Genomic DNA, 72,089 nt, shown 5'->3' with positions numbered 1-72,089 from the left:
CCACAGGGGTAGATACATGTACAGATGAAACTAAAGACTCACGAGGCATATCCAGAAAATGGGCAAAAAATGAAGAAACATATGAATACGTGGAACCAGGGTCAAATAATACTGAGGCATCTCGGTGACAAATAGTGACAATACCTGTAATCACAGCATCTAAAGCAATAGCATCTGGTCTGGCAGGAAGGGCATAGAAATGGGCCTGGCCACCCTCTTATATGCCTCCCCCTCTAGGGCGACCCCTAGCTGTCTGACCTCCACCCCGAGCTGACTGGGTGGGTGGTTAGGTAACTGGTGCTGAAGTTGGAGGCTGACTCCTCTGGTGAGATAGACCTCTATGATGACGAGGACAATGCCTCCACATATGCCCAATCTCCCCACACTTAAAACAATACTCTGGTACTGGTGGCGGGAACTGAAGGGAATCCCTAGCATCGGGATGACTCGTAGAAGAACCTGGCATGGAAGAGCCCTGAACAAGTGGAGCACGGGACAAACTCTGAGCTGGAAGGGCACTAAGTGATGAGTGGCCCTGATGAGAACTGTGAGAACTATGGCCAGATGATGCAGCACGATGAAATGGCCGAGCTGACTGAGCATGTCTGAAATGACGACCTCTACTGTGCTGGGACTAACTCCCAAAAGGAGCACCGCAGAATCCACCCTGACCACGAGGCCTCTTGGCCTCCCTCTCAACCCTCTCCTAACCGCAAACCATCTCAATCTGCTAAGCAATGTCAAAAACCTCATCAAAAGTAGCACCTGAAACCCTCTCTTTGGTCATGAGCAACTGTAGCTGATAAGTGAGACCATCAATAAACCTCATGATCCTCTCCCTATCCATGGGAACCAACCATATCTCATGACGGGCCAACTCGGAGAACCGTATCTCATACTGTGTCATAGACATATCACCCTAGCGAAGTCGCTCAAACTGCCTACGCAGCTCCTCTTTGTGGGATCGAGGCACGAACTTCTGCAAAAAGACCACGGAGAACTGCTGCCAAGTAAGGGGTGCTGCGCCAACAAAACTACGCCTCTCGTAAGTCTCCTACCATCTAAGTGCAGCCCTGGAAAATTGAAACGTAGTGAATGAGACCCCATAAGTCTCCAGAATACTAGCAGTACGGAGTATCCTCTAACATCTGTCCAGGTCCTGGGCATCCTCTCTCTCTGTGCCATTGAAAGGTGGTGGCTGGAGTCTCCTAAACCTCTCCAACCTACGCTGATCAACCTCAGGCATAGTAGGAACCACATAATCCTGTGCAGCTGCAACCGGCTGGACTGGTGGTGCCTCCGGTGTCTGAAGTCCCTGAACAACCTGCTCAGGTGTGCGAGCAACGGGAGTCTGAGTGCCTCCCCCGGCCTGAGAAGTGACTGCATCCGTCGAGATAGAGACTGCCTGAGCAAGGCCGGTACACGCTGTCAGAATCTGAGCTAGGGCCTCCTGAAGGCCTAGAATCACAATAGGCACACGTGGTGCCTGAGCTGGTGGATCAACAACTGGAACCTGGTCCTGATCTGGGATAACTGGTGGATCTGCAAGTACTTCCCCAGCTGCTGTACGGGCTGCACCTCTGCCCCTACCATGGCCTCTACCGCGGCCTCGACCTCTCGCGGCCCTGACTGGTGCCTGGCCCTCCTGACCGGTAGTACGAGTCCTCACCATCTGTAAGAGAATGAAACAACAGATGTTTAGTTATTAGAATCAACAGAGTCGTACGACAAGAATTCAAGAATGTGGAATCTTCCTAAAGGTTCTGTAGTCTCTCGAAGATAAGTACAGACGTCTCCGTACCGATCCGCAAGACTCTACTAAACTCGCTCATGACTCGTGAGACCTATGTAACCTAGGCTCTGATACCAATCTGTCACGACCCAAACGAACCACTGTCGTGATGGCACCTATCGTGGAACTAGACAAGCCGACCTATTTCCAAAACAAACTGATATTTTCATTTTAAAGATAATTTCAATGTTATTTAACATAAAAATCTTCATAAAGGAGTTCAAATCAAAATAAAAGTGCGGAAGGAAAAGCCCGACATCGGGGTGTCACTAGTCATGAGCATCTACTACAATCTGTCTAACAATATCAAGGTTAACTCAGCCTGGAAAATAGCTAAATACAACTAGGGGAAGATAAGAGGGAGAAAAGCAGGGTCTGCGATCACCAACAACTACCTTGGTATCTCCGAGAAAATCTATAACCAGAACAATCAACAACTGCTACCGTGTCCATCTACACCTAGATCTGCACATAAGATGCAGGGAGTAACGTGAGTACGCCAACTAAGTAAGTAACAACAATAAATAAAGTCTAGGCACTAGTGATGAGCAATAAAGCATAAAACGTTCATATCATGAAATCTCAGTAAAATACCTCACGTTTTTAAAATCAGGATTTGAATCAAAATATCTCGTTTAAACGCAGTTCCAGTAAAAATCATTTAAGGATATTTTTCAACAGTTTTCAAGCAGAGGAAAAATGGTGAGCAAAATGAAGAAATCATAAACAGCCCCTCGGGCAAAGCATCAGTCACTCGTGCCACTCGGGCATACCTCACAATCACTCTTGCCACTCGGGCATACCTCACAATCACTCTTGCCACTCGGGTATACCTCACAATCACTCATGCCTCCCAGTCACTCAGCACTCGGCACTCACACTCAGTAGGTACCTGCGCTCACTGGGGGTGTGTACAGACTCCGGAGGGGCTCCTTCAGCCTAATTGTAGATCAAGCCAAATCATGGCATAAATCACTCTGGCCCTCGGCCTATATCAAACATGTTGCGGCGTGCAGCCCGATCCCATAATTATCCGAACATGCTGTGGCGTGCAGCCCAATCCCATATTTATCCTCACAAATCAGGCCCTCGGCCTCACTCAGTTATAAACCTCTCAAGCCACTCGGGCATTTCAATAAAAACAGGGCATTCGACCCAAAACATCATTTATATGCATCAAAATGGAGTCATAAAACTGAGTTATGTAGTAAACAAGTATAACCATGACTGAGTATAAATTTTCAATCGAAAACAGTGAGAGGATAGTAAGAAAAGGCCCCTAAGGGTCCAAATAGTACTGGCACAAGGCCCAAACATGGCATTCAGCCCAATTTACAGAAACTCTTTCCAAAACATACAAGTATCATATAATTTTAACAAAATATGCAACTTTACAGTTGTTACGGGATGGACCAAGTCACAATCCCCAACAGTGCACACCCACACGCCCGTCACCTAGTATGCGCGTCACCTCAAAATAGTAGAATGATACAAAAATCTGGAGTTTCATACCCTCAGGACTAGATTTACAATCGTTACTTACCTCAAACTGGTCAAATCTCTACCCCGCAATGCTCTTGCCTCTGAACTCGACCCCCAAATGCTCTGAATCTATTAAAAATCAGTACAGTACCATCAATATGCGCTAATGGAATGAATTCCACAAGAAAAGTTATAAAATTAGACCAAAACCCGAAATTGGCTCAAACCCAGCCTCCGAGCCCACGTCTTGAAATCCGACAAAATTTACAAAACTAGAAAGCTCATTCACTCACGAGTCTAACCATACCGAATTCATCAAAATCCGACATCGTTTGGTCCTTCAAATCCTTAAATTACTTCTCCAAAAATCCCAAGCCCTAACCCCTTATTTTCACTAATTACATTATTAAACAACGAACAATCACCATATATACGAGTATTAGAGCTCAAGCAACTTACCTCACTGATAGCCCTTGAATCACCCTTCAAAAATCACTCCAAAAGCTCCAAAAACCAACTTGAAAATGGTGGAAATGAACCAAATTCGCGAAGGGTTCTATATATGGTTTCTGCCCAGGTTTTTTGCACCTGCGAAAAATTTCACGCTTCTGCCCCACCGCACCTACGGAAAAATCCATCACAGGTGCAGAACTCACTTAGGAGGCCAGCTTCCGCATCTGCGGCCCAAAACCCCGCGCCTGCGAAGGCCCACCTGCGCGTTTCCTCCGCTTCTACAAAGCCTGCCCAGCGTCCCCCTTTCCGTATCTACACCCCAGGTTTTGCACCTGTGGGCTCGCAGATGCGACCTCCAACTCATACCTGTGCATCCTTCCTAGCCCAGCATTGCCCGCTTCTGCAGACTTCCCATGCGCACCAGCGGCCTCGCACCTGTGACTCTTCCTTCCGCATGTGCGAAAATAGCATAAGAAGCAGCTTCAGCTGCATTTTCCAACTTCGACAAATCCGTTAACCACCCGGAATCACCCCGAGGCCCTCGGGACCTCAACCAAAAATACCAACAAGTCATATATCAACATATAAACTTAGTCGAACCTTCGAATCACTCAAAACAACATCCAAACATCAAATTACCCTCGGATTCAAGCCTAAGAACTTCTAAATTTCCTAATTCGGCAACCGATGCCGAAACCAACCAAACCACGTCCGAATGACCTCAAACTTTGCACACACGTCACAAATGACACTACGAACCTACTCCAACTTCTGGAATTCCATTCTGACCCCGATATCAAATTTTCCACTGCCGACCGAAAATTGCCAAATTTCCAATTTCGCCAATTCAAGCCTAATTCTACCACGAACCTCCAAATTTCATTTCGAACGCGCTCCTAAGCTCAAAATAACCTTACGGAGCTAACAGAACCGTCAGAATTAAATTCCAAGATTATTTACACATACGTCAACATCCAGTTGACCTTTCCATCTTAAGGTTCTAAATTAGAGACTAAGTGTCTCATTCCACTCCGGACCCGAACCAACTAATCCGGTATAACATAATATAATTGAATAACATAAAAAGAAGTAGAAATGGGTAAAATAAGGTTATAACTCTCGAAACGACAGGCCGGGTCTTACATTCGCGAACGCGGAACATGCCTCACGTTCGCGAAGGCAAATGGCCAGGTCCAGAAAACCTTGGCCTACACAAACGCGACCCGGGCCTCGAGAACGTGGAGGCTTACCAGCCTTGCCCTACGCGAACGTGAATCTAGTGCTCTGATACCATGTTATCACGACCCAATATCTCCTATAGGCCGTGATGGCACCCAACGTTACCGCTAGGCAAGCCAATAGTGAAATACCACATGATTATTTCTTTTAACATTTTAAAAACAGCTGATTTTTAATTAGAACATAAATAGAAAGTAAAAGTGTAATAAGATGAGAGAAAAATAATTTTTCTTTTTTTTTTAGCAAATTAGATAAGTAAAATAACCCAAAAATCATCATGTGTCTACTAGCATAATTTCTAAGACCTGGTGTCACAAGTGTATGAGCTACTAGTAGAATATACAAAAATACTACACCATTGTCTGAAGTGAAATAGATAGAAAATAAAAGCAAAAGGAAGACTTCGGGTGCTACAGAACGGGCTCGGAAGCCAGCTCACCACAAAGTCTCGATGAAATCAAGGATGCGTGCCGGACTGATAACCAGATACACCTGCTTCAGATCTTGCACGATTAGTGCAGATGTGTAGCGTGAGTACATAAACAACTTGTACCCAGTAAGTATGTAATCTAACCTTGAAGAAGTAGTGACGAGGGGTCGACTACGACACTTACTATGGACTAACAATAAAATACTGAAATTATAATTAAGCATGGACTATATAAATACACCTGAAAACTCAATAACAAGAAATAAATGAACAATTCTTTCACTAATAGTAAATCCCAAATTAATTTTCATCATTTAACGAATTAATCTCTCACACCAATGAAACAATATCAATTATAATTGGGCTCTAAGAATTTTTTACGCACGAATTATGTCGAGATCGTACGGCCCGATCCAACATACAAAAATATAAATTGTGCACTGCCGAGGGTCAAACGGCACGAACCATAGATGCATCTATTAACCTGCCGAGGCGAACGGCCCGCACCCATGAGAGTAGTAGAATTTTATCTCACTCGCGGAAAATACTTGCGACGCGAGTAAACATAGATTTCTCACAGTTATCATAATATTCTTCAATACTTTCCAAAAATATGGAATCTAAACTGAAACTTTAAATCTTGAAATCGCCAATCTCAGCTCTTATTCAATGCAATTAAAAGCATGATCAACTAACGGTGTCAACAAAGCATGAAGTAAACCTAAGACTACCCGGACATTACATGAAATGTAGCTACGCACGGACTCTCGTCACCTAGTGTGAACGTAGCTCCCCAGACAAATAATTTACAACAAAACACACCTAAGAGGATGAGTTCCCTTTTACAAGGTTAGAAAAGAGACTTACCTCGTCTCAAAGCTTACTTTCCGATCCACAATTGTGCTTTAAACCCTCAACTCGGTGCCAAACGACTCAAAACTAGTCTAATGTTATATAAAATAATCAATACATGTTCAAAAGTTCATATCCTAACTATTAAAGTGATTTTCCAACCCTAATTGAAGAATTCCTAAAATTCACCCCCGGGCCCACGTGCCCGGATTCCGAAAATATTTGAAGAAAGTTGTTACCCATAATCTCATAAACTAAAATATATAATTTTCACTAAATTCCCCAACCATTTTCGTGGTAAAATCCCATTTTTATCAAAAACCTAAGTTTTTCATCTAAACCCATGATTTCTACAAATTTACATGTTAAAATCTATCCATAATCTATGTATTAAACTCACATTAGGTAAAAATTACTTACCTTCAATAGCTAGGTTGAAATCCCCCTTTTTGAAGCTCCAAAATCGCCCAAGAGTGCAATAAATGAACCCAAAAGTGGGTAAGTCCCAATTTTTAAAACACACTGCCCAGCTGCCCTCTTCTTCGCGTACGCGAAACAGGTCTCGCGTTCACAAAGATAAACGGCCAGGTCCAGAAAAGCTTGGCCTACGCGAATGCAACTAGGGCCTCTCGAAAGCGGAGGCTTACCAGCCCTGCCCTACGCGAACCCGAAGAGCAATTGGCACTGACCCTCCCCAAGTCCCTTCCTTCTACGCGAACGTGATGGGGCATTCGCGAACGCGTAGGCCTGGGACCTCAAGGCTCCGCGAACGCAACCCCTTTATCGCGAACGTGAAGGGAAAATTTCCCCACTGCCCAAATCCTTCATCGCGAACTCGTGGGTCCTTCCGCGTTCGCGAAGAAGGAAACCAGAACTGAAATTTCTGCTTTTCCTAACTTAGCTCGGGGCGGTCTGAAACACCCCTGAGCCACTCGGGACCCCATCCAAATGCACCAACAAGTCTATAAACATGATACGGACCTGCTCGAACTCTCGAAATGCGTAAAATAACAACAAAACCTAGAATCACACCCCAAAACCAAATCGAATCAAGTTATGAACTTCAAGTTTCCAAATCGCTCCGAAAAGGCCAAATCATACTTAGACTACTCGGAATGACACCAAATTTTGTGGCCACCATACGGAACTATTCCCGGTCTCGAAATCCCAATTGGACCTCGATAATACTAAAACCTACTCCAAAACAAATTTAAAGAACTTTAAAACCTTCAAAGAGCCAACTTTCACTATTAGGCGCTGAAACGCTCTCGGGTCTTCCAAAACCCGATCCGAACATACGCCTAAGTTTGAAATCATCATGCGAACCTATTGGAACCGTCAAATCCCGATTCCTAGGTCGTTTACTCAAAATGTTGACCGAAGTCAAACATAGCCTTTTTGGCCAACCTTAAGGAATCAAGTGTTCAGATTTCAACCCGAACCCTTCCAAATTCCGAACTAACCATCCCTGCAAGTCACAAAACAGTAAAAGCTCATACGGGGAGTCTTATTTAGGGGAACAGGATTCTAAAAAGCAAAACGACCGGTCGGGTCGTTACAGCCGCGCTATATTTGAACTTAAAATGGGCGGGAAAGTATAGCGCGCATATATACCGTGCTATATTATAGCATGGTACATATGCGCGCTATACCGATATAAAAGGCGTGCCTTCTTCTTCCTTCCCCATAGAAGCGACCCCTCCCCCCCCCCCCCAATTTTCTATTCCAGCGGTCCCCCATTTTTAACGAAAAAAACTCGGTTGGAGCTCACCGGTCCCACAAAAAGTGTAGATTCTCGGTATTGTAGTAAGCTAACATCGTATCTAAGGTGTTATCGCATAGTGGGTTGCTCGTTTCGTTTTCAAATCATCAAATCTTCAACTTTCAAAAAAAATAAAATCGAGGTATTCCGACTTATTTTTTGTTAAAACTCATGTATAAAAAATGCCTATTAGTTATTTTTTACTGTGTTCTATGTTATTTCATGATTTTTTTGCGATTTAATTAGTTTGTTGTTTTTTATCCGGATTATATTATTAGTGTGCTAAAAATAGTAAAATAGAGAAATTGTTATTTTATGAATAATTAATATTTTTCGTTGTTATAAAAAATGGTAATTAGTTATTTTTTAGTGTGGTATATGTATTTTCGTGATTGTTTTGTGATTAAATCAATTTAATTTTTTTTATCCGGATTTGATTATTTATGTGCTAAAAGATTAGTAAAATAGATAAATTATTATTTTAGGAATAATTAATCTTATTTAGATGTTATTGTTGTACATATATTATTATGTGATTTTAATGTTGTTTAGTTCCCTGTAGTGTTATGTTGTGCCCGTAATTTTAATGTAGTGCCCGTAATTATAATGTAGTGCCCTTTAGCGTAGTAAACAATGTAGTGCCCTTTTGCGTAGTATCTTTGTAGTTATTGAAATAAATTATTTAATTATTTGTTAACCCCAAAAACTATCTGAAAAAAGATGATAGTTCAAACACAAATTCTTTCGAATTCTAGTCAACAAACGTAAGAAAATAACATTAAAAACAACAATATTTGTCAAACTAAGTATTTTTATATGAATATTAAATAATTAAAGCATATATAGTTATGAAAATTATTTATTTAATTCTATTATACTCAAAAATAAGTGACTAAGAAAACAAACATATAAAATAAGAAACAAACATATAAAATAGTAAACTAACATATAAAATAATAAAGTAACATATAAAATAATAAACTAACATATAAAATGATAAACCAACATATAAAATAATAAATTAACATATAAAATTATAATATAGAAAATGTATCAACCTAAGTAATAATATAGTAAAAATATCGAATATATTTTAATATTAAAGATATTGCAATAAATTTAAAGATGTTAAGCAATTAAAAAGAAAAATACTTTAATTAATATTGTTCAATTCACAGTCATCGTCATGGAGGTTCCGCATGTGCATCCCGGTCCTGCATCGCTAGAGCTACTATTGCTACAGGCCGAGCATAGGTCTTCATACGTATGGGATGGGCAGTGTTTGTCCCAGACATTCCACGCCATACGTGTAGACGACATGTGGGAGTTCATTAGGGCCCACCCACTCCATCCCCGTATAATTAGACGCCTTCAGGATACGGATTTCTACAGGATCATAGAGATCGGCCAGTTGCAGTTCGACCGGGCGTTGATCATGGCTATGATAGAGCGATGGCGACCGGGGACGCACATGTTTCATCTACCCAACGGCGAGGCGCCCATCACGCTTGAGGACGTGGAGGTCCTTTTCAAGCTGCCGGTTGATGGGTTACCTGTAGCTTACTCGCATGCTCTCAGAGACTATAGGGGCGACGTGATAAGGATGATCCTGATAGCGTAGCCGGGCGGGATGGGATGCATCTCAGGCCAGCCAATTCTTTAAAGCATACAGGCGGTGGGACACATTGACATTTATTATTATCTGTATATATGATATTAAATATATAATAGCAACATTATTTATGTTTTACATAATTTGCGCATGTGTTTTTATTTCTCGGGTTATTTATTAGTTTAATACTACAACACACAAAAAATGACAACTTAACATAATTTAAATTCGGTACAATTAATGATAATGCATGACACGTAAAACATAAAGATAAAATACTAAACTCAACACATCCATGTGTTTGTTTAGTCATTATCACCCATTATTCTGTGCTTTAACCACTTAAATTTCTCTTCCAACCTATTTTTTTCTTCTTCTGCCTCTTTTAGTTTCTCCTTCACTGCCGCAAGTTGTTGTTGTAGTTTAAAGATCTGGAGTTCATATTCACCAGTTATATTCCAAACAAAGTGCAAACATGATTTGTAGTATTCCTGGTTAATGGGTTCATCATACCATTCTTGAAATCTATATTGATTTTCGTCATACCAATGGGGACTATAACACAACACTATTAATTAATAAGTTATAAAAAAAATATTAACTAACGTTTTTTCCAAAATAATCACTTACAAGTTGTTGACAGAACCAGCGTTTGCGCCCCAGATTGCAATTTGATCAACATGGCTTCAAAATCGCATGTTTGCCACAATAACACCTTGGTACATCATTGCATCCAGACATTTCATAATGCAAGAAAAATGAAAAATTAATGGAAAGTTTTCCTATTTGTTTCGTTAAGCGCAAATAATAACTAAAATGCGCTAGGATTTTATTGGAAGCAAATACACATAATGCATATTGGTGGCGCACTATGTTTCGCATGATAATGATTCTTTAGGGTACAAGACAGTTTTTCCAGAACGGCAGCTTTTTCAGGTCGACAAGACAATACACATAACGCATATTGGTGGTGCGCTATGTTGCGCGTGATAATGATTCTTTAGGGTACAAGACAATTTTTGCAGAACGACAGTTTTCAGGTCGACAAGACAATACACATAACGCATATTGTGGCGCGCTATGTTAAGCATGATAATAATTCTTTAGGGTATAAGACAACTTCTTAAACTGAACCAAGAGATCCATATTCAAAGACCATTTGAAGAAACATTACAACATCCATTACTAAAATGACACTAACATCTAATAAGTGGTTCAAGAAGAGGCAAAATGGTGAAGGTTGTTCAACAGATCCCCATGGAACACGTCTTAACATTATCGATCCCTACCTTGAAAAAAATATGCTAGGTTGCTATACTGATTTAGGGTACCTGAAGGTATGCGAATTTGGGGCGAAAAACTACAACGGGTTCCCCTTTACTCAAAACAATATGATTATGAAGTACTATGTTTGCTGGCATGGGTTTCTTGTGCCACAAGCATTGTCTGCAACTTTCCAAACAAACACACACAAAGATGAACCAGAAGTGATTCGGTATTTGATGAATGAGATTCTAGAGATGGAAAAGGTACTAGCTGTTCATCATGCAATGGATGATCTTAACTACCTAGGAGGAACGGAGGATCAGTACTGGGGTTTATTAGAAAATGAAAAATTACATAGAGACAGTAATTATCCTATTTTCGCAATAGTTGTTGAGTGGGAGGAACTACCTAAGTTTCTATCACAGACGTTGGACATAGGAGACTCATATTATTGTAGAAATCAAGAAAGTGGTCTTGTTGATGATAGCGATGAAATATGAGAAATGTGTGTCAACTGGGGCCTAGATTACGATGCCCTCGGTCCCGAAGGGTGCATACACGATGTTGACGAAGAAGATGAAGACAATGACAATGAAATAGTGCCAGACAGTGACGATAATGGCGAATGACAATTATTATTTTTTTCTTGGGGTGTATGTTAAATTGTTGTACTGAAGTATTAATGTTAAATATCAATTAGATTTAACCCCAATGAAAACATAATTTTATTTCATACATTTTGGAAGATGAACATTTACATACATTTATTACAATAAATTACTACAACAAAACACTACGTGTATCCTTGATAATTGGACATATTGATGAACTTCCACCAGGAGTTGAATTACCACCGCTACCCAAACCAGCTGAATGACATTTACGATGGTCGTCTCCTGTTTGGGAATATATTCCACATTTATGCGCATAAACGGTATCACCAACATCCATTTTGTTCCATATACGCGTTCATTTTTGCACTTGTCGTTGACGCACATAATCCTTGTTACACACCATTTTAAATGGTTCCAGCGGCCAATAATGCTCATCACCCACTGGCTGCAACTGTACACTATAGGTGTTTAAGTATGCAGCAACACTATATTCTTTATCAACGTACCTCGTTACCGCAAAACCTATATGTTGAAATCACTTCATGGCATGAGAGCACAACATGTGATAGATGGACCATTTCCCAAAGTAGCATAACCTTCTGGCCTCATTGACGGTGTGTGTATTATTCCCTTGGTTGTGATGAATAATGGTGCGAACTTCAAAACTATTTCGCTCGTTGCAATAGTGCAAAAATGAATGCCATTGTGCTCGCTTCCTCTATTTCTTAAATATTTTCATTGGTATTGGCATAAATTCAACACCTATTTCCATCAATGACGATGCACCTCTAAATATTTCAACAAACCTCTCCACCATCTACTTGAATGACATCCGCACGATGGCAGTGACAGGCAATCCACGTGCAGACTTCAATAACCCATTGAAAGACTCTAACACATTTATAGTGAGAATTCCCCATCTTCTGCCACCATCCGCATGCAAAGACCACTTTTCAAGCTCATGTCGCATCAACCAACTATAGGCTTCTTGGTCTTCCTGCCTGATCAATTACATTCGCCCCCTATATTGACACTCTTGGTGATCTGTTGCAGCCATCCACATTAAATCATGCAAGTCCTTATTCGGTTAAGCCCTCTAGAAGTTGGCCTTCAGGTGCCTCACACAGTAACGGTGGTAGGCATATGGTTCCTACCATGCACGCACATTCTGTACAGAACTTAAAATACTGCAATGCCGATCAGATATTAGACAAATACCTAAACGTTGTCTGATAACATGCTCCTTCAAGTGGTTCAGAAATAATGTCCACGTCTCTTGGCTTTCATTGTCACAAATAGAAAATGCTAGGGGAAATATACTTCTATTAGTATCTACTACAACGGCGATTAACAACTTAATATCATACTTTCCATAGACATAAGTGTCGTTTATGGATATTACCGGCCGACAATGCACAAAACCATCAATGGCTGGTTTAAATGCCCTGTGTTCTGGTATTCCCGAACTTCGCTCAAGATTCTATTCAACAACAGTCTCAGGGTTAAAGTGTTTCAATGCGGCCATGTACCTGGGTAGAGAGGCAAAGGACTTATCCCTGTTACCATAAACAATTTCAAACGCACGTTTGCGCCCGAGAAATGCCTTTCTTTTGGTAATGGTACATCCATATACCTGGTGGACAGATGTTATATGATGGTAGGCTATAATCCCATATTTTAGTTACTTATTTCACTCTAATTTACTGCACTTTAATTGAGTTGGAGCTTTAATCGCTAGTGTTTTGCACTAATTGTGTGTTTTATGCCTTGTAGGAGTAATTACGATCTATGTAGATGCCGTGGAATGAATTCATACTATTTTGGAGCCTTGAAGTCTAAGTTAAAGCCCAAGGATTAAGTTTGGATCATGTTCAGGGATCAATGGATGATAGTGCACTTTAAGAACGCAATGAAGAATCGAGCAGGCATATTGCGCATTGTCCAGTAAAATGCACATAACCTTTAGCTCAGAAATCTGTTTGGGCTCCACAATACATCGTTGAAAATTTATTTAAAAGGGCTACAATTTTTATATTTTATACTTTCCCAAATTCCTAACTGATACAACCCAGGTGCGCGACCAAGTGCGCAATCGCGCACTGGGTGCGCACTTGGGGCAGAACGGTGTGCAAAATGTGCGACCAAGTGCGCGAGCAAGTCCCCAGGTGCGTGACCGCGTATGTCTTATCCGGTAAAAGTCCTATTTCACTAAGAAAAGGGTAGTTTCATCCGTTTTTGTTTTGGGGGCAGATTAAATACCCCAAAACACCATTTTAGAAGGACTTTAGACATACCTTAGGCCGAGGGAAGCTAAAGAGAAGAAGGAGAAGCAAGGGCACAAGGATTTCATCCTTCCTTCCTTACTTTAGATCCGGGTTTGGATTGTATTTATGTTTTTCTCTATTTTTGTTTCATTTGTGAAGAACTTCTCCATGTGTATGGAATAGAACCTTTTGGGTTTTGATGGATTTGGTGTATTGATGGTTGTTTGTGGATTATAACTCTATTTAATTGTTGCATCTATATTCACTAGTTCTTGTAATCGAAAGAGGCATAACTTGTGATATATTTACACTATATTGTTGGGTGAGTTCATAGATTCTTCTAAGTAATCAAAAGAGGCTAGTTGAATCCTTGATTAAACCTAGTTAGGAGGATAATCGAAAGAGGTTCTCCTAAAGACCAATCCATTATGAATTCTTACATATCTTCACCGAGCTTAAATTTGTTCATATTGTGAGGTTGAGACTTAATCGAGAGAGGAGTTTCTACTAAACATTTTTACTGATAATGGTGTTTGAGGTAGTTTGTAGTGCTAATTCAGGAATTAGCTTTTTATTTTATTTTCTTTTATTTTTAGTTTGTTTGGTTAACTTATCTTCAACATTGTTTTTTTTTTGAAGAAATCTTGAAGAGCATATTCTTGTTATTGAACTCTAAATGATGTGAAGATGGAATACAACCAGCCTAAGAAAATAGTTGAAGCGTTAGCAGCTGAATATTATCAGCGGTGTGCTACGTGTTTTAAATGCGGTGGAAATCATCTTTGGGTTGATTGTCAAGAAGGTAGGTATTCTTCCTATAGTTCATCTTTTGAACACTCTCACTTTGTCTCTAGTCCATACAGGTATGAGGATTGATATGGGTACAATTCTGACTCTGGTTGGGATGAATACCCTTATTATGACTGGAATGAAAGCGAAGTGATACAACCACCTCAAGAGGAGAATGGTAGTTTAGAAGAGCTTATATATAAGTTCATAAATAAGGTGGAAGAGAAATTTATACAAGATGATGAAGCCACTAACAACCTAACAATGCTAGTGAATCAATTAGTAAATAGATTTAGCTCGTTGCATTGTGATGGTGAATATATGGAAGAGATATTGTGTGCAAATGAGACTATCCGAGATAATGAACATCTACAGAGAGAATTTTTCACTCTGCAAGAGGACTTTGTTTCAACTGAAATGATTGGAAATGAGGCTTTGGTTGATTATGAAGCAATACAAAAAGAGTTCAAACATCCATCCACATATCCACAATTGCAATTATTTGTAGAAGACAATGAGGAACAAATGGTCTTGGACTTACCAGAGAAGTACTCACATGACCTTTCTTCTTCATTTTCTTATTCTAACCTTGATTATGTGGATTTTGTTTTTGGGGATTTACAGGAATATACATGGATTGATCTTGTGAATGAATGCAGAAAGAAGTTGAGGATAATCATACAAGAACAATCCACTGCTCAAAATGAGGCCAAGAAAGAAAGAAAAGAGCGGGTCTTTCAAATATCCCTAAAGGACTTTGGCCTGATGAGCTCCATAAAGAATCCCGAGGAGCGAAATCGAAAAATGCATTCAGAATTAGGGGTGGAGTTCACAAGTTCTCGGAAATGGAAAAAGTTCAGGGAAGTTTTCTTTACCTCTTTCTTTTTATTTGTGTGTCATGGGGACATGCCACAATTTAAAGTGTGGGGTGGGGATGTAAATATGTAAATAAATGTTTGTTTTTGTTTCTTGTTTATGTTTTCGTTTCTTTTGATTGAAACTTTTAAAGTCGAAATATATATATTATATTTTGTTTAGGTAGTATAATAAATTCCCCTTGGTTTTTCTTTGTGTCGCGGTTCTTTTTCAAGAGTTTTGTTTGAACCGGGTGTAGTTAGTTTTTTTTTTGAAGTAGGAAACCTTGTGCTGTGATTTTAAATAAAAGTAATATCTCTTGACTTGATTATGCCTTGAGAATAATAAGTGTTTTAGTTGTGATGCTTAGGCTCAGTTTTTGACTCTTGTATAAGCACCTTAAATTAAACGATCTTAACTTTTCTTAACTACTTTGATTAGAGTGTCTTGATGAGTCTGATCCTGAGTGAGTTATGTGCCATGTGTGTGTGAGGTTTCGTGTATTCTGTGCATTGCATTTGATGTCTAAAACTTTCCCCGTGTGTCCGCAAAGCTAAATAGTATTTTGTTCAGTCTTGGAAGTGATATAGGCGTTACTTTGTTGAGCCAGCTGTATAGTTTACCCACCAAATTATTATATATCGCAGTTAACCTCGTTGAGCCTGTAATCCTATTTCTTTGGCAACCACATTACAAGCCGTATCCTTTTGTTTGAATTGACCATCTATTTGAACCATTTACCTCTCGTGGGCACTTGGAATTGGTATAAACTTTGTAAAAGTTAAAGTGTGGGGTGGTTGGTTTAGCTTTTGAGTGGAACTATTGAAATAAGGAGAAAGGTGCACTGTTGTGAAAAAGTATGAGCCACTTGAATCGAAAAAGAAAATAAAGAAAAAAATAGTTTATATTCATTGGTAGTGGTAACTGTTGATGTATTTGTGCTTAAAGAAGTTGGGAGTTGACATTTATGGATGTGAAGGTGGAGTTATGGTTTGACATAAGTGTGGGGTTTAAAGGTCAAGTATATGGATTAAAAGTTCTTAGGGAGGTGTAGTTACTCTTATATCTAAATGTATCCTACCCGTCCCGCAGCCTACATTACAACCAATTAAAGTCCTACTTGATCTTTGACTGAATAAGTTCGATTAGTAGAGTAGTACACTACAGGCAAGCCTATGGTGCATCTTTTAGGGCATATGAATGTTGTTTCTAAGAGTGAGTGAATTCTTTCTATCTTGAGTTCCTAATTATTCTTAACTTTTATTGTGTGTGGAACTACTTTCTATTGTTGGGTGAGGGCACTTGATTCATGAAGGAAAGGTATTGTTATTGACCTCTGTGTTAGAGTAAGTCAGCGAGCTGTGAAAAATGCGTGGTGTTGTTGAGTCAAATCTTGAGGCTAGGATGTTACACTATTGTGCTTAGTCTATTTTAAATATTCTTGGTATGATGTGTTATGAGAGTTGTTTAAAAAGGTCATGTCTATGTGAAGTGTAGTTTGATTGCTCGAGGACGAGCAATGGTTTAAGTGTGGGGTGTTGATGGTAGGCTATAATCCCGTATTATATTCGCTTATTGCACTCTAATTTAATGCACTTTAAATGAGTTGGAGCTTTAATCGCTAGTGTTTTGCACTAATTGTGTGTTTTATGCTGTAACGACCTGGCCGGTCATTTTGAGAGTAATAGCCCCGATCCCCTGTTTACTGCTTCCCCATATCTTTTTCTACTTATGTGACTTATTGGGAGGTTTTGTTTGTGGTTTCTGAGTGATTTGGGACACTTAGTCCCTAAAATTAAGCCTAGGTTCTAATATTTTTGACCGTAGTTGGAACTATGTGAAGACGACTCCGGAATAGAGTTTTGTCGGTTTCGTTAGCTCCATTGGGTGATTTTGGACTAGGAGTGTGTCCGGATTATGTTTTGGAAATCTGTAGAGGCTTGAAATGGCGTAAGTTGAATATTTGGGAAGTTTGACCAGTAGTGGACTTTTTGATATCGGGGTCGGATTCCGATTCCGGAAGTTGGAGTAGGTCCGTAATGTCGAATATGAATTGTGTGCAAAATTTGAGGTCAGTCGGACGTGGTTTGATAGGTTTCGGCATCGGTTGTGGAAGTTTGAAGTTTCAAAGTTCATTAAGTTTGAATTGGAGAGCGATTCGTGTCTTTAGCGTTGTTTGATGTGAATTGAGAGCTCGACTAAGCTCGTATGGTATTTTAGGACTTGTCGGTATGTTTAGTTGAGGTCCCGGGGAACTCGGGTTGATTTCGGATACTTAACGGATCGAAATGGGACTTGTGTTTATTGCTGAAGCCTTCAGGCTTCTGGTGTTTTCGCACCTACGGTGGGTAGCCCGCAGGTGCAGGATTGCACATGTGTGAGGTCAAGTGCAGAAGCGGATTTGGGATATGTGGTCAGGGGTCGCAAGTGCGAGGAAAATGCCGAATCTGCGATGCCCGCAGACGCGCTTATGGAACCGCAGGAGCGTAGAAGACCGCAGAAGTGGACAGTAGTCCGCAGGCGCACACTCGCAGGTGCGACCCTATTATCGCAGAAGCGGCCCCAGCCCTCTTAATTCATTTCCGCACCTGCGAAGGAAATTTCGCAAGTGCGGCGTCGCAGGTGCGACTGGAAGCCTGCAGAAGCGAAATCGCTGGGCAGAAAAAGGCCAAGTTCGAGGGTTTTATCCCAATTTCAATTTTGGGACTTTGAAACCTCGGATTGAGGCGATAATTCAAGGATTTGTCAGATACAACTTTGGGGTAATGATTCTTAACTAGTTTATGGTTATATTCCACTAATCTATAGTTGATTTCATCATTTAATTAAGGAATTTGGTTGGGAAATTTGGGGGATCTTCAACTAAGTTTTTGAGTTTTGATTGAGATTTTGATATCGGATTTGGATAATTTTGGTACGAGTGAACTCGTGAGTGAATGGGTGTTCATATTTTGTGACTTTTACCCGATTCCGAGACGTGGGCCCGGGGAGGCTTGTTAGGACAATTTTTGAAATTCTTGTTAAAGTCTTGATTTCATTAATTAGCTTAGTCTATTATAGTTGTATTTATGAAATGTAATTGTGTTTGGCTAGATTTGGGTCATTCGGAGTCAGATAATCGAGGAAAAAGCATTCTTACGGATTGATTTGAACTTGGTTCGAGGTACGTGGCTTGCCTAACCTCGTATGGGAGAAATCCCCTTAGGATTTGGTACTGTTGTGATATGTGAGCGCCATATACGTGACGTGACGAGTGCGTACACGGGCTATTTGTTGTAAAACCCAATTTTTACTGAGTAGTGACATGTTTTCATCTTAATTGAGTTATACCAGCATGTGTAGTTATCCTGTTTTGTCTAATATCCCATATCGGCATGCTTTAACTGCTTATTTGAACTCTGTACAGTATGCCTAATTGATTTCATGCCTTTCCTTGATCTTTATCAGTCTTAACTGTAGAATTCTTGTTGTTAACTGTTGTATTTATCGGTTTGAGCTGTGTGTTTACTTTTGAGACTACGAGGTGATATATCGGAAGTTCTCCCTCCACATTTACTTATAAGACTACGAGGCGGTACCTCGGGAGTTCTCCCTGCATATTTACTTTTGAGACTACGAGATGGTACCTCGAGAGTTCTCCCTGCACATTTACTTTTGAGACTACGAGGCGGTACCTCGGGATTTCTCCCTGCACATTTACTTTTGAGACTACGAGGCAGTACCTCGGGAGATCTCTTTGCATATTTACTTTGGGACTACGAGACGGTATCTCGGGAGATCCCCTACTGCTTAACCCTGTGTATTGTACTGTTATTTTGTTGTGTTTTCCTTTTTGTTAAATTCCAGTCTCTTATTATATTTCTACATACTCGTGCTTTATTTATTATATACCAGTGTGTCCTGCCCTGACCTCGTCACTTCTCGACCGAGGTTAGGCTTGGCACTTACTGGGTACCGTTGTGGTGTACTCATGCTACTCTTCTGCACATGTTTTGTGTGCAGATCCAGGTGATCCTTATTAGCCACGTCATTAGTGAGCAGTGACAGTTGGAGACTTCAAGGTATATCTGTCGCGTCCGCAGACCTCGAAGTCTCCCTCTATTCTCCCCTATGTCAATTATCTTCTGTATTTCTTTTATTAGACTTTGGTGTATAGAGATACTAGTTTTCCTTATGTAGCTTATGACTTACGATGTTCCGAATTTTGGGAATAATGTGTATTACTAGAGTGTTGGTTATTGTACATGCCGAGCGGCATTGCTACCAGTTATTTAGTTATCTGCTGCTGTTAGTTGTTAATGTTTTACTTCCGGTTTTTTTGTTATTTTCCACAAATTGTTAGGCTTACCTAGTCGTAGAGACTAGGTGCCGTCACGACATTTCACGGAGGGAGATTGGATCGTGACAAGTTGGTATCAGAGCTCTAGGTTCATAGGTGTCGTGAGTCACAAGCCGGTTTATTAAAGTCTCGCGTATCGGTACGAAGACATCTGTACTTATCTTCGGGAGGCTATGGAACTGTTAGGAAAAATTAAATTTCTTTGATTCCTTGTCGTGCGAAAATTGTTGACTTCAAAATTCTAAACTTCTGTATTCTATTCCCTTACATATGGTGAGGACACGTACACGCATATCTGATGACCAGGCACCCGCGCCCCCTGCTAGAGCTGCGAGATGCCGGGGTCGGGGTAGAGGCCGAGGACATCCACGTGGTGTAACCAGAGCACCCGCACAAGTTACTACAGAGGAGCCCCCAGTAGCTCCAGCTGGAGGGTAGGCACCCGAGGTACCTGTTGCTGCAACAGTCCTCCAGGAGACTCTAGCCAGTTTCTGAGCATGTTCAGCACCTTAGCTCAGGCTGGATTGATTCCACTTGCTCCTTCCATATCTCAGGCCGGGGAAGGAGCACAGACTCCCGCCGCCCATTGCCCAGAGCAGCGGATCCAGATCGACCAGGTTCCAGAGATTATACCGATGCAGTCGGTAGCTCCAGTATGACCCGAGGATAGTGCAACAGTTTCTTAGGCAGAGCAGCTCAGACTTGAGAGGTACAAGAAGTACCACCCTCCTGCCTTTAGTGGATTGGCGACAGATGATGCCCAGGGTTTTCTGGAGGAGTGTCACCGTATTCTCCATACTATGGGTGTAGCGGAGTCGAGTGGGGTTTCTTTTACTACATTCCATCTTAGAGGAGTAACCTATCAGTGGTGGCGTGCTTATGAGTTGGGTAGTCCGGCTAAGGTAGCTTCACTTACATGGACTTAGTTCTCGGACATGTTTTTGAGGAAGTATGTTCCTCAGAGTCTCAGGGACGCTTGGCGCGCGGAGTTTGAGCAGTTGCACCATAGTGCTATGACTGTGTCAGAGTATGCAGTTCGCTTCAGTGATTTGGCATGACATGCACTAGCCTTGGTTGCCACCGTTCTAGAGAGGGTTCATCAGTTTATTGAGGGACTTCACCCCAGTATCAGGATTAGCATGGCCCGGGAGTTGGAGATAGATATTTCTTACCAGCAGGTTGTGAGTATTGCTAGGAGGTTAGAGGGTATGCTTGCTCGGGAGAGAGAGGAGAGGGGGGTTAAGAGGTCTCGAGAGTCTGGCACTTACAGTGGTACTCGTGCCCCAGTTGTAGTTCGTCATGGTAGGGGCTATGTGAGTCGCCCCGTTTACTCAGCTCTTCCAGCCGCCACTAGAATTCTGGCCCCTTCTAGTCCCTAGGAGGCTTATTATGCACCGCCAGTATCTAGTGTATCTCCTGTACGGGGTGATTTTAGCAGCCAGTCCAGCAGACCTGGCCCGAGCCAGTCACAGCAGCCATACCCTCCGAGAGCTTGTTTTGACTATGGCAACACTCGCCATATGGTGAGGGATTGCCCCAGACTTAGGAGGGGTGCACCTCCACAGACTTATCAGGCACTGCGTTCTCCACCGAGTCCTCACGCTATGATTACAGCACCAGCTACCGCTCCACCTGCTCAGCCAACATGAGGTGGAGGTCGGGGAGGTCGGGGAGGTCGAGGTCGCCCTAAAGGGGGAGGCTAGGCCAGATATTATGCTCTTTCTGCTTGTACAGAGGCAGTTGCTTCCGACTCTGTCATTACAGGTATTATTCTAGTTTGTCATAGAGATGCGTTGGTCTTATTTGATCCATGCTCTACTTATTCCTATGTGTCCTCTTATTTTCCGTGTATCTGGGCGTATCTTATGATTCTTTGAGTTCTCCTGTTTATGTGTCTACACCTATGGGAGATTCTCTTGTTATGGACCGTGTGTATCGATCGTTTTTGGTTGTTCTTAGTGGTTTTGAGACCAGAGCCGATTTATTATAGCTCAGCATGGTAAACTTTGATATTATTTTGGGCATGGACTGGTTGTTGCCCTATTATGCTATTCTTGATTGTCACGCTAAGACTGTGACGCTGGCTATGCCAGGATTACCGTGATTAAAGTGGAGAGATACCTTAGAGTATACTCCCAGTATAGTTATTTCATTTCTTAAAGCTCAACGAATGGTTGAGAAGGGGTTTGACGCATATCTAGCTTATGTGAGAGATATCAATATTGATACCCTTACAGTTGACTCAGTTCCAGTAGTGCGGGACTTTCCGGATGTATTTCCAGCTGATCTTCCAAGCATGCCGCCCGACAAAGATATTGATTTTGGCATTGATTTGTTGTCGGGCACTCAACCCATCTCTATTCCTCCATATCGTATGTCTCCTCCTAAGTTGAAGTAGTTGAAGGAGTAGTTACATGAGTTACTTGATAAGAGCTTCATTCGGACCAGTGTGTCATCGTGGGGTGCTCTGGTCTTGTTTGTGAAGAAAAAGGATGGTTCTATGTGTATGTGAATTGATTATCGCCAGCTGAACAAAGTTACAGTGAAGAACAGGTATCCATTGGCTCGTATTGATGACTTATTTGATCAATTACCGGGTGCCAGGGTATATTCCAAGATTGACTTACGTTCAGGTTATCATCAATTAAAGATTCAGGAGCCAGATATCCCAAAGACTACTTTCAGGACTCGGTATGGTCACTACGAGTTCCTTGTGATGTCATTTGGGCTGACCAATGCCCCAACAGCTTTTATGAACTTGATGCACAATGTATTCCGGCCCTATGTTGACTTATTCGTCATTGTATTTATTGACAACATTCTGGTGTACTCCCGGACTCGGGAAGATCATGAGCAGCACCTGAGGACTGTGCTTCAGACCTTGAGAGAAAAGCAGTTATATGCAAAATTTTCAAAGTGTGAGTTTTGGCTAGAGTCAGTGGCATTCTTAGGTCATGTAGTATCGAGTGATGGGATCAAGGTGGATCCGAAGAAGGTGGAACCAGTGCAGAGTTGTCCTAGACCATCCTCAGCTACGGAGATTCGGAGTTTTCTTAGTTTGGCGGTGTATTACCGTCGATTTGTAGAGAGTTTCTCATCTATTGCAGCACCTATGACCAGGCTAGCCTAGAAGGGTGCTCCGTTTAGGTGGATAGAGGAGCGTGAGGATAGCTTTCAGAAGCTCAAAACAACTTTGACTACAGCCCCAGTATTGGTATTACCTACAGGTTCGGGGTCTTATACTGTATATTGTGATGCGTCGCGGATCGGTTGCGACGCGGTGTTAATGCAGGACGGTGGGGTGATTGCCTATGCATCCAGACAGCTGAAGGTACATGAAAAGAACTATAATATCCGTGACCTTGAGTTAGAAGCTATTGTTCTGCCTTGAAGATTTGGTGGCACTATTTGTACGGTGTTCCTTGTGAGATCTACACCGATCACCAGAGTTTGCAGCATCTATTCAAACAGAAGGATCTTAACTTGCGTCAGCGGAGGTGGTTGGAGCTGCTTAAGGATTATGATATCACCATTTTGTACCATCCCGGGAAGCCCAATGTGGTGGCTGATGCCTTGAGTCGCTGGGCAGAGAGTTTGGGGAGCTTAGCATATCTACCAGAAGCAGAGAGGCCATTGGCATTGGATGTTTAGGATTTAGCCAGCTAGTTTGTTAGATTGGATATTTCTGAGTCGATTCGAGTGTTGGCTTGTGTAGTCTCTAGGTCTTCTCTTTATGATTGTATCAGGGAGCGTCAGTATGATGACCCCCATCTGCTTGTCCTTAAGGACACGATTTAGCACGGTGATGCTAAGGAGGTCACTATTGGAGATGATGGTGCATTGAGGATGCAGGGTAGGCTGTGTGTGCCCAATGTAGTTGGTTTGTGTGAGTTTATTCTCCATGAGGCTCACAGTTCGCGGTACTCCATTCATCCGGGTGCCGCGAAGATGTATCACGATTTGAGGCAGCATTACTGGTGGAGGAGAAAGAAGAAGGACATAGTGAAATATGTAGCTCGGTGTCTAAATTTCCAGCAAGTAAAATATGAGCATCAGCGGCTAGGTGGATTGCTTCAGAAGTTAGAGATTCCGGAGTGGAAATGGGAGCGGATCACTATGGATTTCGTTGTTGGGCTTCCACAGACTCAGTGGAAGTTTGATGCAGTTTGGGTGATTGTGGATAGGTTGACCAAGTCAGCTCATTTCATTCATGTGATGACTACCTATTCTTCCGAGAAGTTGGCTTGGGTTTATATCCGCAAGATCGTCAGGCTTCATGGCATACCGGTATCCATCATATCTGAACGGGGTACGCAGTTTACATCACGGTTCTGGAGGGCCGTACAGCATGAGTTGGGTACTCGAGTAGAGTTGAGCACAACATTTCACCCTCAAAAGGACAGACAGTCCGAGCGCACTATTAAGATATTAGAGGATATGCCCCGTGTGTGTGTGATGGAGTTTGGAGGTTCGTGGGATCCGTTCTTGCCACTTGTGGAGTTTGCCTACAACAACAGTTATCAGTCAAGCATCCAGATGGCACCGTATGAGGCTCTGTATGGTAGGCTGTGTCGGTCTCCAGTGTGTTGGTTCGAGATGGGAGAGGCTAGGTTATTGGGTACAGACTTAGTTCAGGATGCTCTGGAAAAGGTTAAGGTGATTCAGGATCGACTCAGCACAGCCTAGTCCAGACAGAAGAATTATGCGGATCGGAAGGTTCGCAATGTTGCATTCATGGTTGGAGAGCGGGTCCTGCTCCGGGTGTCACCCATGAATGGTCTTATGAGGTTCGAAAAGAAGGAAAAGCTGAGCCCAAGGTGTATCGGCCCATTTGAGGTGTTGCGACGTATCGGGGATGTTGCTTATAAGCTTGCCTTGCCTCCCAGTCTAGCAAGAGTTCATCCAGTATTCCATGTTTCTATGCTCTGAAAATATCACGGCGATCCGTCTCATGTGTTGGATTTCAATTCAGTCCAGTAGGACAAGGATTTATCTTATGTTGAGGAGTCGGTGGCTATTTTGGGCAGGCAAGTTCGCAAGCTAAGCAGAGGTCAAAGAACATTGCTTCCGTGACGAATCACACCTCAAATCAAAATCTATGAACTTTGAACTTTCAAATTATATATCTTGTGCCGAAACACATCAAATCAATTCGGAATGATTTTAAATTTTTCACACAAGTCATAATTAACATAACAAAGCTATTCAAATTTCCAGAATCGGATTCCGACCCCGATATCAAAAAGTCAACCCCCGGTCAAACTTTCCAAAAACTCGGCATTCGTCATTTCAAGCTTAATTCCACTACGGACCTCCAAATAATTTTTCAGACACACTCCTAAGTCCAAAATCACCCAACTGAGCTAACGAAACTGACGGAACTCCATTCTCGAGTCGTCTTCATACATCTCCGACTATGGTCAAAATCCTAAGACTTAAGCTTCCATTTTAGGGACCAAGTGTCCCAAATCACCCCGAATCATCCGGTAACTGAATTCAACCGCGCATGCAAGTCAATACACATAATACAGAGTTGATCAAGACCTTAAGTCATTGAACGGGGAATTAATTCTTAAAACGACAAGTCAGGTCGTTACATTCTCCACCTCTTAAACAAACGTTCGTCCTCGAACGTGCTAAAAATCTTTCTGAGAACTTTAAATTACTGAGTGTATTCTTACACACTTACTTGTGGGTGATTCTACCTTCCCGTAATTTAACACGGGTCCGACAACACCATCTCAATTGAGATTATTTCTTTTCTCCATTCTTATAAGCTTTAAAGCAAAATCCCTAACTCTCCAATCATTTCCAAAATGCCTGATTTTTATTTCGACGCACGATATTAGTCTAAACTGGCTGTAACAACTCATACCTACGCACACATAAACTTTCGTGATAGTGTTGAAGTACTCTGGTGTGTTACATTCTCCCCGCTTAGGATCATTCGCCCTTGAATGAGAAGTAGAGCCCGCCCTCAAACACATAACATAACTTTTCTCTTCTTTCGCACATAATAATCTCCCCTATTTTCCAGAAATTTCAGGAGAGTCTCTCATGTAAATGGGCCTATCTACCTACCAGAGTAACACCAAAATAATTCCTAACAACACATCCATAACCCAACAAAACACCACAATGTATATATATCAATAACACTAATCTCAAAATTACAAGCACCACATTATCATAATGATATCAGGACATGAAGCACATCATATGTATGCCCATCACCACATCTCTGGTTCTAGTAGTTGTTCATAATCGATTACAACATCGCCAATTAACCTCGTATTAACCATAATCTCATTTCAACTTCTCGTAACACCGACAGCAACACGCGAGGCATGAATACCTCATAATTATTTACCCGAATTAATGAGTCATATTTAACGCCGCCCGGGCACTCACCTCATAGGTTAAAACTCAATAATTACAGCACAATTATGGCTAAATATGCACAAAAAGATATACAAGAATTATCAATTAAGCCCATCAGGCATGACTCCCTATTAATACTATAGTACAAAGTTAAATTTCACAAAAGGAGAATTTTAAACTCATAAATATTTCACCATAAGGACCTCGTCCTTATATAACTTCCACTGTGGCTTGTAGCTCAGTTTAAATATTTCACATCATATAAAATAAATGCGAGGATCTCGTCCTCAACTCCGAATCACAAGTGTTTTGCACATTGTGCCAACTGAAATCTTCAATTTCCTTTCTTTCTTCTTTTCGATATATTTCGTAAACAGTTTTTATAACACATAATGAATCCTCATCCCGGTAGGGCATATAATTCATAAAATTGAAATCAATTATTCCGAAATCACATCAAAAACCAATGTAGTGAGCAATAGAAAGTTATTTTTGCACTTATAGCCCTCAATAGTGAACAAAAATAAAAAAGATAGACACAGGCTAACATCATCAAATCTTCCAACAAGGGTAAACGTGAGAGTGGAGTACAAATTCACTAATCCACCATATGTAAGGAGCATGAAAGGAGTTCTCACCTCGATAATCGGAACCGAATCAAAAATAAGAATGGTGCTCCTTTTATTATAAATTAAATCATACATGTAACTACACCATCTAGTGTATCGGCCTCAGCCAATTCATAGCAATTATATCAATGGGTTGGGCCTCCACCTCTTAGGCGCCCTCTACCCGCCTGTCCTCCACCCATAACTGGCTATGCACGTGGAGTATTAACTGGAATAAATCTTGTAGCCTGAGTGTTCTGATGAAATCCACCCCTCCCAAGTCTGGGACAATTTCTCTTGATGTTCCTAGTATCACCACACTCATAACAACCCCTCTGCGGGTTCGGCTGCTCACACTGAGTCTGTGCCAGATAACTGGAATAACCATTATAGGAACCCAATGTCGGTGGTGCATTAAAAGAACTTACTGGAACAACCCGAGTATTCTAAAATGTAGAATTATTAAGGACGCGGGAATACCGCAAGTCCCAGCATCATCCCATACAAATCTCATCTCTTAATCATATACAAGTTTTGGAGAACCTTTCAATATCACATAAATACATCTTAGGCCAAAACTCATATAACACACAACCCCGCAATCTGATTGTTGATAGTGGACTCCCTCACTTGGCGCGAAGCCATAGGACACATTCTGATGATCCACAATACTAATCTTCATCGCTCGTAGGACACCGGTCATAAGACACCTCAGGCCATTCTTTTGGCGCATGTCATCCTCATGACAGTTAAACTCGCTTCCTCCAGTGCCTTGGCTGCGTATGTACCCTTCGCTAAATAGAAATCCCATACGAACTATTGAGTCTCTAATACCACCAACTATTTCAAATCTACATCCACCTCGTGACCCTACCACAATTGTGATGATTAGGCAATTAATTAAACATTCTTAAGATCATACTTATTAACCGGATGTCAGAACCTGCTGCACCCCCATGTGCACAACTGAATGATCTCTAAATACTTCCACAACCTCGATCTGGATGACACGTTGTAACAATGGTTGAACAACCCTGGCGCCCTTATAACCCCTCTATAGTATCATAAACCGTTGGCGCATAGTTGATACCGAGTGCGCAATTTCATACATGAGTGGGTGCAAAAGAACATAAAATATATGCTTCAAGCTAAATAAATGCCGCACGATAAGGAATGAAAGAAGTGAATTCTTCCTACTAGCTTTGTAGCCTCTCGAAGATAAGTACATACGTCTCTGTACCGATCCACAAGACTCTACTAAACTCGTTCGTGACTCGTAGAACCTATGAACCGAGAGCTCTGATACCAACTTGTCACGACCCAAAATCCCACCACAGGCGTCATGATGGCACCTAGTCTCTAATACTAGGTAAGGCGATTTCTATCACATTTTGAAGCCATTGTTTTTTGAATTAAATAAGTAACCAAAACGAACAGCGGAATAAATATGAATATACAACCTCCCAAGACTGGTAGTACTGAGTCACGAACTCTAACTGGATACATGGAATGATCACGAGGAACGAATATACAATACTATTTGATTAAAAATTAACAGTACAATGAAATGAAAAGACTCCAAGGGACTGCGACGACCAAGTAGCTCTACCTTGAATCTTTACGATCCCTCTTTAATTCTGCTCAAGTATGATATCTCCAATACCTGGTTCTGCACAAAAATATGCAGAAGTGTAGTATGAGTACACCACGGTCGGTACCCAGTAAGTATCAAGACTAACCTCAATGGATTAGAGACGAGGTACAGTCAAGACATTCACTAGTCTAATAACATGTGCAATATAGTATACAAAAATAATAGAAAACAAATAGCAGTAATTGCAACATCAATTAACTAGTGATTTAAACATCAAGGTAACCGGAACACCATAAATATTGCTCAAACGAGTAATAAACACAGGTACAACCAATTAATCAGGTCCTTCAGAATATACATCTTTTATCTAAGTTATTCAATAAAAATCTCTGGAATATAATCCTTTTCAATAAATATATTTCTGAATATAATTCTTTCAAGTAAATATCTTTCGAATATAATTCTTTCAAGTAAATATCTTTCGAATGTAATTCTTTCAAGTTAATATCTTTAAAATATAATTCTTTCAAGTAAATACCTTTCGAATATAATTCTTTCAAGTAAATATCTTTCAAATATACTTCTTTCAAGTAAATATCTTTATAATATAACTATTTCAAATAAATATCTTTCTAATATAATTCTTTCGAATAAATATCTTTCAAATATACTTCTCTCAAGTAAATATCTTTATAATATAATTCTTTCAAATAAATATATTTCTAATATAATTCTTTCGAATAAAAGTCACCATGTGACGCCTCATTTAACTTTCCTGGTGTGAAGAATACATTCAACATATCACATCAAATGGCACAACAATACCTTCGTGCACATAGCTCATTCTCACCCAATATAAATATTTGATTCAAATCAATTGGCATGGCAACACCCTTCGTGCATTTATATCTTTCTCACTGTGAATACATATAATAGTACCAATTAGGTGGGAGAAATGTCAATAACAATAAAAAAATAAAATGGAGGCACATATGAAGCAACAACGATTACAAGTCACACAGAAAACATAGGTGCACAATAACATCTCAAGATAAAGGCATGAATGTATACACAACAAAAAGATATCACAATATAATGTATGTCTCTCGCCCTCGCCTGCACGAAAACACCCTTCGTGCCATGAATATATGATAACATAAAAATAATTGCACGGCATCACCCTTCGTGCTTTACACTCTCAATGGCACGGCATCACCCTTCGTCCTTTATACTCTTCCTTACCAAGCACATGTATATCATTAACAAGCAAGGTAGGAAGCATAAATAACATCAAGGAGAGTGTTTAAACCATAACACAATACAACAATTCATTTCGCAATTTCCACTGACCACAACCAAATTTCAAATATGTAGCAGAATCAATAAATTTGTCAACAAATAGCTCAAGGCTCCACACAACGTATAATAAACCTCAAAACAATCAACAGAGGTGAAAAATACTCAATATAGGGCAACGCCTTCATTATTCCAAATTCTTGAAAATTATATTAACTCCTCAATTTAAACTTATTAATAAATATTTGTAGATAAGGGTTCTATCATGGATTTAATTCGAAGAAAATATCAAATCAATAAATATACGGAATTCACGTAAAATCCAAGTGACAATAACACTAAATTTATTATATAAAGTACAAATTTGACAAATAAGGAATGAGGCGTGATAATTCAAAGATTTACTAATGCCAACAATTATCTAATTTAATACATAAGAATGCCTAAAACTTTAAACCAAGAAAATTTGCACATATAAGCCCGAGTACGTACTCATCACCTCGCGTACTCGGCTTCACATTTCACAAATAACACATAAGACTTGATGCCTAAAGGGTAATTTCCCCCACTCGAGGTTAAGCAAGACACTTACCTTTTTGAAGTTATACCGATATTCCAAAATCGCATCCTTGCTTGAATTGACTACCAGACCGCCCAAATGTATCCAAATTAATTGTATAACTTCATTAAAATTCATCGGAAATAATTCCGGATAATAATATGTCGACTTAAAAATTTATTCCAATAAGTCAACAAAAGTCAACGCGGGACCCTCCCCTCGAAACCCGATATAATTTTTATGAAATCCGAATACCCATTCCGATACGAGTTCAACCATACCAATTTTATCAAATTCCGATAACAACTCGACCTCCAAATTTGGAAGATTTTACAAAAATCTTGATTTCTTCCATTTAAATCCGAAATAAATGATGAATATAACCATATAATCATGAAGCATAATTACTTTAGGATATAGAACACTTACCCCAATCCATATGGTGAAAATCGCCTCAAAAATCGTTTCAATCCGAGCTCCATGGCTCCAAATATATTAAAAATGGCTGAAATCTTGAAATATAGCTACTGCCCAGGTATCTACTCTTCGCGATCACGGAAAATGCTTCGCGATCGCGAAGCACAAAAATTTTCAGCCCCAAAATTGCTCTTTGCGATCGCGGAAAACCAATCGGATCGCGAAGAACAAACTCCCCAACTCTTTCGGATAGCATCTAGTATAATGGTCACTACGTTTTGTACAAAACTCTAAATGATAAATGGTTTAACTTTCTAAAAATTAGATTCTAAGGACTATAACTTTCATTTGTTTCTTATCTCCCAATTCCTTATATATTTTGAGATATAAGCTTCCAAAATCATCCCTATGCAACAGAGATTTCCAAACTCTTTGCGGACAGCCTGTAGTATATCTATCATAACTATTTGTACACAACTCCAAATGACAAACGGTTTACCTTTCTGAAAACTAGATACAAAGGGCTACAACAGTCATTTTTAGTTCATCTCCAAATTCCCTATAGATTGCGAGATATAAGCTTCCAAAGTCGAGTTAGTGCAGCAGAAAATTTCCTCTACACGATCACGAAAGGCCTTCCGCGATCGCGATTCACTGGCCATTTTCCCCCATTTTGTGCTTCGCGATCGTGGCCAATTCACGCGATCGCATAGCACACTGCTGTAGCCAAAAACCAGCAACTATAAATGGCCTAAAAATGGTCCGAAACCACCCCGAAACTCACCCGAGTCCCTCGGGACCCCGTCCAATCACACCATCCCATCCCATAACATAACACTGACCTGCTCAAGGCCTCAAATCACATCGAACAACATCAAAATGACGAATCATACCTCAAATCAAAGTCTATGAATTTTGAACCTTCAAATTTTATATCTTGTGCTGAAACACATCAAATCAATTCAGAATGACTTCAAATTTTGCACATAGGTCATAATTGACATAACGAAGCTATTCAAATTTTCAGAATCGGATTGCGACCCCGATATCAAAAAATCAACCCCCGGTCAAACTTTCCAAAAATTCGACATTCACCATTTCAAGCTTAATTCCACTACGGATCTCCAAATAATTTTTCGGACACACTCCTAAATCCAAAATTACCCAACGGAGCTAACGGAACCGACGGAACTCCATTCTGGAGTCGTCTTCATACATCTCCGACTATGGTCAAAATTCTAAGACTTAAGCTTCCGTTTTAGGGACCAAGTGTCCCAAATCATCCCGAATCATCTAGTAACTGAATTCAACCACGCACGCAAGTCAATACACATAATACGAAGTTGCTCAAGACCTTAAGTCGTTGAACGGGGTGATAATTCTTAAAACGACAAGTCAGGTCGTTACAATGCTTTTTGCTATGGCTCTGTAATTACAATACGGATCTAATGCTTCAATCAAAACAAAAATTGGAGGTCATTTGATTAATATGGTACCATTTATTCTCGAAGAAACGAAGTCGGAACATCAAAAACAAGCGCAACACAATCCAAACCTATTCGAAACTCACCCGAGCCCCTCGGAACCACGTCTGAACATACCAATAAGTCTCAAAATATAACGCGGACCTGCTCGAGGCCTCAAATCACATCAAATAATATCAAAACTATGAATCGCACCTCAAATTGAACTTTATGAACTTTCAACTTCTACAACTCGCGTCGAAACATGTCAAATCAATCCGGAACAACTTCAAATTTTGTACACAAGTCCCAAATGACATCATAGACCTATTCCAACTTTTGGAATCGAGATCCGACCTTGATATCAAAAAGTTCACTCCCGGTCAAATTTTTCATAAACCTATAAAATTCTAACTTTCGCCAAATGACCCCGAAAAGACCTACGAACCTCCAAATTCATATCCGGATGCGCTCCTAAGACCAGAACCACCATACGAATCTATTCCCATGCTCGAAATCTCAAATGGACATTGATAACATTAAAATATACTTCAACCCAAATTTATAAAAATTCTTTCAAAATGCCAACTTCCCACAATAAGCGATGTAATGCTCCCGAGTCATCGAAAACCCGATCCAGACATACGCCCAAGTCCACAATTATCATACGAACCTATTGGAATCTTCAAATCCCGATTCCGAGGTCGTTTACTCAAAAGTCCAACCTTAGTCAATTCTTCCAACTTAAAGCTTCCGAAATGAGAATTTCCTTTCCAAATCAACTCTGAACTTTTCGAAATTAAATTTCGACCACACGTGCAAGTCACAATACCTAAAGTGAAGTTTCTCAAGGTCTCAAACCGCTGAATGACGCGCTAGGGCTCAAAACGACCGGTCGGGTTCATTACATTCAATTTAGGATTTTATATATACGTAGATTGTAAGTAACAATAATATATAAGTGTTTGACCATTTTGAGCATTAATACCGACCGATTTATATATGTAACTTATTAAAAAATAATTAAATATTTAGTGCTATAAGTTGTAGTACTATATTAAAACTTAAGTTGTAGCAACAACATATACAAATATATATATATATACACACATATACATACACACACATATCTTGTTTAAATACACACACACACACGTACACCACACATGCATAATATAAGTGTGTGTATAAGTGTTTGACCATTTTGACCACTAATACCGACCGATTTCGGTCGGTAACTTATTTAAAAATAAAATGTATAGTGCTATAAGATGTAGTGTTATATTAAAACATAAGTTGTAGCAATAACAACATATACTCGGTCAAATCACACAATTTGAGAATATATATATATATATATATATATATATATATATATATATATATATATATATATATGTGTGTGTGTGTGTGTGTGTGTGTGTGCGCGCGCGCGCGCATGAGTGTGTGCACGTATGTATGTGTATATAAATAAATATATATATAATTTACTATTTTCTACCAATATCGATCGGAAAATTTATAATTATATGATAAATAATTATTCATTATCAAAACAAATACTTGACGTAGGGCGGGAAAAAATTAAAATTAAAAATTCCGTCCAACATCGGTCAGTATTTCTTTTAATTAATTATTATTTTTGTAGATAGTATGCAAGTCTAACCAGTCTTTCGTCAAAAGATTGACCATTTTCCGATCGAAGGCAGTCGAAAAATTAAATATTTTTTTGTGGGATTACATAAACCGACTAATATCGGTCGGTATTTTTATCTATAATTTTTTATTTGATTTTTTTTGGACCATTTTATTTTGTTTCAGATCGGTCGGTATTTTTCTTTCCGATCGAAAGTCGGTCGGAATGCCTTGGACGAAATTTGTCAGTTTTCTAGTAGTGCAATTTGAAACACTTATGAGGTCAAGTATAATTTCATGTCTACTGATATGTTTGTTCATCTCCAGCCATTGTGTGGAAGCTGCAATATATTCGAGATATATATATATATATATATATATATATATATATATATATATATATATATATATATATATATATATATTGTTTTCGTTTGGTACTTTTATTTCTTCACCTCCTTAAAAGAAGTGGAAATAGATTTCTGAAAGCGATAAATTCAGTAGTTTTGATCAAAATTTTATATTTATATTAAAAAATTCATTGAATATGTATAAATAAGTTACCCAAAATCTAATAAACTATCATTTTCTTAAAATCAGAACTCATTATGTATATCTCTTTTTTCTTTTTCCTTCCTTCTTTAAGGGACCTACCTCTTGAATATTGATATGGACCTCAGATATCAAACAAGCAGAATGGCAAAAACCTCAAAATTTCAAACCGTCAACTTTTCAGAAAAGAGTTAAAGCATTTAAGTAATTCGGGAAAGTGATGGGACTATCAAAATGTTTTATTATTAGGCGGTCTTTAAGATATTCAACAAGTTGAAAGTGGAATAACCAAAAAGAAATTTAATTCTTGGGAAATTAAGTTACCCCAAATCGGTTGGGAGATGTGAAATTAAGTTGTCACAATTTTGAATAATTCTCACTTAATTTTTGTAATTGAGATAGGCTTAAGGGTCATTTTTTTATATTCTGTTGATCAAATTTTATTTATGTTGCAAATGCTTAATATGATTTCCTCTCATTTCTTCAATATTTCGACCCAATGACATGTGCGAAGTAATAATCCAAAAATTAGAGCGAGAAACAGGCTAAGTTGAATTTGGTTATCTTCTAAATCGTTAAATTCGTAGTTACGTAACGACGAAAGTGTCACTTTATGTAACGACGGATTTGATGTGATGACGTCATTACTTTACTTTTTTTCTGTCATCTTACCATTCATTATTATTAAATAATCATATTTTATTCCTTACCCTATTCTTTTATATAATAATATTCAGTATCCTATTTTTTTTTTACTAATATTTCAAGTTTATTTTTCATATTGTTGGTGCGTGATATCATGAAATGACGGCAACTGATACAATCTATCCAAACATTGTATTCATCAAACAATACAATACAATACAATACAGTACAATACAATACAATACATTATGAAACGATACGTAACAACCATCCAAAAAAGCTATAAGTAATGACTTATTTTATTATTTCAGTTTAGCGAGCTAAGTTAAATTTAAGAAATTATATTTATATTATAATAACCAACAAAATTAACTAAGTTTCCGTCTCAAGCACGTTGGATCAACGATATAAATGTTTAATTAGTTAGACATGACACGAATTCATACTGTATATCTATGTTAGATTTACGATAAGTTTTCTCATGTGTGAATCTGACTCTTTATTTAAGCCAAGCACGCGAAATTTTTAATAATGGTGGTGATATTTTGCATCCCAAGACTTAATAATGCTTGTCTTTTACTAAATTTAGAGAAATATATTTATTTTTTTCTGTTTTACCCATATCACTGACTATTCATTCCTCAAATTATTTTTCAAGACTTTTGGAAATAGGATTAATTTCGCTGATGGTCATTGAACTATCTTCCAATTTCATCAAAGTCATTCAACTATTTTTTGTCACTTAAAAGTAACTAAACTTTATCATTGTCACTTAAAAATCATTTTGCCTCAAACCCCTACCATAAATATGACATGGCATAAAATTCAATAAAAAAAATTCAAAAATAAATACCACATAAGCTTAAATGAGTCATATTTACTTTAGATCCATGTCTCCCTTAATATGATTTGACCCAAAAACCCAAATGGTTTTAATAAAAAAAATATTAAATTTCACATTAGTTTAAAATGATTATCCTATACTACAAAATTTTTATATTTCTTGTTACATAATTCACATTCATAATTATTCTATACTAAAATAATCTATGCTAGAAAATTCTTATTTTGTTTGTACTAAAATAATTATTTTGTACTAAAATAGTCCATCGCTAATATGTCCCTAAATTAAGGTACAGAATTCGTCCGGCACAAAAACTATATTTTTAGTAGGGAGGTTACCGCTACTATGTGATATTGTTCTGACTTATTGGTCGCTCAAATTAGTTAATGAGCCGATCTGGCCTCCTCTCTTTTAAATTTAAGTGTTTTAGGATTTTTCCATCCTTTTCTTCTCTCTACATACCAACCATATATAATTCTCACTAAGTTTTCAGAACACTCTTTAGCTCCAAATTTCAATAATGAGGCCTGATATAATTTCATGTCTCCTGATGTCCTTACTCATCCATGAACTAGACATGGTTTCTCAAGTCAAGGCCGCCGGAGAGCTAAAAGGTTTAGACAGGAATAAGGGCAGAGGCACATTAATACCGCCACCACCAAAGCCTAACGTGGGAAATCATTGGAAGCGTGATGTGCCTCCAGCACCACCACCACCACCACCAAAGCCTAACGTGGGAAATCGTCGAAACCGTGGTGCTCTACCACCACCACTACCTGCTCCACCAGCACTAGAACCACCACCTCCGCCAGCACTAGCACCACCACTTCCACCAGCACTAGAACCACCTCCTCCGCCAGCACTAGCACCACCGCTACCGGAAGCACCACCGCTTCCACCAGCACTAGCACCACCGCCTCCACTATCGCCGGTACCACCATCATTTTCACCGTCACCGCCACCTCCACCATCACCGGCAAGCTAGTTGTGAAGCTCGCCTCCGCTGTATATGTTCAGCTTTAATCAGAGACTGATTCAGAATTTAAATTTTAATTGATTCAACCTTTTAAGTTTTTAGCTTGAACCCAAATATAATCTTAAAGTTATAGGTTTAATTTTACATTCTAATAAATTTTTATATATAAATTTATATTTTATATCGAAAGTCATGGGAAAGAAGAGTTGAACCGGTACTATATCAGTACATCTGCTTCTGGGTTCTGGCTACGAGAGGATTCATAAATTTTATTGATTGAACCAAGTAAATTTTGTGCAAAATCTAGCTTGAGAGACAAGTTGGTTTTCTGATTTTGCAATGTAAAGAGGTTAGTCGACATGCTTGATCCATTCCTACATGTACTACTTCTTCTGATTTTTATAAATCCATACGGGTCCCTACGTTTTAAAACCTCTAGTTTGAGGTGGTTATAATAAATAAAGCGTAGTTCGTTTGGACTCGAAAACTTTTAATATCTCAAATTGTTTGTCGTCTTTTTTTTACACGTTTTTAAAAAAAATATTAAATATGATAGGTTTTGACTATTTTACTGTTATTTATGTTTTAAGATATAATTTTTTTTTTTTAATATTCAGTCATAAATGGGGTGTTTGTAATCTTCAAGGATAATTATTACTAAGAGTAAAAAAGAAAAAAAAATTAATTTTGTCTTGAACCTCTAAAATGACAAACAATTTGAGACAACTATTTTTAGTAACCACGGATCATATGAGACGGAGGGAGTATTTGATTTTGTTAGTATTTCTTTTTATTATTTTGGGTCTTTTTTACATCTTTTTTTTTGAGTGCTTAAATTGGTTTAGGAAGAATAAATTTATTAGGATTATTATGAAAGACTTTATATTAAGTATGTATTTTGATTCATGCTTTCTTTTGTTTTTAAAAAATAAATTTGTGTTTGAACAAAAAAAACAAACTGAGTGGCATATATAATTAAACAAAACATTTTGTTTTCCAATAGGAATGGATCTATTAATTAAGCTCATTGAAACTCTGGCCTGGAAATTATGATGCATTTCTTTCAGCCAGTAAACATCCAAAGCATAGAAAACACAGAAATATAATATTGTTTTTATGATTAAAACCTTTGAATAAATTATATCGTTTCATAATACTATACAACAGCAAGAATAAGCTTGCATTGTCACAAATAAGTAATGTATTTTTGTAATTTTTTATATTAAAAAATAGTAGGGTAAGGGATAAAAAATGATTAGGGCAAATGAAGAAAAAAATAAGGTAACAAAAGAAGTGAATATAGATTTTCCTAGGAGCATGTATAGAAAAGTCATAAAATTTCAGGACTTTTCAATTACCAACCTTATTCATTTATTAGTCCGTCAATGCTTGCTTTATAGAAATTCTAGTTTCTTTTGGAGAAAAAAATTAAATGATACACGGGTTTTTTTAATTTTCTAATACGAAACTATAATTTGCAAGGCAATTTCTTCTAGTATGGTAATCTTGCAAAAGAGGATCAAAACACAACTTCTAGACGCATTAATAAAATTAATTGCGCCACTCATTTAATATTGATCTTTTCTAAAAGATAATGAGAATCCTTTCCTATTCTCTATTGGACTGCAAGTAATTTTAATCTTCTTCGCCCTCAGTATTTATTTTTCTCTTTTTTTTTTCTTCTTTTTCTTATTTTTGTTTTTGGTGATGGCATTTATAATCGTCATTTTGTGTAATGTAATTTTCAATTCCCTATTGTATGCACCAGGTTTTAATAAGAATGGTTTTCGCCCTTGGTTTTTACAACTTTGGATCTTTTAGAAAACTTTGAAATATTCCATTCTTACTATTACTAGTTGCGAATAATTTTAGTAAAACCGTGTTGCTATAAATGTCATGGGACCAGAAGCATTTGATTATTCAGGAAAGTGATGGGACTAGCTAGTCCCAAAAATGTTGATCATTCTTTCAACATTTTCTTAAAAATTAAATTTATTCACACAGGTTTTCACTTCTTTCACTTCTTCTGATCTGAGGGTTTAATATTGACTCTAACATTAGTTATCTATATATCTATATCTATATTATATTATATTAATGCAACGAAATATTATTTATTTTTTTTACTCTTTAAAAATAAGTTTTTTATCAGACAAAATAGTAATTTAATTGTTCTCCTAATATTTAAAAATAGATATTTAATTATTTTTTTCTAATATTTAGGAATTCAAAATCAACTAAAATTTGTATAATCATGACGTTCCTTATTTGAAAAAGTAACACAAGGAATGGAGAAATGATGTAGGAATGTAATAGGTGAACGAAATAAAGTCTTCCATGCTCCATATGTTTTCTTCATTAGTGTCATTGTCTATTCAATGTAATTAGTATATTAAGACTATTATACATCCTCCCTTTTTAAGGGTAATTAACATATGAATTTCTTTTACATAAATAGATCATGCTATATTATAAGTGTGAAGACTTTTAGGTAAAGTTAATTTACTAAAATGTCCATAAAAAGCGAAATGGCTATTTTACCCCGCACTTAAATACAATTTCTTTAATATCTTTATACCAAAAACCTACCGTTCAAGAAATGATAAATTAAGTCGTACAACAATGAATCTGGTACATGGGTATAGAAACGGATGGAATAGTTTCCTTACAACAACCACTTAGCAGCCTATTCAATGCCTTAGAATTTATTTTCATATTCCTATACCTATTCAATGTTTGGAAGTTCTTTTCAACTTCCACGACAAATGTTTTTAAAACTTATAGATTGCCAAACTATTGAACTACTGACATTCTCTTCGGGAAGTTTTGATATCCATTCTTTAATTTGATGCTGTGTTATGCGTCTATGTCATGGATTTTAGTGATATTATCATATTGCTCATGCATCAACTCTCTCAACCATCTAAGTAAGCAATTATTTCTGCCATAAGTTTAAGTCTCGCAATTCTTGCAACGCATAGGTGTAACGGCTCGGCCGATTGTTTTGAGAATATTAGCCCCGAACCCCTAATTATTGCTCCCTCTATTTTATTTTTGGATTTTATGACTTGCCGGGAGGATTTATTTTCGGTTTCAGAGTGCATTAGGACACATAGTCCTTAAAATAGAACCTTAAGTCATAGGAATTGACCGTAGTTCGAACTGTGTGAAGACGACTCCAGAATGGAGTTTTGACAGTTCTTATAGCTCCATAGGGTGATTTTGGTCTTAGGAGCGTGTTCAGATGTTGGATCAGAGGTCCTTAGGTCATTTTAGCGCCAATTGGCGAAAGTTAAAAAATTGAATGATTTTTAGGAAGTTTGACCGGTAGTGAACTTTTTGATATCGGGGTCGGATTCCGATTCCGAAAGTTGGAGTAGGTCCGTAATGTCAATTATGACTTGTGTGCAATAATCTTGAAAAAGTAATATTTGAACAAGGTTACAGTGAAGAACATGTATCCATTGCCATGTATTGATGACCTATTTGATCAACTTCAGGGTGCCAGAGTGTTCTCTAAGATCGACTTGCATTCAAGCTATCATCAGTTGAAGATTCGGGAGCCAGATAACCCGAAGACTGCTTTCAAGACTCGGTATGGTCATTACGAGTTCCTTGTGATATATTTTGGACTGACCAACGCCCCAGCATCACTCATGCACTTGATGAACAATGTATTCCAGCCCTATCTTGACTTCTTCGTTATTGTGTTTATTGACGACATTCTGGTGTACTCCCAGAGTTGGAAGGATCATGAGCAACACCTGAGGACTGTGCTTCAGACCTTGAGAGAAAAGAAGTTATATGCAAAATTTTCGAAGTGTGAATTTTGGCTAGATTCAGTGGTATTTTTGGGTCATGGAGTATCGAGTGAGGGGATCAAAGTAGACCCGAAGAAGATTGAAGCAGTGCAGAGTTGGCCGAGACCATCCTCAACTATAGAGATCCGGAGTTTTCTTTGCTTGGCGGGGGTATTACTGTCGATTTGTATAGGGTTTTTCGTCTATTGCATCACCTATGAGCAGATTGACCTAGAAGGGTGCTCCATTCAGGTAGACCAAGGACTGTTAGGAGAGCTTTCAAAAGCTCAAGACTGCTTTGACTACAACCTTAGTGTTAGTGTTGCTTACCAGATTGGGGTCCTACATGGTGTATTATGATGCGTCGATTGGTCTCGGCGCGGTGTTGATGCATGAAGGTAGGGTGATTGCCTACGCGTCTAGACAATTAAAGGTGCATGAGAAGAATTATCATATCCACGACCTTGAGTTAGCAGCTATTGTTCATGCCTTGAAGATCTGGAAACACTATTTGTTTGGTGTTCCTTGTGAGGTTTTCACCGATCACCAGAGTCTACAACATCTGTTTAAATAGAAGGATCTTAATTTGTGGCAGCGGAGATGGTTGAAATTGCTTAAGGATTATGACATCACCATTCTCTATCATCCCGGGAAGGCCAATGTGGTGGTCGATGCCTTAAGTCGCAAGGCGGAGAGTTTGGGCAGTTTAGCATATCTACCAGTACCAGAGAGGGCTTTAGCCTTAGATGTTCAGGCCTTGGCCAACCAGCTTGTCAGATTGGATATCTCTGAGTCGAGCAGAGTTTTAGCTTGTGTGGTTTCTCAGTCTTCTCTTTATGATCGTATCAGAGAGCTTCAGCATGATGACCCCCATCTGCTTGTCCTTAAGGAAACGGTTCAGCACGGTGATGCCAAGGAGGTCAGTATTGGAGATGACAGTGTATTACAGATGCAAGACAGGCTATGTGTTCCTAATGTAGATGGTTTGCGTGAGTTGATCCTCCAGGAGGCTCACAGTTCGTGGTACTCCATTCATCCAGGTGCCGCGAAGATGTATCAGGATTTGAGGCAGCACTATTAGTAGACGCAAATGAAGAAGGACATAGTGGAATATGTCGCTCGTTGCCTAAATTGTCAGCAGGTGAAGTATGAGCATCAACGACTGGGTGGATTACTTCAGAAGTTAGAGATTCCAGAGTGGAAATGGAAGCAGATCACTATGGATTTTTGTTGTTGGGCTCCCACAGACTCAGCGGAAGTTTGATGCAGTTGGGTGATTGTGGAAATATTGACTAAGTCAGCTCATTTCATTCATGTGGTTACTACTTATTCTTTAGAGCAGCTGGCTCAGGTTTACATCCGCGAGATTATGAGGCTTCATGGCATACCCGTATCTATCATCTTTGACCGAGGACGTAGTTTATAACACGGTTTTGGAGAGTCGTACAACGTGAGTTGGGTACTTGTGTGGAGTTTAGTATAGCATTTCACCCTCAGATGAAGTTACAGTCCGAGCGCACTATTCGGATATTGGAGGATATGCTTCGTGCGTGTGTGATTGATTTTGGGCGTGCTTGGGATCAGTTCCTGCCACTTGCGAAGTTTTCCGACAATAACAGTTATCAGTCGAGCAGATGGCACCGTATGAGGCTTTGTATGGTAGATGGTGCCGGTCTCCAGTAGGTTGGTTCGAGCCGGTGATGCTAGGTTATTGGGTACAGACTTGGTTCAGGATGCCTTAGAAAAAGTTAAATTGATTCAAGATCGACTTCGTACAGCCCATTTCAGGCACAAGAGTTATGCGGATCAGAAGGTTCACGATGTTGCATTCATGGTTGGGGAGCGGGTCTTGCTCCGGGTTTCGCCCATGAAGGGTGTTATGAGGTTCAGAAAGAAGAGCATGCTTGAGCCCTAGGTATATCGGGCCTTTTGAGATTCTTGAGAGGGTTGGAGAGGTGACTTACAAACTTGCACTGCCACCTAGTCTCTCTATAAGTCATCCTGTATTCCATGTTTCCATGCTTCGGAAGTATCATGGCGATCCGTCTCATGTGTTAGACTTCACCTAAGTCCAGTTGGACAAGGATCTATCTTATGTTGAGGAGCCAATAGCCATTTTGGACAAGCAGGTTCGAAAGTTGAGGTCAAAGAATATCGCTTTTATGAAGGTTCAGTGGAGGGGTCATCCGTTCGAGCAGGCGACTTGGGAGACCGAACATGATATGTGCGCCGTTATCCTCATCTTTTTACCACTTCAGGTATGTCTCTATACTCGTTCGAGGATGAACTTTTATTTTAGGGGGGGAGGATGTAACAACCTGGCCGGTCGTTTTGAGAGTATTGTACCCAAACCTCTAATTATTGCTCCCTCTATTTCATTTTTGGGTTTTATGACTTGCCGAGAGGATTTGTTTTCGGTTTCGAAGTGTAATAGGACACATAGTCCCTAAAATTGAAGCTTAAGTCATACAAATTGATTGTAGTTCGAACTGTGTGAAGACGACTCCGGAATGGAGTTTTGAAGGTTCCTATAGCTCTATCAGGTGATTTTGGTCTTAGAAGCGTGTTTGGATGTTGGATCGGAGGTCCGTAGGTCATTTTAGCGCCAATTGGCGAAAGTTGGAAAATTGGATGATTTTGGGAAGTTTGACCAACAGTGAACTTTTTTATATCGGGGTCGGATTTCCATTCCAAAAGTTGGAGTAGTTCTGCACTGTCAATTATAACTTGTGTGCAAAATTTGAGGTCAATTAGACTTGGTTCGATATGTTTCGGCGTCAGATGTAGAAGTTTGAACTTTGAAGTTCATTAGGCTTGAATCGATGTGTAATTCGTGTTTTTAGAATTGTTTGATGTGATTTAAAGTCTCGACTAAGTTCATATGATGTTTTAGGACTTGTTGGTATGTTTGGTTGAGGTCTTGGGGGCCTCGGGTGGATTTTGGAGGGTTAACAGATCATTTTTGGACTTAAAAGATTTCTGTTGCTAGACTGGTTTTGGTATCCTCGCACCTGCGGTGGATTTGGCTGCAGGTGCGGTCTCGCACAAGCAAGATGGGAGTCGCATGTGCGGATTCTAGGAGGATGGCCAGTGTCTGCAGGTGCGGTATGAAAGCCGAAGAAGCGTAGTCGCTTCTGCGAAAGATTGATCGCAAGAGCGGGCGAGTGTGGGAAGGCCTATCCGTAGAAGGAACGTGTTTGCGTAGATGCGCACCTGCAGAAGGGGGATTGGGACCGTAGAATCGCATCCACAAGTGCGAAACCAAGAGCGCATGTGCGGGCCTTGAGGGACTTAAGTGATTTCCATAGAAGCGGAGGAATGTACCTCAAAAGTGGTTCCGCAGGTGCGGTGGAACTGGCCGCAGGTGCGAAAACCCGGTACAGTGCTTAAAATCTAAGGGTTTCGTGATTTCTCTCAGTTTGGACATTGCAACCTCGGTCTAGGGCAATGTTTGAGAGCATTGTTTGCGTGATTTCGTGAGGTAAGTCCTTTGTGCTTATTTTTTTTATCAATAATCTTGTTTCCCTATTGATTTTCATACCCTAGATTGTGTGTGTTTAAGGTGAAATTTGGGAGTTTGAGGCTAGGGATTTGGAGAGTATAAATTGAGGGTTTGAGTGGCGATTTGGTGTCGTATTTTGGTAAAAATAGTATGGTTCGACTCGTGGTCGAATGGGTGTTCATAATTTGTGACTTTTACCTGATTCTGTGACGCGGGCCTGGGTCGACATTTTGGGGCAATTTTTTGATTCTTTGCTTAAGTCGTAGTTTCATTATTTAAATTAGTTTCTTGTAGTTGTATTCATGATATGTAATTGCTTATGGCTAGATTTGGGCCATTCAGAGTCGAAAAATTGAGGGAAAGGCATCCTTATCGATTGATTGAGTGAGATTTGAGGTAAGTGACTTGTCTAACCTTGTGTGGGGGAAATCCCCTTAGGATTTGGTACTATTGTAACCATATATGATATGTGAGCGCCGTATACGCGAGGTGATGAGTGCGTACACAGGCTAATTATGGAAATTTTCGGTTCTTGTTGAGTTGTCTTCTTTTAAATTCCTTAAGTGAGTTGCCTTAGTATATGTAGTGATCATGTTTAGCCAAGTATTGCATGTCTACGTGCCTTAACTCTTACTTGTAATTTGTGCAACATGCTTAGTTGAATTACTTGTTTCCCTTGATTTGAATTAAATCTTTAACTGTAAAATTTCTTGCTGTAAATTCGTGTTTCCTTAGATTATCTACTGCATATTTACTTTGGGACTACGAGGCGGTCTCTTGGGAGATCCCCCTATATTGCATATTTACTTTAGGACTACGAGGCATTTACTTGGGAGATCCCCCTGTACTGCATATTTACTTTGGGACTACGAGGCGTTAACTCTAAAGATCCTCCTGTACTGCATATTTACTTTGGGATTACGAGACGTTTACTTGGGAGATTCCTCTATCTTGCATATTTACTTTGGGTCTACGAGGAAGTACCTGGGGCGATCCCCCATGTCGTGCATATTTACATTTGGGACTATGAAGCGGTACCTCGGGAGTGCCCCGGTTGTTCACCTCTATTTATTATGCTGATATTTTCTGAAACTTCTTATTGTTTAAATTCTCAGTCATTTCAAAATATTATTATATCTGTTGCCTTACTTTTCTTTTTAACCACTAGGGCCCTCACCTGACCTAGTCACTACTCTACTGAGGTTAGGCTTGGCATTTACTGGGTACCGTTGTGGTGCACTCATACTACACTTCTGTACATCTTTTTGTGCAGATCTAAGTTCTTCCCACCAAACCAGATACCAGTGAGTTGGACCGCACGTGGAGACTTCAAGGTATATCTGTCACCGTCTGTAGACCTCGGAGTCCCCATCTATCCTTACTATGTTGTTTTCCTTATTCTCTTTAGACTCTAATGTATAGAGACACTTGTGACTTATTTTCACCGGGTTTTGGGAGTTGTAATTATTGATTTGCAGTTTTATATTTATTTCATGTGTTTAGAATTGGACTTCAATTTTATATTATGATATTCCGCAAATTGTTAGGCTTACCGAGTCTTAGAGACTAGGTGCCATCACGACATCCTACGGAGGGTGAATTGGGGTCGTGACAAGTTGGTATTAGAGCTCTAGGTTCATAGGTGTTATGAGTCACAAGCAGGTTTAGTAGAGTCTCGCAGATCGGTACAAAAATATTTGTACTTATCTTCGGGAGGCTATGGTACTGATAGGAAAAGTTTTGCTTTCTTTGATTCCTTATCGTGCGAGATTTTGACTTCGGACTCTAAGCTTCTGTCTTTCAATTCTCTCACAGATAGTGAGGACACGTACAACTGGATCGGATGACCAGACACTCGTTCCCCCTGCTAGATCCGCGAGAGGCCATATCCGGGGCTGGGGTAGAGGCCGAAGACATCCACGTGGTGTAGCTAGAGCACCCGCACGAGTTGCTATAGAGGAGCCACCAGTAGCTCCGGTTGGAGGGCAGGCACCTGAGATGTCTGTTACTGCACCAGCCCTCTAGGAGACTCTAGCCCAGGTTTTGAGCATGTTCGGCACCTTGGCTCAGGCAGGATTGATACCACTTTCTCCTGCCACATCTCAAGCTGGGGGAAGAGCACAGACTCCCGTTGCGGGTACTCAAGAGCAACGAGTTCAGGTAGACTAGGATCCAGAGATCATACCGATGTAGCCGGTAGCTCCAGTTCAGCTCGAGGTTAGGGAAACAGCTTTTGAGACGGAGCAGCTCAGGCTTGGGAGGTACAAGAAGTACCACTCTCCTACTTTTAGTGGCTTGGCGTCAGAGGATGCCCAGGGTTTTCTTGAGGAGTGCCACTGTATCCTCCGTACTATGGGTGTTGCGGAGACTAGTGGGGTTTCTTTCACTGCGTTCCAGCTTAGAGGAGTGGCCTATCAGTGGTAGTGCGCATACGAGTTGGATAGTCCCGCTGAGGCAATTTCACTCACTTGGACTCAGTTCTCAGATATGTTCTTAAGGTAGTATGTTACCCAGAGTCTCAAAGATGATTGGCGCGCAACGTTTGAGCAGTTGCGCCAGGGTGCTATGCCCGTGTCAGAGTATGCGGTCCGATTTGGCTAGACATGCACCAGCCTTGGTTGCTACTGTTCGAGAGTGGGTTCGTCAGTTTATAGAGGGGCTCAACCCTAGTATAAGTTTGAGCATGGCCCGAGAGTTGGAGATGGATATTGCGTACAAGTAGGTAGTAGGGATTGCTAGGAGGTTAGAAGGTATGCTGACTTGGGATAGAGAGGAGAGAGAGGCCAAGAGGTCTCGAGATTCCGGCACTTACAATGTTACTCGTGCCCCAGCGGCAGCTCGTTAGGGCAGGGGTTATATGGGTCACCCCGTTCATTCAACACTTCCAGCTGCCAGCGGTGCTTCGGCCACTCCTAGAACCCAAGATCCTTATTATACACCGCCAGTGTCTTGTATGCCTCCTGTACGGGGTGCTTTCAGTGATCATTCCAGTCGATCAAGCCCGGGCCAGTCGCAGTAGCCACGTCCTCCTAGAGCTTGTTTTGAGTGTGGTGACACTCGTCATTTGGTGAGGGATTACCCCAGATTTAAGAGGGGTGCACCTCTACAGATTTCTCAGGCACCGCGTACTCCACCAGGTCCTCAAGCTATGATTACCGCACCAGCTACCACCCCACCTGCACAACCAGCTAGAGGTAGAGGTCAAATAGGTAGAGGTCGCCCCAGAGGGGGAGGTCAGGCCAAATATTATGCCCTTCTTGCTAGGACAAAGGCAGTTGCATCAGATTCTGTTATCACAGGTACTATTCTAGTCTGTCATAGAGATGCATCAGTCTTATTTGATCCTGGCTCCACTTATTCCTATGTGTCATCTTATTTTGCTTTGTATTTGGGTATATCCCACGATTCTCTGAGTTCACCTATTTATGTATCTACACCCGTGGGTGATTCTATTGTTGTTGACCATGCGTATCGGTCGTGTTTGATTGTTCTTAGTGGTTTTGAGACCAGAACCGATTTATTATTGCTCAGTATGGTGGATTTTGATGTTATTTTAGGCATGGACTGGTTGTCTCCCTATCACTCTATCCTTGATTGTCATTCTAAGACTGTGACATTGGCTATGCCAAGTCTACCGCGACTAGAGTGGAGAGGTACCTTGGATCATGTTCCTAGAAGGGTTGTCTCATTTCTTAAAGCTCGGATACATGTTGAGAAGGGGTGTGATGTGTATTTGGCCTATGTGAGAGATGTTAGTGTTGATACTCCTACCATCTAGTCTGCTCCGGTAGTGAGGGATTTCGCAGACGTATTTCCAGCAGATCTTCCCGGCATGCCGCCCGATAGGGATATTGACTTTAGCATTGATTTGTTATCGGGTACTCAGCCCATTTCTATTCCACCTTATCGTATGGTCCCAGCAGAGTTAAAAGAATTAAAGGAACAGTTGCAAGAGTTGCCCGATAAGGGCTTCATTCGAACTAGTATGTCTCTTTGGGGTGCTCTTGTCTTGTTTGTGAAGAAGAAGGATGGTTCTATGCAAATGTGTATCGATTATCATCAGTTGAACAAGGTTACAACGAAGAACATGTATACATTTCCACGTATTGATGATCTATTTGATCAGTTTCAGGGTTCCAAAGTATTCTCTATACATCGACTTGCGTTCAGACTATCATCAGTTGAAGATTCGGGAGCCAAATATCCTGAAGACTGCTTTCAGGTCTCAGTATGGTCATTATGAGTTCCTTGTGATGTCTTTTTGTCACGACCCAAAATCCCACCACAGGCGCCGTGATGGAACTTAGTCTCTAAGACTAAGTAAGATGATCATAATAACAATTCAAGCCATGTTTTTTAAATAAACAAAAATAATCGAAACCAACAACGAAAATATTCAAACAACCCCTCAAGACTAGTAATACTGAGTCACGAACTCTAACTAAATACATGAAATGATCTCAAGGATCGAATATACAATATTGTTCGGATAATAATTGACAGTACAATAAAATGGAAAGACTCCAAGGGACTGCGACGACCAAACAACTCTACCTTGAATCCTTGCGATCAACACATTAATTCTTCCCGAGTCTGATATCTCTGATACCTGGATCTGCACAAAAATGTGCAGAAGTGTAGTATGTGTACACCACAGTCGGTACCCAGTAAGTATCAAGACTAACCTCGGTGAAGTAGTGACGAGGTACAATCAATATACTCACTAATCAAATAACCTGTGCAATATAGCAGTATACAAAATATTGAAAAAAACAACTAGCAGTGATAGCAACAAAAATCAACCAGTGATATAAACAGCAAGGCAACAAGAACACCATAATTATTGCTCAAACAAATATGGAACACAAGTACAACCAATTAATCAAGTCTTTCAAATATAAATCTTTCACATAAAAATCTGTCGAATAAATACCTTCCGAATATATTTCTTTCAAATAAATATCTTTCGAATATAAAATTCTTTCAAATAAATATTTTTTCGAATATAAAATTCTTTCAAATAAATATCACTATGTGACCTCATTTCATAATCATAAAACATGGGTCTCAACCCACTTTCATAATTTCGTAACAAGGGTCTCAGCCCACTTTCATGTTTCCACGGCACCTCGTGCCCATATTTCTATCAAAACCTCACGGACAACTCACGTGCCAATAATAAAAATCATCATATTTTTTCCGGCACCTCGTGCCCACATTTCATATTTGTTGCGGCATGCAACCTCATCCCATATAACATTAAACATGGCTGTTGCGGCGTACAACCCGATCCCATATAACATAATCCGCCCAGCGATAGCCACATGCTCACAATTTCAACATAGATCAGACTATTATCAAGTTTATCGAAACAACAAGACGAGTTGCACAAGATATAAAAATAAACACAAGGAAAATCACAACATCACATGAAAATTACCAACGCAATAATCGCACATTATCACATAAAAATTACCAACACAATAACCCACATTATCACACATCATCCCTGACAATAGCCACCCTTATCTGTCCAATAGCCATACTTATCCCTCCGCCTTGACAATATCAATAGCCACAATTATCGCTTATATAGCCGCTCTTATCACTCCTATAGCCACCCTTATCGCTCCTATAATAGCCTCCCTTATCGCTCAATTTAATAGCCTCCCTTATCACTCCGCCCAGACAATATCCCAACACACATAACAACAGTGAAATGCCACCCTTATGCCCGTATAATGTCAAAAATAGAATGCCACCCTTATACGCCGCATAATAGTAACCCAAATCACACAACAATTCACACAGAATATTATCACAACAGCACAACATAATCAACTCGTATTTATAAATTGCCAGTAGGCCACAACATTTCCAAAGGTACAACAAAGTTAATTAATATCACGCACCTGGGCAACATCATAAAATCCTACATGCACGGTCCTGCACCTGGGCAAGTGACCGCGCATCTAGTCTCGCACCTTAGGCAGAATACCCTCTAATATGCGCGGCCGCACATATGGCATAGGTCCGGTAAAATGGCCATAACTATCTATAGAAATATCCAAATGACAAATAGTTTGATGCGTTGAAAACTAGACTCAAAGGGATTTAATTTGATATACCTAAGTCCTTATATTTTGGTAGTTGCATGCGTTTGAAGTCGAACCTTGTGCAAATTTATTTAAAACTTTAGCCCATTGCATAGCTCTCAACTTGTCTTAGTTCTAGGGATGTCCTTAGACCCTAAAAACATCCTATATACCTCCTACACTTTGTATCATGATCATCTAAGTTGTTCCAGTCTTTAACCTCTCGTGGAGAGGCAAGATGGCACTTAAGAGACTTGTGAGCATGCTTATGGCCTCGAACTAATAGGAAATTGGAGGGGCCTCACATCCTCCAACAACACTAGAATCACGAATTGTGCATCGATTCAAGCCTAATAAACTTATAAAATTCCGAATTTCAACTCGACCTTGTACGCAAGTCATTGCACATTGCACATATTACGAAGTTTCTTGATACCCTAAGTCGTTGAACGAGACATAAATTCTAAGAACGACAAGTCGGGTCGTTATACTTTTGGGCTGACCAACACCCCAGCAACATTCATGCACTTGATAAACAATGTATTTCAGCCCTATCTTGACTACTTTATCGTTGTGTTTATTGACGACATTCTGGTGTACTCTCAGAGTCGAGAGGATCATGAGCAGCACCTGAGGACTGTGCTTCAGACCTTGAGAGAGAAGAAGTTATATGCAAAATTTTCGAAGTGTGAATTTTGGCTAGATTCAGTGGCATTTTTGGGTCATGTAGTATTGTGTTAGGGGATCAAGGTAGACCCGAAGAAGATTGAAACAGTGCAGAATTGTCCCAGACCATCCTCAGCTATGGAGATCTGGAGTTTTCTTGGCTTGGCGGGGTATTACTGTCGATTTGTAGAGGGTTTCTTGTCTATTGCATCACCTATGACCAGATAGACCTAGAAGGGTGCTCCGTTCAGGTGGACCGAGGAGTGTGACGAGAGCTTTCAAAAGCTCAAGAATTCTTTGACTACAACTCCAGTGCTAGTATTGCCTACCGGATCGGGGTCCTACACGGTGTATTGTGATGCGTCACGCACTGGTCTAGGCACGATGTTGATGTACGACGGTATGGTGATTGCCTACGCATCTAGACAGTTGAAGGTGCATGAAAAGAATTATCTTGTCCATGACCTTGAATTAGTAGCTATTGTTCATGCCTTGAAGATCCGGCGGCACTATTTGTCTGGTGTTCCTTGTGAGGTTTTCATCAATCACCGGAGTCTACAACATCTGTTTAAACAGAAAGATCTTAACTTGTGGCAGCCGAGATGGTTGGAGTTGCCTAATTATGACATCATCATTCTCTATCATCCCGGGAAGGCCAATGTGGTGGCCGATGCCTTGAGTCGTAACGCAGAGAGTTTGGGCAGTTTAGCATATCTACCAGTAGCAGAAAGTCCTTTAGCCTTGGATGTTCAGGCCTTGGCCAACCAGTTTGTCAGATTGGATGTCTCTGAGCCAAGAAGAGTTTTGGCTTGTGTGATTTCTCAGTCTTCTCTTTATGATCGTATCAGAGAGCTTCAGTATGATGACCCCCATTTGCTTGTCCTTAAGGACACGGTGAATCCAAGGAGATCACTATTAGAGATAACGGTATATTACTAATTCAGTGTAGGCTATGTGTGTCTAATGTAGATAGTTTGCTTGAGTTGATACTCCAGGAGGCTCACAGTTCGCGGTACTCCATTCATCCAGGTGCCGCGAAGATGTATCAGGATTTGAGGCAGTACTATTGGTGGAGACAAATGAAGAAGGACATAGTGGAATATGTCGTTTGTTGCCTAAATTGTCAGAAGGTGAAGTATGAGCATAAGTAACCTGGTGGATTGCTTCAGAAGTTAGAGATTCTAGAGTGGAAATGGGAGCGGATCACTATAGATTTTGTTGTTGGGCTCCCACGGACTCAGCAGAAGTTCGAAGCAGTTTGGGTGATTGTGCACAGATTGACCAAGTCAGCTTATTTTATTCTTGTGGTTACTACTTATTCTTCAGAGAAGCTGGCTCAGGTTTACATCTACGACATTATCAGGCTTCATAGCGTACCGGTATCCATCATCTCTGATCGGGGTACGCAGTTTACATCACGGTTCTAAAAAGCCGTATAGCGTCAGTTGGGTACTCGTTTGAAGTTGAGTACAGCATTTCACACTCAGACAGACGGACAGTCCGAGTGCATTATTCAGATATTGGAGGATACGCTTCGTGCGTGTGTGATTGATTTTGGAGGTTCTTGGGATCAGTTCTTGCCACTTGCGAAGTTTGCCTACAATAACAGTTATTAGTCGAGCATTCATATGGCACCATATGAGGCTTTGTATGGTAGATGGTGCCGGTCTCCAGTGGGTTGGTTTGAGCCAGGTGAGGCTACACTATTAGGTACAGACTTGGTTCAGGATGCCTTGGAAAAAGTTCAATTGATTCAAGATCGACTTCGTGCATCCCAGTCCAGGCAGAAGGGTTATGCGGATCAGAAGGTTCGCGACGTTGCATTCATGGTTGGGGAGAGGATCTTGCTCTGGGTTTTGCCCATAAATGGTGTTATGAGTTTCGGAAAGAAGGGCAAGTTGCCCCTAGGTATATCGGGCCTTTTGAGATTCTTGAGAGGGTTGGAGAGGAGGCTTACAGACCTGCACTGCCACCTAGTCTCTCTGCAGTTCATCCAGTATTCCATGTTTTCATGCTCCGGAAGTATCACAGCGATCCATCTAATTTGTTAGACTTTAGCTCAGTCCAGTTGGACAAGGATCTATCTTAAGTTGAGGATCCAGTGGCCATTTTGGATAGGCAGGTTCGAAAGTTATGGTCAAAGAACATCGCTTCTGTGAAGGTTCAGTGAAGGGGTCATCCGGTCGAGGAGGCAACTTGGGAGACCGAGCATCATATTTGTAGCTGTTATCCTCGTCTTTTCACAACTTCAGCTATGTCTCTATACTCGTTCCAGGACGGACGTTTGTTTTAAGGGGGGGAGGATGTAACGGCCTGGCAGGTTGTTTTGAGAGTATTAGCCCCTAACCCCTAATTATTGCTCCTTTTATTTCATTTTTGTGTTTTATGACTTGCCGGGAGAATTTGTTTTCGATTTCGGAGTGTAATGGGACACACAATCCCTAAAATGGAAGCTTAAGTCATAGGAATTGACCATAGTTCAAACTGTGTGAAGACGACTTTGGAATGGAGTTTGTACTATTCTTATAGATCCGTAGGGTGATTTTGGTCTTATGAGCGTGTTCGAATGTTGGATCGGAGGTCCGTAGGTCATTTTAGCGCCAATTGGCGAAAGTTGAAAAATTTGATGATTTTTGTAAAGTTTAACCGGTAGTGGACTTTTTGATATCGGGGTCGGATTCCGATTTCAGAAGTTGGAGTAGGTCCGTAATCTCAATTATGACTTGTGTGCAATATTTGAGGTCAATCGTACTTGGTTCTATAGGTTTCGGTGTGGGATGTAGAAGATTGAACTTTGAAGTTCATTAGGCTTGAATCGAGGCACAATTTGTGTTTTTAGCGTTGTTTGATATTCTTTAAAGGCTCAACTAAGTTTGTATGATGTTTTAGGACTTGTTGGTATGTTTGGTTGAGGTCCCGGGGGCCTCGGGTGGATTTCAGATGGTTAACAGATCATTTTTTGGACTTAGAGATTTCTGGTGCTCGGGTGGTTATGGTGTCCTCGCACCTGCGGTGGATTTTTCCGTAGGTGCGGTCTCGCATAAGAGAACTGGGAGTCGCAAATGCGGAGGCTAGGAGGATGGACAGTAGTCGCAGGTGCGGTGTGAAGGCCGCACAAGCGGAGTCGCTTCTGCGGAAGATTGATCGCAAGAGCGGGCGAGTGCGGGGAGGCCTGTCCGCAGAAGCGGGATTGGGACCGTAGAAGCACATCTGTAGTTGCGTAACCGGGAGCGCAGGTGCGGACCTTGAGGGACTTAAGTGATTTCCGCAGAAGCAGAGGAATTTACCGTAAAAGCGGTTCCGCAGATGCAGTGGAACTGGACGCAGGTGCCAAAAGCCTCGGCAGTGCTTAAAACTGAAGGGTTTCGTGATTTCTCTCATTTTGGACTTTGCAACCTCGGCCTAGGGCGATATTTGAGAGCATTCTTTGGGTGATTTCTTGAGGTAAGTTCCTTGTGCTTATCTTTTATCAATAATTTTGTTTCCCCATTGATTTTCCCACCTAGATTGTGTGTGTAGAATTTGGGAGTTTGAGGCTAGGGATTTGGAGAGTATAAATTGAGGATTTGAGTGGCGATTTGGTGTCATATTTTGGTAAAAATAGTATGGTTCGACTCGTGGTCGAATGGGTGTTCATAATTTGTGACTTTTACCCGATTCTGTGATGCGGGCCCGGGTCGACTTTTTGGGGCGATTTTTTTATTCTTTGCTTAAGTCATAGTTTCATTATTTAAATTAGTTTCTTGTAGTTGTATTCATCATATGTAATTGCTTATGGCTAGATCTGGGCCATTCGGAGCCGGAAAATTGAGGGAAAGGCATCCTTATCGATTGATTGAGCGAGATTTGAGCTAAGTGACTTGTCTAACCTTGTGTGGGGGAAATCCTTTTAGGATTTGGTACTATTGTAACCATATGTGATATGTGAGCGACGTGTAAACGAGGTGACGAGTGCGTACACGGGTTAATTATGGAAATTTTTGGTTCTTGTTGAGTTGTCTTCTTTTAAATTTCTTAACTGAGTTGGCTTAGCATATGTAGTGATCATGTTTAGCCAAGTATTGCATGTCTACGTGCCTTACCTCTTACTTATAATTTGTGCAACATGCTTAGTTGAATTACTTGTTTCCCTTGATTTGAATTAAATATTTAACTGTAAAATTTCTTATTGTAAATTTGTGTTTCCTTCTATTATCTACTGAATATTTATTTTGGGACTACGAAGCGGTTCCTCGGGAGATCCCCTTGTACTGCATATTTACTTTGGGACTACAAGGCTTTTACTCGGGAGATCCCTTTGTATTGCATATTTACTTCGGGACTACGAGGGGTTTACTTGGGAGATCCCCATGTACTGCATATTTACTTTGGGACTACGAGGCGTTTACTCGGGAGATCCCCATGTCTTGCATATTTACTTTGGGACTATGAGACGGTACCTCGGGAGATCCCCATTGTCGTGCATATTTACATTTGGGACTACGAGGCGGTACCTCGGGAGAGCCCCTTTTGTTTAGCTCTATTTACTGTGCCTGATATTTTCTGAAACTTTTTATTATTTAAATTCTCATTCATTTCAAAATATTATATATCTTCTGCCTTACTTTTCTTTTAAACGAGTAGGGCCTTGACTTGAGCTTGTCACTACTCTGCCTAGGTTAGGCTTGGCACTTACTGGGTACCGTTGTGGTGTACTCATACTATACTTCTGCACATCCTTTTGTGCAGATCCAGGTTCTTCCCACCAGACCAGATACCAGTAAGTTGGAACTCACGTGGAGACTTCAAGGTATATTTGTAAGCGTCTGCAGACCTCAGACTTCCCCTATATCCTTTCCTTATTCTCTTTAGACTCTGATGCATAAAGACACTTAGTATTTGCTCTTAGAAGCTTGTGACTTATTTCCACCGAATTTTGGGAGTTGTAATTATTGATTTGCAATTTTATATTTATTTCATGTGTTGAGAATTGGACTTCAGTTTTATATTATGATATTTCGCAAATTGTTAGGCTTACCTAGTCTTAGAGACTAGGTGCCATCACAACATCCTACGAAGGGTGAATTGGGGTCGTGACAATAGTCCTGCTCCAAAATGATGTGTTAACAATTATTTTTACTTGACAGTATAGATTTGGCACATGAAAATTTAAAGGATATTGTCACGACCCAAAATTTCACTACAGGCGTCGTGATGGAACTTAGTATGTAAGACTGGGTAAGCCGATTGCAATTATATTTCGAGCGATTATTTTGAAACATATAATTTAATACAAGCGTCGAAACCAAAAGCGGAAACAAATATAAAAACCTCCCAAGACTGTTAATACTGAGTCACGAACTCTAACTGAGTACATGCAGTGATCCGAAGGATCTAATATACAATACTGTTCGAATAAGAGTGGACAATACAATAAAAATGGAAAGACTCCAAGGGACTGCGACGACCAAGCAGCCCTACCTTGAATCCTTGCGATCACAGTCTAATCTTTGTCCGAATCCGATATCTCCAATACCTGACTCTGCACAAAAATGTGCAAAAGTGTAATATGAGTACACCACTGTCGGTACCCAGTAAGTATCAAGACTAACCTCGGTGGAATAGTGACGAGGTATAGTCAAGACACTCACAAGTCATTTAACCTGTGCAATATAGTAATATACAGGGATAATAGAAAACATGTAGTAGTGACGGCAACAAATATCAATCAGAGATATGAACAACAAGGCAACAATAACACCATAAATATTGCTCAAACAAATAAAGAACACAAGTACAACCAATTAATCAAGGCCTTCAAATATAAGTCTTTCATATATAAGTTTTTCAAATAAAAATCTTTCGAATATAATTCCTTCAAATAAATATCCTTTGAGTATAATTCTTTTAAATAAAATTCACTATGTGACACCTCATTTCATAATTATAAAACACGGGTCTCAGCCCACTTTCATATTTTCACGGCACCTCGCGCCCATATATTTATTACAATGCACGGAGAACTCACGTACCAAAATATCAATGTATATAAGATCCACAGGATCAATTTGTTTTCAATAAAATAAGTTTACAAGTTTTAAATTAGGTAAGAAATCAACAAGGAAATGAGTTTATTTTTTGAACACGTTTGGGTGAAGAAAATGACATTTCAATTAAAATGTAGCATCCGATAGCTACTGATTTGGATGTAAAATTTATTAAATTAAAATATAATAGCAATTTCTTTTATTCAAAACAAATCAAACCTCGAAAACCAGTAAAAACCAGAAACATAAATCCTCATAGTCTTGTACAAAGAGCCAAAGCCAACGCAATATAACAAGGAATACAAAACACATAATAAAATTAAATAATACGTCACGGAAGAATACAAGAATTTACATATCACAGAAAAACAAAATAACCAAAGATAAGTGCAGCCATAGAGAAATATCAACAAAGGCAATTCTGAGGTACCGCCTCGTAGCTCCAAATCATAAATAAATTTCAATCTTTCCTTATATCACCGCGGGAGCCTTCACATTTAATTTTTCAAATTATTTTTTCCGAAATAGCATCCTGCATTTTAGCTACCCTTATCACACCGCATGGCTTCTAGTAGTTCCCCTACTAGCCACACGTATCAAGCCCCCCTTATCTCACCGCATGCGCTTCAACACCCGGACCTTATACCACCGCATGCGTATCAATATCACAATTCGCACCTAAAGTGCCCGATTATCATAGTGATCACGCCCAACTATGCCTCCTAAGAGGTCTAGTGGTCGTTGCAAATATAATCCGGTTTACAAGTCCGGAGTCAAATCCCATAGAGAAATAACGTACTAATTACAACTAATAGTTTTGCACGAATTCAAGTAATCAATCTTCAGAAATATTATATATAACGATTTGAGAGTTTACTAACTAAGATAAAAGTAATTAAAAATGTAGTAATTTATAACTAACAAAGCGAATGTTGTAGACAAGATTTGGAAAAGTCTAAAGTTACGATTTTCCCTATTGTCGGAATCTGTCCCGCTACATTTTCTATGAATTTGCCTAAATATTCTCTACCAATCGTGAGTACTTTGATTGTCGTAGCTCTCTCTCGAGCAACTACCACAATATACTAGACGTATTCTCTCAAACTTCGCTAGCTGGCACTAATTTACTGCTCACTACGATCGCACCAAGGCTTCATTATCTCTAATCCCACATTTAAAACGTCTGTATCGATCTCTCACTACATTAGGAGTGGTGTTGTTCAAAAACTACCTAAATGTGTACTCTCTCTCTCTGGAGCAATATACACACTAAATAGGCCCAGTTAATTGAGACCTCTTCAATTAACAACAATGAAAATATAGTTGAACAAGTAGAGAAAGATCAAAGGCAAATCTATATTAAATATAGTAGAAAATCATCCTCCAATAGGTTCCATCAAACCTTCGATAAAAGAGTTTAGCTACTCATAAATATAACAACAATCAACATAATGTTCAAAAATATTAAAATACAAAGTAAAGAGATAAAGGAAGAGAAAACTCATTTGATTCTTGATCCACATTGCTTGGCAGCCTATTTCTTCTCCAAAATCATGTCCAACTCTAGAATAACTCGTTTGGGGAGTATTTATGTCAATCCCCTGGTCCAAATTCGGGTTTGGGTCTTTTAACTCGTGACTTTTAATTACCGTGCTATAGACCTCGCGAAGCCTGGTCTGTAGCACAGTCGAACCTGGCTATAGATCTCGCAAATTCTGGTCTATAGCGTGATCGACCTGGCTATAGACCTCGCGAACTCTGGTCTATAGCACGGTCAACCTGGCTATAGACCTCGCAAAGCTTGGTCTATAGCACAGTTTGGGTACTTGATGTTTTTGGCTCTTTTCTTGCATTTTTTGTCCTTGTTTTGTGCAACTTTCATTCGATGATTCATTTCGATATTCCTACATATAAAATAACATAATTTAGCGCAATTGTCGGAAAATAACTCACTAAACCAACACAATATAGGGTGAGTAATGTGCTAAAAGTATAGCATTTTGTCCTAACATCACCACCCCACACTTAAATATTGCTTGTCCTCGAGTCAACCACCAATTCCTAGAGCACTTCTGTTTTCTTTTAGCACATCTAAAGCACACCTTACCTATGACTATGGTTGATAACAACAACTAAACTTTAGCATATGCCTTCAAACTTCCCTTTACTTTATGCCATACTTCAAAAAGGATTTCAACAAAAAGACAACATGTTTATAACAATCCTAACCTCACAAACTGACTCAATATCATAATGCATTCATGGCTTGAACACTAATCATCATAGAGAAATCTAATAACATCACCTATCCCTTGCGAAATCATGTGCCCTCCCAACAAGAATAAGAGAGTAAGTTGAATCCACACATTCGAATCAAATGCTCAAATATATTTTAAGGACTCACATATATCAAAGAAATCCCTCACTCTCACAAAGAAGTCACATGCATGCACAAAGTACCGTGGGCTTGACCATTATGTAAACCTCTACTAATGTAGGCTTTCCTGATCTAAAATTAATTAGGACTTTTTATGGATGTAATGTGGGCTTGAGGACGGGTAGGATAAATTTAGAAATAGTGATTAACCATCCTAAGAATTTTAAAACATCAAATTTTTTTAATTATAAGCGCATTTGTCTTCCACCCAAGTGCAATTTCACAAGCAATTTCATCCCCAAAGTATTTTCTCTTTCTTTAAGCACTACTTTAATTAATGCACACTAGCAAGGACAAGATATGTTTATTTTTTTTTGCTACATTTTTTTAGCTAGTGGTGTATTCCTTACAATACAAGTGCACCTTTCTTTCTTTCATTGGTTCCACTCAAAAGCTACCCAAGTTCCATCCTTACTTCTTTTAGCGCTCATTTTACAATTAAAATGCTTTAAGAGGTAAAAGGATCAAAACAACGATAATTAAGACATAGGGGTATAGGCTTGTAATGTGGTTTCCAAATAAAAGTTTATAGGCTCAAAAGTGTTGACTAGGGATAATTTTTATTGTGGTAAGCATTAAGCTCAAACAATTCAAAGAAAGACTAAAATCATTTTTCAAACCGAGCAAAACCTAAAATTTTGCTTCAACTCATATGTCGGGCAAGTTCTAGACTCTAATGCAATGACATGGACTATATACTTTCTCACCACACATGATACATGACTCACTAAGTATAGTTCCATTCCTATTCTCAAACAATTTCAAGTATTCACAAATCCACAAAATATTAAGCATCAAGAACAAAGTGACACAAGCCAAGAAAACAAGATATATGCAACAATAACATGTTATCTACTCAACGAGGTATCATAAGCATTTTTCAACCCACATGGAAGGTCTTACACATGCTAGAGCCTAAATATGTTACTATCAAACAAGTCAAAAGGGCGCGCTAGAAATTTCATCTTCCTTCTTTTATTCCCTAAATCCTATTCCACTCTAAAAAGAAAACAAAAAGTACTATCCGGTTCAACTGCATCCCTTGGAAAAGAACAGCGACACAAAGAATAACCACGAGGGATTGTTACCATCTAAAATAATAAAAAAGAGAAAAATCACGAGGGATTATTACTACCTAAAATAATAAAAAGACATATATTTTTTTGGTTAGACTTAAGTCCCTCAAGAAAACTACCTAAGAGATCCATCGTCGGGAAAAGTCCAGTCATTTTTCTTTTTCTTTTTTTTTTTATAAAGGGAAAGACGAATCTAAAAAGTAAAATAAAAAAATTAAACACACAAACTAATTAGTTTATCTAATATTTACAAATGACAGAGAATACCTCTCACGCCCACACTTAGTTCATGCATTGTCCTCCAATGCATATATACGTTCCAATAATAAACAAAAATAAGTAAGGGGGTAGGAAAAACTCCCTGATCAATCATCGTCCTCGCCCTCATCTTCGAAGGCTCCATCTGCAGCTGCCCACTCTTCATCCTCTGCTCCCTCCTCAGCATCATCATCATCGTCCTCCTCGAACTGCTCTAGATCGGCCTCGAAATATACTAGCTATTGTGCATGAGCATTGAGGTGGGAAACACTCTTCCAAGATGGACCTCTCCTCAGTAGTGGCTGGCCGTCCCCCAATTTTGAGTTGTAAACCCATCATCCCATATAGATGTGCTATAAAGCTGTCATCTCTAGCATTGCGCTCAGCACCTGTCATTGTGGCCATGTCCTTGTGGCCATGTCATTCTCCTCCTTAACCTGGATTCCTGTGATGTTCATTAGTCGGAGGGGTGGAGGAATGACTTTATCAAAATCTCGCTCCTCCACCTCTTCTTTGCGCAGGTACTCAGTCAACATGTTGGCAAAGGACAATCTATCAATGCGCTTGCTTTTTCTAACCTGGGACATCTGGTAGCGTATTAAGTGGCCCATATTCACTTTCTGGCCAGTCATGAGGAAGTACAACACGCATATCCTTTCACGGCTAATCAGAGTCTCTTGGTTGCAAGGTAATAGTCGCGCGTTGATCAATTTCAGCCACACCTGAGCCTCCGGCTTTATTTTTTTCTTTGGAAATTTCCTATGGCGTTGGATCTTCTTGTCACGAACCCAAGCAGCCACAGAATTGACACCACAGAGAGTGTGTCTCAATGCTTGATATGTTGGACGGGTGATGAAGTTGTCCAAGGGTTCCTGTGGAACATCCAGATCTCCCAAAACATTGCATATAGATGATGCCGAGAAATGGATCAACCTACCCCTAATAGGCACCAGCTGCTCAGTATCATTCCGATCAAAACCGGCATAAAACTCCAGAACAAGGTTTACATTGATATCCCTGGTGTTTCTAAACACGTAGCTCAAGCCAAGATCATGAATACCTTTCCAAATTGATTGATATTTAGCTTGTAGGTGACGCTCATGAACAGCTGACTCAGAATGTATATGTTTCGGCCGACAAAGCTTGTATCAGTCCTTAGCAGATTGAGGTATTCTCTTCAGTCCAAATTCTCGATGTCCCTCAGGTTGTGGGCGTGTGGTTGCTATAGCTGCAACTGCTTGCAACCTTTCAACTTGGCTCGAAGTGTCCTCCCCTCCTTTTCTCTTTTTCGGTGGAGGTTCGGAGGAAGCCTTAGCCTTAGCAGGAGCAGTAGCTTTGCCCTTGCCTTTACCATTGTCCTTCTTAGGAGGCATAATTGTACCTACATAAGTGAACGTTAATCAGTCATAGAGAATGTGAATCAATTCAAAACATGGTCTTGCGAACCCCACACTTAAGAGTTCATCGCATGATGTTCAACAATTTTGAGGCTACTCAGACTTCACCTCTTTATTTTAGCATGAGAATAAAGCAATGGAAAAATAATGTTTACCACGATTGCAATGCATATAGCTACCGTTGAGCCCGCCTAAATTTGCAGTTTGGAGTGGTTTAATGCAACATAGCACTAGTATTATAATCCTGGAGACTAGAACTCCATTTGGGCAAAGAGTGTCTTTGAGACATTTCGACAAACACTTAGCGTGCATTAGTGTTGTCAAAGTGGTTGTAGGTATGAGGGATTGCCTCACCCTCCCAAAATTGGCTTGGGGATTTCATGCTACTACCCTTGTACACAACAGCAATACCAAACCTATGGGGTTTATGGGATTAGGGCGAGCAAGCACATTGTTGCTATGAATATATACCCAAAAGTGGTGGAATTGCATTTCTTAACTCAATTCGAATTTTTGATAGAGGAAAGAGTTAGAAACATACCTTAGATGCTTAGGAGGATTGAAGTGTTCTTCAAATGATGTCTCAAGTATCTTTGCAAAGTGTAGACTTTGTTGGCAATATTCTTTGGGACCCAAAAATATTGCATTGTGTGTTGGACATCATTTGTACAAGTTGTATCTCTTCTTTTACACCTAAGAGGTCAAGACTTTTTTGCCTATAAAAGGGAAGGCCATTAGTTCATTTTAGACACACCAACAAGACTTGTCTTCAATTCTTGTTTCTTGCTTTCTTCCTTTATTAAGAGTATTTTGTATGAGAGTTAGTGTTAGGAAGCACTTGTGTGAACCCTTTCTTTGGAGTGATCTTGTGAGGTTATTCTCTTAGGGTATTTGGGATTAATTAGAGTGTTTACTCTAATTTTGTACTCTCTTTTGTACTCTTATTGTTATAGTGAAATTGCTCCTCTCCGCTTGTGGACGTAGGTCACTTTGACCGAACCACGTTAAATTTGTGTCTTCTTTATCTACTTTAATTGTCGTTGTTATCAACTTCAATTGTCTTTGTTATTGTCATTATACCGTTGTTTGGCTATATTCCGCACTACCCGGGTTCCCGATCCTAACAAATTGGTATCAAAGCCGGATCTAACCGGGTTAGTTTCAATAGCCAAAATGACTCTAACAAAGACTTATGTTGAGAAATTTGACCGAAGTGCAAACTTCGGAATGTGACAATTAAAGATGGAAGCTATCCTAATTCAGGATGGCTTAGACTTGGCGTTGCAAGGAAAGGTGAAGAAGCCGGATAAAATGACGGACGAGGAGTTTGCCATCATAGACAAAAAGGCAAAAGCAGGTATCATTTTAAATCTCTCAAATGAGGTTTTACGTGAAGTTTCTGTAGAAACCACAGCTAAAGGCATGTGGGAAAAATTGAAAACCTTATATATGAAGAGGACGGTAGAAAATAGACTTTACCTGAAGCAGAAGCTTTATACAATTCGTATGGGTGAAGGTACCTCTATTCTCTCTCATCTTGACACCTTTGATTCCATTCTTATGGATTTGAGTAATATAGATGTTGAAATTAAAGATGAGGATCAAGCCTTGTTACTGCTTTGTTCTCTACCCCCATCTTTTAAGCATATAAGAGATACTATGCTTTATGCAAAGGATAATATCTCTTATAAGGATATTAAATCTATCTTAAAATCAAAAGAACAGATAGATAGTGATATTACTGGGGAAGCTAGTGGAACTCAAGCGGAAGTTGGCTTGTTTATTAGGGGCAAATCCGACTCCAATTCCAGATACAATAATTTAGAGTGTCGCTATTGTCATAAGAAAGGTCACAATATCTCTGAATGCTATAAACCGAAAAATAAAGAAAAGCACAAAGAAATAAAAAATGAGCACAAAAATACTGACACCGCCGAAGCTAATGTAGCAACTGATGAGATTGAGGGAACTATATTTTTAGAAACTGAAACTAGTTTCAGATTAGACAATGAGTGGATTTTAGATTCCGGTTGTTCATATCATATGTGTCCTAGCAGGGACTTATTTTCTACATATGATTCAGTTGCAGGTGGAGTTGTCCAATTGGGTAACAATGTTACTTGTAACGTTATTGGCAAAGGTACAATTCGGATCAGAATGCACGATGATGTGGTGAGAACTCTCACCGATGTTAGATATGTTCCTGAGTTGAAGAAAAATATCATCTCTCTAGGCACTTTAGAATCCCTTGGGTGCAAATTCACTGGTGAAGGTGGAGTTCTGAAAATTTTTCAAGGTGCTCGTTTGATCATGAAAGCACACAGATCTGGTTCGTTGTATACTTTATTGGGCTCCACTGTTATAGGCCCTACTACAGTTTCGGTATCAGACAACTTGTCTGATTTTGATGACATTAAATTTTGACATATGCCCATTGGGGCTTTTGCGGAGAAGGTGGAGCAAATATACTATATCATCCAAATTAGGCCAAGGTGGAGATTTGTAATATGGCCATTATTTTGTCAAATGGAGTCCATCTCACATAAGCATAAGTATCTTTGCAAAGTGTAGACTTTGTTGGCAATATTCTTTGGGACCCAAAAATATTGCATTGTGTGTTGGACATCATTTGTACAAGTTGTATCTCTTCTTTTACACCTAAGAGGTCAAGACTTTTTTGCCTATAAAAGGGAAGGCCATTAGTTCATTTTAGACACACCAACAAGACTTGTCTTCAATTCTTGTTTCTTCCTTTCTTCCTTTATTAAGAGTGTTTTGTATGAGAGTTAGTGTTGGGAAGCACTTGTGTGAACCCTTTCTTTGGAGTGATCTTGTGAGGTTATTCTCTTAGGGTATTTGGGATTAATTAGAGTGTTTACTCTAATTTTGTACTCTCTTTTGCACTCTTATTGTTATAGTGAAATTGCTCCTCTCCGCTTGTGGACGTAGGTCACTTTGACCGAACCACGTTAAATTTGTGTCTTCTTTATCTACTTTAATTGTCGTTGTTATCAACTTCAATTGTCTTTGTTATTGTCATTATACCATTGTTTGGCTATATTCCGCACTACCCGGGTTCCCGATCCTAACAAACATACCTTAGATGCTTAGGAGGATTGAAGTGTTCTTCAATTGGTGTCTCAAGTGAATAAAGGAGATGATGAGTGAATGTCTTCAATGGAATTTGTGTGTGAGGGGGAAAGGAAAAATAGTAGTGGCAGTAAAAAGGGTTTTTTTGTTGTGTTTTAGTGAATATGTGTGTGTGTTTTGTAATAATGCGTTGGATTTAAAAAATAATACAAAGACATCTAACCTCACTATAACCCACGCGACACGAGGCAAACGCAAGCTCCAGCTAGCTATAACCCCCGCGATGCGAGGCGAAAGTGAGGTCATGCTCATTGTATACCGTGCGACGCAAGGCTAACGTCGAGTTTTGCTCACTGTGTCCCTTGCGACGCGAGGCTTAAGGCGAGGTAATGACCTGGCGACTTGAGGCAAAATGCGAGGTGATTACCTGGCGATGCGAGTTTTGCTGCCAAATCCATTGTTCCTTAGTATTTGTGGCATGTTGTAGATGTCGAGGTCTGGACCGTACTCATGTGATTTGTATTCCGTGTTGTGCCCAACTCCAAGCGCAATGACATCCCAAAGAGCTCTGTTACCTGTTCAAACACCAAAACTTAACTGAAACTTGTTAGTGAGTAAAAAACAAAGAGAAAATTCTAGTTAAGCTAAAATAAAATTTACATTGGGTTGCCTCCAAACGAGCGCCTGAGTTAACGTCACGGCATGATGCATACGATCAAACTTAAGGTTCACTCAACAATTGAGGCTCCTTCAAATGAATCAGCAATACAACTTTTTCCTCCTCCATGCCAAGGTAATATTTCAGCCTTTTCCCATTGACTCTAAACCTGTTCATTCCATCCTCGGATTCAATTTCTGCAGCTCCACTTGAGAGAACTTGCACCACTCTAAATGGTCCCGGCTATCTAGATTTTAGCTTACCCGAAATTAGTTTCAATCTTGAATTATACAACAACACGACATCTCCGGGTTTGAAATTCCTCTATTGAATATGCTTGTCGTGCATGATCTTCATCCTTTCCTTGTACAACCTGATGCTTTCAAAAGCATGGTAACGGAACTAATCGAGTTCATGAAGTTCTATGACTCTACTCGTACTAGCGGCCTCCATGTCAAGATTTAATTTCCTTAATGCCCAAAAAGCTCTATGCTCTAGCTCCACTGGTAAGTGACACGCCTTTCCGTACACCAATTTGTACTGTGACATACCAATCGGAGTTTTGAATGTAGTGCGGTAGGCCCATAGTGCATCATCCAATTTTCTCGCCCAATCAGTCCGAATAGCATTTACAGTTTTGGTCAAAACACTCTTGATTTCTCTGTTTGACACCTCAACTTGACCATTTTTTATGGGTGATATGGAGTGGAAACCTTATGACATACGCCATATTTTTCCAGTAACTTTGCAAAGGATCGATTGCAGAAGTGAGTTCCTCCATCACTGATGATCGCTCTTGGAGTTCCAAATCGGGTAAAGATACTTTTTGTTAGAAAACCAATAACTCCCTTTGCATCATTTGTTGGAGTGCTACAACTTCTAGCCATTTCGAGACACAGTCCACTGCTATGAGTATACACTTGTTGTTGTATGAGCTGACAAATGGTCCCATAAAGTTGATTCCCCATACATAAGAAACTTCTACCTCTTGAATCGGGTTCATGGGCATCTCATGTCGACGGGAAATATTCCTCGTGCTTTAACACTCATCACAAATCTTTACCCAAAAATGTGCATCTTTAAATAACGTCGGCCAATAAAAGCCTGACTCCAGCACTTTATCAGCTGTCCTTAGTCCTCCAAAATGGCCTCCATAAGGCAAAGCATGACATGCCTACAAAACAGAAGCTTGGTCTACCTCGGGAATACATCTCCGGATCATGTTATCATTACAAATCCTAAACAAATATGGTTCATCCCAGAAATACATGTGACAATCAAGAAAGAACTTTTTCTTCTGCATAGAAGATAAGTCATAGGGAACAATACTGCTTGCTAGGTAGTTTTCAATGTCGGCATACCATGGCGCTAGCTCAAGGCTCGTGGCCAATAGTTGTTCATCTAGGAAAGTCTCCATGATCTCTTCCACCTCAACCTTCGTTTCAGCTCCTTCAAGCCTGGACAAGTGATTGGCAACTTGGTTTTCCATTCCTTTTCGGTCACAGATTTCCAAGTCGAACTCTTGCAGCAGTAGAACCCATCGAATCAGGCGTGACTTTGCCTCCTTCTTATCAATTAGGTACCTGAGAGCAGCATGGTCAGTATAAACAATTACCTTTGAGCCTATCAAGTAGGATCAGAATTTATCAAATGCGAATACCACATCTAACACCTATTTTTCTGTTAATGTGTAATTCAGTTGAGCGCCATTCAATGTTCTATTTGCATAGTAGATTGGATGCATGATTTTATCTTTTCTTTGTCCAAGTACTGCTCCCACAACATGGTCACTTGCATCACACATCAGCTCAAATAGTTGCTCCCAGTCAGGTGCAACTGTGATAGGTGCAGACACTAGCCTCTTCTTCAATCCCTCGAAAGCTACCCTGCAGTCAACAGAAAACACAAAAAGGTGATTTGCTTCAAGAAATTTACACAAAGGGTTAGCAATCTTGGAAAAATCTTTTATGAATCGCCTGTAAAAACCGGCGCGACCAAGGAAACTTCTTATTGCCTTGACGGAAGTGGGTGGTGGCAGCTTCTCTATTACATCAATCTTGGCATGGTCCACCTCAAGGCCCTTGCTTAACACAAGGTGTCCCAAGACTATACTTTCTTGTACCATAAAGTGGCATTTTTCCCAGTTTAGCACCAGATTAGTCTCCATACATCTCTACAGCACTCTTTTTAGATTTCTAAGGCAATCATCAAAGGAGTTTCCCACCACTGAGAAATCATCCATGAAAACTTCCATTATTTCTTCTACCATATCTGTGAAGATGGCCATCATTCACCTTTGGAATGTGGCAGGTGCATTGCATAGGCCAAACAACATTCTCCGAAAAGCGTAAATACCATATGGACAAGTGAATGACATTTTCTCTCTATCTTTTGGGGCAATAAATATTTGATAATACCCTGAGTATCCATCCAAGAAGCAAAAGTGAGACCTCCCTGCCAATCTATCTAGCATCTAATCAATGAACGACGAGGGAAAATGGTCTTTTCGGGCGTCCTTGTTCAATCTTCTACAATCCATACAAATTCGCCATCCCGTGACTATTCTCGTTGAGATCAACTCGTTGTTCTCGTTTTGAACAACAATTATCCCACCTTTCTTTGGCATACACTGAACTGGGCTAACCAAATTGCTATCAAAGATGGGAAAAATAATTCCCACATCTAACCTCTTGATCACTTCCTTCTTAACAACTTCCTTCATGTTAGGGTTCAACCTTCTTTGATGTTCTCTTGAAGGTTTGTGCCCAGCTTCCAGTAGAATTTTATGCATACAGAAGGCGGGGCTGATACCCTTAATGTCTGTAATGGTCCAACCAATTGCAGTCTTGCACTCTTTTAACACTTATAAAAGTTATTCTACCTGCACATCTAACAAACCAGATGAGATAATAACAGGTAAAGTCGAGTTAGGTCCCAAGAAAGCGTACATGAGGTGATTTGGTAGCGGTTTCAGCTCCAATTATGGTGGTGCTTCAATCTATTGCTTGGTTGGAGGGGTCTTTCTTTCTTTCGAGTGTAAAGGCTCGAATTTAAGCTCTCGTTTCCAGTACCCTTGCCCTTGAATATCAAACACCAATTCCTCTAAGTCCTCACCATTTACTTCTTCTAAGTTCATAAGGTAGGCTGTTATAGGGTCTTTTGCATTAAGTGCCTCATCATCGTCCTCCGTGATTACATCCACCATGTCTAAAAAAGAGCAATTTGCAAACTCACTGGGTCGCTGCATAGACCTTTGCACATTAAATGTTATTTCTTCATTATTCAGCCTCATCTTCATCTCCCCCATTTCTTAATCAGTCAGAGCTCTTCCTGTGGCCAAGAACATTCTTCCCAAAATTATGGAAATCTCCTCATCAACCTTGCAACCCAGAATGATAAAATCCGTTGGAAACACAAAATTTCCAACTTGTACAAGTACATCATCAAGTATACCTGCTGGCCTTTTCACCGTTCGGTCAGCTAGCTACAGTAACATGGATGTGGGCTTTGCTCTTCCAATGCCTAACGTTTTATAGATAGACAATGGCATCTGATTTATACTTTCTCCCAAATCACACAATGCTTTGGCAAATGCATAGCTACCTATGGTTCATAGAATTGTGAAGCTTCCAGGGTCGGATAACTTCTCAGCTATAGGTCTTGACACAACAACACTACAGGTCTCTGTCAATGTGACAATTGCCAAGTCTTGGAAGTCAAACTTACGAGACATCAAGTCCTTCATCATTTTAGCATAACTAGGCATCTCCTTCAAAGCATCGATTAAAGGAATGTTTACATGAATTTGCTTTAGCATTTCCATGAACTTTTTATACTGCTCATCCTTCTGATATTTGGCCAACCTTTGCGGGAATGGTGCTGGAGGTCGCTTCTTTCCTGTGGCTTGAGTTAGATCCTGCTCAGGCACTTTTTCTAATACCTTCTCTTGCACTTTCTCAGTCTCTTCCGCAACCTCTTTTTCCTTATTTATTTCCTCGTGGGTTGGTTGTACTCTTACTTCTACTAACTCAGTTGTCTCATCTAACTCAATTGGCACTAACAGAAGTGTTTCAATTGACCGGATCTCATGAGTAATTTCTTGCTCTAAATCAAGATCCTACCATTTCTCAAGCTTACCGCCATAAGCGACTTCGGTCCCTGCTCTTTTGGATTGACATGTGTGTCAGCAAGTAACGTCCCTTGAGGATGATTGTTAAGGGCCATGGATAATTGCCCTAGTTGAATCTCAATACCCTTGATAGCTGAGTCGTGTGACACTACATTTTCTTGTATTTCGTGGACCTTTTCTTACATTTCCTCGCTGACCCCAATGAGTTGTTGCAATATTCCTTTAATTTTATATAACCCATCATCCTGCCTCACTATCTGCTGTTGTTGAGGTTGTTGATAAGTTAGTTGCTGATTTTGCTGGTTGTATCCTTGTTGCCTTTGGTAAGGTACTACTTGAACCTGTGGTCGCATAGCTCCAGGATTGTTGGTGTTATTGTACTGTTGTTGTGCTGGTCTATACTACTGATTTTGCTGCCCCCAATTCTAACAACCTTTTCTCTGACCTGCATAGTTGCCCACATAGTTCATGTTCTCTTGATAGTTATGGTTTTCACTTTTACCACTCCACGAACACACGTATGGTTGGTTAATGCATGGTGTACATAGACCCCCATTAGTTGTGTCAACTATGTGTACTTGATTCATCAATCTTCTTGGTAAGGATATTCATTTGCGTAATCAAATTGGCCATATTCTCGGCTATAGAATTGTTCGGGTCCAATGCTACTGAGTGAACTATAGGGGTGATTGTGGAGTCTCTTGTCATCCATCCCGAGTTTTGAGCCATTTTATCTAGCAGGACCTTACACTCTTTAAATGACTTGCTCAAAAATGCTCCACCTGCTGAAGCATCAACATTGTCCTTCAAGCTATCTGCCAATCCCATGTATAACTGTTGTCCCAACATCTGATCTTGAATGACATGATGTGGACACTTAACCAACATACCTTTGAACCTCTCCCACATTTCTTGTAATATTTTAGCTGGTTTTTACCTGAAGCTTAATATCTTATCAACTTGCTCGGCAGTTTTATTGGGTGGGTATAACTTATTCAAAAACTGCTTGACTAATTCCTCCCAAGTGGTTATGGAATTTATGGGGAGAGAATTAAGCCAAGTCTGGGCTTCTCCTGTCACTGAGAATAGAAATAACAACAGTCTAATTGCTTCCGGTGTCACATTCGGTTGCCTTTGCATGACACAAATTTATAGAAAATTTTTCACATGCTGTTGTGGATCTTCAATGTAAGACCTAGAGAATAGTCCCTTGTTTTGCAGTAGATGTAGCATGTTGTTTGTGATTTGAAATGACCCCGCTTGTATTTGATGGATTGCAATTGCAGTTGCCAAATTTTCAGCGGTGGGTTGTACCCAATCATACAAAGCTTCTTCTGGCACAAGAGGCGCCACATCCTAATTGTTCGGGTCATTCATATTGTTTCTATTGTTTTGATTATCCAAAGCGTCACCCATGTCCGGTTCGATTTGTTCTCTTGGGTGATGTTGTTGCTTCTCCTACTTGTTTGCACGATTTAATGCCTTGAAAGCTTTCTCAGGATCCAGTAATGCTTCAAATAATTCACCAGTTCTTGAAGAGTTTCTAGGCATACACCGATAACACACAAGACCACAAACGTTAGAATTTCAATGTAATGAATAAAAATGGAGAAAATTGACTAAACTAAGAATCCTAACAATTCTTATAACTTTAATTAGCAACACTGTTGCTTTCCCCGGCAACGACGCCAAAATTTGATCACGCCCAACTATGCCTCCTAAGAGGTCTAGCGGTCGTTGCAAAGATAATTCGGTTTACAAGTCCGGAGTCGAATCCCACAGGGAAATAACGTACTAATTACAACCAATAGTTTTGCATGAATTTAAGTAATAAACCTTCAAAAATATTATATATAACAATTTGAGAGTTTACTAACTAAGATCAAAGTAATTAAAAATTCAGTAATTTATAACTATCAAAGCGAATGTTGTAGACAATATTTTGAAAAGTCTAAGGTTATGATTTCCCTTATTGTCGGAATCATTTCCACTATGTTTTCTATGAATTTGCCTAAATATTCTCTACCAATTATGAGTACTTTGATAGCCGTAGCTCTCTCTTGAGCAACTACCACAATATACTAGATGTATTCTCTCAAACTACTCTAGCTGGAACTAATTTGCCGCTCACTACGATCACACCAAGGCTTCGTTATCTCTAATCCCGCCTTTAAAACTTCTGTATCGATCTTTCAGCTACGTTAGGAGTGGTATTGTTCAACAACTATCTAAATGT

The sequence above is a fragment of the Nicotiana tabacum genome, chromosome 23 (genome assembly GCF_000715075.1).
Source record: "Nicotiana tabacum cultivar K326 chromosome 23, ASM71507v2, whole genome shotgun sequence".
In the NCBI taxonomy this organism is placed as follows: Eukaryota; Viridiplantae; Streptophyta; class Magnoliopsida; order Solanales; family Solanaceae; genus Nicotiana; species Nicotiana tabacum.
The sequence above is the reverse complement of the archived record's forward strand: the minus strand, read 5'-3'. Positions refer to the sequence as shown.